The sequence below is a fragment of the Triticum aestivum genome, chromosome 3B (genome assembly GCF_018294505.1).
Source record: "Triticum aestivum cultivar Chinese Spring chromosome 3B, IWGSC CS RefSeq v2.1, whole genome shotgun sequence".
Lineage (NCBI taxonomy): Eukaryota > Viridiplantae > Streptophyta > Magnoliopsida > Poales > Poaceae > Triticum > Triticum aestivum.
In genome coordinates, this window is record NC_057801.1 from 798,898,725 (window position 1) to 798,970,813 (window position 72,089).

Consider the following 72,089-nt stretch of genomic DNA (forward strand, 5'->3'; position numbering starts at 1 on the left):
TGTGTACTGCAACGCTTTCACGCATCATCACCATGAAAGAATGCTCTAGGCATCAGCCCTAACTTCTTCATCGTGAGCCGACAACCTACGCCTGCAGATGGGGCACTTATCGCTCTCCTTGAGCGTCTCCTCAAGGCATGCACCATGGAAGATGTGGGGCAAGGAGCACCCGGGCCATGCGGCGGCGTCGTTCTCCAGCGGCTCGAAGCAGACGGGGCACACCTGCCCGGCGCCCTCCTCCGTGACGATTTTCCTCCGCTTCGCCAGCCGCTCGAAGTCGCCGTCGGCGGCTTCATCTTCGTCCGCGCGCTGCACGTGCACCGGCTCTGGCAGGCGAAGCTCCATGCCGACGTGGTACCCGGGCCATGGCTCCGCCATCATGCCCCGCAACGCGTTCATCACCGCATCCATGCGCCAATACGTGTAGTCCTCGAGCCGGAGGATGCCGACATCGACCATCACCTTGAGACGCGTGGTCCCCGGCAGGATGCCCACGGCCAAGTTCGTGACCAGCTCAGACCAGAGTTTCTGGAGCCCGCACCTATGGCGGGCGGGGTATATCAGCGGCGCCAGCGATGACCCAGCCCACTGGAGCGAGCTCGCCACGTCACCGGATGGCGGGACGGCGAAACGGAGATAATGCAGCATCGGTTTCTTGGACACCTCCACGCCGCCGGGCGCCGCCTCAAACTCGGTGTAGCGGTAGAGCACCAAGATCTCCTTGTCCTTGCCTTGTCCTTGTACTTGGCTGGAGGTCGGGCGATCAGTCGGCGGCGGCACCACGGCGGCGACGTCCAAGAAGCCGGCCGTGTTCACCGAGGAGGCAAAACGCAGTGTCGGCCCAAGTAACCGGCCTTCGGGCACGTACTGCCCTTGCAGTAGCGGCGGCCCGCCTCTGGCGCTGCTCGCCACGGCCGCTACGCGAGAGTCAATCTTGATCGGCACCTCGACCTCGTCGTCACTCTCCTCCTCGTCATAGCTGTCATCGCTGTAGTACGACTCCTCGTCCTCCTCGTCATCGGCGGCCTGATCTCCGCCCCCAACAACCGGCGCCTCTTCTTCCTTGTCCCCCGCCAAAGCCGAGGGCGACGGGAGCGCGAGAACGCAGCCTTGAGGCTGGATAGCCGTGCCGGTGGAGTCGCCGGGCTGCTTCATCGTCAACGAAGCCATCTCGTCCATCGATCGATCAGCGTCGTCGTCGACCATGGCCGGGTTTATCAATCGGCCGATTGACAACGGCGCGATGGAGCTTCTAGGTGGAGGTGGAGGTGGAGTTTGTTCTCGCCGGAGCAAGATGAGAACAGAACGTGTTGGCTTCGAGCCCGGCTATGTTGCCCCGCCTTTTATCGACTCCATCCAATCTGAAACCGGCTCCAAGCAGTAGAATCGAATATTTTTTGCGTTTGTTTCAAAATAGGAAAGAAACGCATTCTCAAGAAAAATGGGAAAGAAACGCTTGTTGGAAAGCAATTGGAAAGAAACGACTATTTTTGCTTTCAAAAAAAGAAAGAAACAATTGGTGGGGAATTAAAACTGCACGAAATTGGAAAGAATAAAAACGCGCCTATTTTGCTTTCAAAAAAAGAAAGAAAGAAAGGGGGAATTCTAAAATTGCACGAAATGGGAAAAAAAAGACGGCGTTGCCGGGGATCGAACCCAGGAATACTTACCACTATACTACAACGACCTTGATGTTCCATTCTTCACCGCAAGCTTATTATTATGACAGAAATCTATTTGCTTCATAAACTAGTCTACAAGAGTACTACGTATGTACGGTAAGTTTCACAATTTATATCGCCATATTCTGCAAACATACACACAATTTCAACCGCTTTTCGTCCATCCCTGACTCGTAGCTGAGCTCACTTCTCCACTTCTCTGTACAACAAAGCATCCGTGTCCTGTGCAGTGCTAGAGTATCCGTGTGGTGTGCTAGAACCAACCTCTGACCCACGACGGCGGGCATGCTAGAGCTAGAAGGAGAAGTCGTCGTCCTGGTTGGGCTTGGGCGAGGCGAGGATGGCGGTGTAGAGCCGGAGCTTCTCCTCGCCGAGCGACGAGCAGCGGGACAGCGGGCGGATGAAGGAGAGCGACTCCAGCGTGGCAGCGTCTTGCGGTGCTTGTAGCGGCGCCACGCCAGCTGCACGGCGACGGCGGTCCAGGTGCGCCACCCGGGCGAGTAGTAGCGCGCGCTCCGCCGCACCCGCTCGTTGGTGAAGGTGTATCGGAAATGCTGCGTCACGTACACCTCCAGCCCGAACACCTCCGTGCTCTCCAGCGTCACCAGCGACGACGAACGGCCGCCGCAGGCACCACGACAGCAGCTCGTCCCGTGAAGTTGCCCGGCCCCAGCATGCAGCAAGTCGTCGCCCCGTTCCGCAGCTCCTGCCTATTGGATGTGAGAATTGCACAATGTATTGATTCGGTGCAATGTGCACGGTATATATGAGTACAATGTCGGGCCTCTACCTCAATCTATACAACAAACTAGAGAGGTGGGCCTAATGTACAAAAGACAATATACATGCATAAATAATATCCTCAACACCCCCCGCAGTCGAAGCGGCAACGCGGCTGACGCAAAGACTGGACCGGAACTCCTCAAATGATGCCGTAGGCAAGCCCTTGGTCATGATATCTGCAAATTGGTGGGAAGTAGGGACGTGTAAAACACGAATATGACCAAGAGCCACCTGTTCCCGAACAAAATGAATATCCAACTCAATATGCTTGGTCCGTCGATGATGCACCGGGTTAGCGGAGAGGTAGACCGCCGAGACGTTATCGCAGTAGACCACCGTCGCGCGGTCAACAGGGCAAGACAGCTCCTGAAGCAGCTGACGAAGCCAGGAAAACTCAGCGACGGCGTTGGCCACCGCACGATACTCAGCCTCAATACTGGAGCGTGAGACCGTAGGCTGCCGCTTGGACGACCACGAGATAAATGAGGGTCCAAGGTAGACACAATAGCCCGAGGTGGAGCGGCATGTGTCAGGGCAGCCCGTCCAGTCTGCATCGGAGTAGGCTGTGAGGGCAATGTCGGCGGAGGCGTGAAGCGTGACCCCAAGATCCATAGTGCCACAAATGTAGCGGAGAATCCGCTTGACAGCGGCCCAATGAACATCCCGAGGAGCATGCATATGAAGACACACCTACTGCACTGCATACTGGATCTCTGGTCGAGTCAAAGTTAGGTATTGGAGAGCACCAACAATAGACCGATAGAAAGCAGCATCCGAAGCAGGGGAACCATCCGTGGCAGAGAGCTTGGCCTTCGTATAAGCAGGCGTGGCGACGGGGAGCTCATGAGCGTACTTCCGCTGATGAAGAAAGAAGCCATCCGGACGGCGCACGACCTCAACACCGAGGAAGTAGTGCAGAGGACCCAAGTCCTTGATGGCGAACTCAGCGCGAAGACGAGCCGTGAGCTGACTGAGAAGGCCAGCCGTGCATGCCGTAAGGATGATGTCGTCGACATATAGTAGCAAGTAGGCCGTGTCGGAGCCCTGGTGATAAACGAAGAGCGATGCGTCTGAGCGAGTGGAGCGGAACCCAAGCTCATGAAGAAACGCCGCGATGCGTCGGTACCAAGCGCGCGGAGCCTGCTTGAGTCCATACAAGGACCGCGAAAGCAGGCATACGTGGTCGGTAAGTGTCGGATCAACGAACCCGGTGGGCTGCTGGCAGAATACCTGCTCCTCGAGGTGGCTGTTAGAATAAATCCGAGGACACTGTCGATCATCCGAGGACCAAGCAATCACAAAAGCACGACACCGAGATTTGTTAACGAGGTTCACCGATATGGCAACATAATAGCGATTTGTTGGAGTTGTGTCGAATATTGTGTACAAGGTAGGTTACAGTTGGACTTATAGTTGTATCGTGTTTACATAGGATGTGGAGTCGTGTCCTAGTAGGACACTTGTATCCTAGGCCTCTGTTATATAGCGGGGGTAGACACACGATGTAACCTAAGCCAACATAACAAGTGGTATCATGAGCTAGGTTGTTCGGAGGCTGCGGGTTGTTGATCTAGAGGAAGTATCGAGTTTGAGATGCAGTCAAGTACGGCGTGGTTCTCGGTGAGATTGAGAAAAGCAAATCGGAGCGAGATGCATGGGCAAGCAGCAGACATGACGGGCGGCGGTTGACCGGTGGATTGATCGGGCGAACGTACATAATTCCCGGCGAGGTCGGATCGAGCAGGCGACGCGTCGAGGTATTCTCGATCGACTCGGTCTCGACGAGATAGTTGTCGTGAAGGAACATGGACAAGTCAGGCCCAGTCCGAGGCGCGTACGGGTGGCAGGCTAGCAGTGATTACGGTCCAGGTGCTCTGAGCGGAGGGTTTGTGCGGGCAGCGGTCCACAGGTGGACGCTTGCCGGCCGATGGCTGGGCACAAGGCCGGCTGATGCGGGAGGCTGCTAGCGCGTGGTGCATGGGCACATGCTGACGAAAACACTTGAGATTTGTTTGAAAACAAAAAAAAGGAAGAACAATCTGCAGTATTTCACGTGGCATGGACAGCAACACAATTAAGAAAAGGGAGCTTTGGAGGTTATGGGGGCAAATGCTTGGTGCACCCATGGAGACTATCAGGAAAGTGAAATTTTCTTTTGGAAGTGTTGCTAATTGCACGTGAGGTTTTACCATGACAATGGCAGATTGGCGATGTGCTTACAAGGCTTACGGAGCCTTGAGCGTGTCATGCAGCCGGACAAGTTCGGCTGGGTCGGACTAGGTAGTCTGACGGATCGACTTGGATGTCGCTTGATACAGAAGACGGTGGTGGAATCGGCGACGACGACGTAGGAGCGTGATGCTGATGGTGACCGACTTCTGGGGCGTGGAAACACACGTGGCGCAGGCCCCGAGGGCTTGTGTGGCTTCGACAAGACTATGGCGCGGGGTTGATTTAAGACGGTGCACATGAGAGCTTGAAGTCGACGGGGCGCGAGGGTGGACTGATCATCTATCATGGAGTCATGTTGAAGGTGGAGCTAGATTGAGGGGCTACGGTGTAAGGATCCAGAGAATCGAAGCCTATTCAGCGGGGAAAAGCGAGTGACACGTAGTTCGGACTGGAGCCCAGTGGTCTGATGGAAGCGTCAAACTCGTCATCGGTCGGTGATGACCGGTGGTACTCTGCAGTGGGGGTTGAGTGGTGTGGTCTCGCGACCCTTGTGACTCGACCGGGACAGCAGAGGCTCGACGCAGTAATAGCGGCGAGGCGTGCGGTGCGCACGGGGCATGGAGACGGGCCAGGGCTCTGGTGGTCATACATGTGGTGAGACAACTGCGAATTTGACTCGGGATGACTACAAACAATGGTGAAATTCCTTCAAGTTTCAGACAGGCGGTCAAGAAAGGAGCGGTGATGTTGAGTTCAGGTAACTCTTATGTGTGACACCCAATATTTGAGTTGTTCATTTTCACGCAGGTCAGTGATCAGTGTGTGATGGCATTGGACGGATACTCTGGAAGTTGGGAGCACAAGCTAGAGTAACAAAGAACTTAATTTTGCTCGAGTGTTGACTATGGTCAAGAAAAGAAGGGACTACAAGTTGCAGGTGGAGTCATATGGAGTCTTTGGAGTAGCAGCGGTACTCATGGGATATACTCAAGTCCAATGTACATGGAAGTTTGATGCATTGACGAATTCAAGGTGGTGGACAATATTCGCCAAGGTGGAGTTTGTTGGAGTTGTGTCGAATATTGTGTACAAGGTAGGTTACAGTTGGACTTGTAGTTGTATCGTGTTTACATAGGATGTGGAGTCGTGTCCTAGTAGGACACTTGTATCCTAGGCCTCTCTTATATAGCGGGGGTAGACACGCGATGTAACCTAAGCCAACATAACAGTGACCATGAAGGAAGGCGTTGGAGACGTCCATCTGGTGCACCGGCCAAGCACGGGAGACCGCAAGGTGGAGAACCGTGCGTATCGTGCCGGGCTTGACGACCGGAGCGAAGGCGTCGGTGAAGTCGATGCCAGCATGCTGTCGGAATCCATGAACGACCCTGCGTGCTTTATAGCGATCAAGGGTACCATCGGGACGGAGCTTGTGTTTGAAGACCCACTTCCCGGTAATCACGTTGGCGTGTCGGGGACGGGGAACAAGCTGCCACGTCTGGTTGTGCAACAGGGCGTCAAACTCCTCTTGCATCGCAGCCATCCAGAGCGGGTCACGAAGAGCGGCTCGCACGGAGGATGGCAATGGCGACGGCTCAGAGGTGGACACCGCATGGACGTAGTCATCCGCGGTGTAGCGCGAGCTCGGGCGAAAAACGCCCGTACGAGCACGGGTGACCGGACTGGCCACAGGTGCCGGGGGCGCTGAGGAGGCCGGGGGCGCCGAGGGGGGTACCGGGGCCGAGGGCGCCGGGAGCGCCGAGGGGGGCGCCGGGGCCGGGGGTGCCAGGGGCGTCAAGAGGGCCGCGAGGGCCGCAGGCGCCAAGGGGGCGCAGAGGCCGCGACTGTAGGAGGCGCCGCATACGGGGGGCGCGCCTCAAAGCCAGGGGCGGGCCAAGAGAGGCGCGCGAGCGCCTTGGGAGCGGCGTCGAGGGGCCCGCGTCACCGGTGACGGGAGGAACAGCCGGAGGTACCTGCTGAAACGGAAACATATGCTCATCAAAGTAAACGTGCCGTGAAGTGAACACACGGTGGGAGACGGGATCGTAGCACCGATATCCCTTGGAGTTGGAAGGGTAGCCGATGAAGATGCAAGCGACAGAACGAGGTGCGAGTTTGTGAGGAGCGGAGTCCGCACTGCTAGGATAGCAAAGGCACCCGAAAATATGCAAGTCATCATAAGATGGGGGCGTACCGAAGAGAAGATGGTGAGGTGCATAGTTCCACCGTGGGCGGCAAGGGCGAAGGTTAAGGAGAAGGGAAGCAGTAGCGAGTGCATCCCGCAAAAACGAGGCGGCACATTAGCGTGGAACAGGAGTGTCCGAATGCAGTCGTTCAGAGTGCGAAGGACGCGTTCGGCTCGACCATTCTGTTGTGAAGTATACGGGCATGTGAGACGAAAAACTGTGCCGTGGTGCGACAGAAAAGTGCGGAAAGCAAGATTGTCGAACTCTTTTCCATTGTCAGTCTGAAGAGCAAGGATGGGACGCCCAAACTGCGTGCTAACATAGGAGTAAAAGGCCGACAAAGTGGAGAGTGCATCCGACTTTCGTCGTAAAGGAAACGTCCACACATAGTGAGAATAATCATCAAGAATATCCAGATAATATAAATAGCCCGAATTACTAGGAACCGGAGAGGTCCACACATCGCTATGAATCAACTGAATAGGAAAGGAAGCTATGATGGTGGAGTTATTAAATGGAAGGCGAACATGTTTGCCGACACGACAGGCATGACATGTGTGATCCTCTATCTTATTACAACTGAAACTGAAACTCCTAAGAATATGACGAAGTGTGACGGGGTTGGGATGACCCAAACGAGCGTGCCAGAGATCGACGCTGGTGGAGAGAGCAACCGGTGCGGTGGTGGAGGTGGACGGCGGATGCACCGGATAGAGCTCGTCGAGGCTGTCACATCGGTGAAGTACCATCCTGGTTCGAGCGTCCTTGACACAAAAACCAAGCTCGTCAAATTCAACAGTAACAGGATTTTCACGAGTTAAACAACGAATGGAAACAAGGTTCTTAATAAGATGAGGTGACACAAGAATGTTAGACAAAGTAATAGGCATAGAAGTAGAAGGAAAAGAAGTGTGCCCGACATGTGTGATAGGTAGTGTGGAACCTCGCCGACAATGATGCGGCGGTCGGTGGTGACTGGAGTGAAGGAGGCAAGATTACCAGGATGAGCAAACATGTGAGCCGTAGCGCCATTGTCCATGTACCAATCACCACCTCCAGTGTAGTTGGTCGGCGTGGGTGCATCATGCAGCGCGGCGAGAAGCGCCGGATCCCAAGGTGCCGGCGGCAGGGCCGGCGAGGGCGGCGGCAGGGCCGCAGGGAGACCGTAGGCGCCGCTCAGCTGCGGCGGTGGGTATCCTCCGTACGGCTGCGGAGCCGCGCAGTACGCCTGGTGCATCGATGGGCGCGGCACGGGAAGCGTCGGTGCAGGAGCCCGTGGAACCGGCATGGTGTATGCATGGACGACACCGGTCCAGGGGTTTTAGTCGGAGGCTGATGGGGGCGGCACCTAGAGCTGCGGCGGCGCCTGAAACTGCTGATGCTACTGCTGACCGCCGCGGCAGCCACCACACCGCCCCCTCCCCCCCCCCCCCGGTGCTTTTCAGCGGGAGGGGCGGGTGGTGCGGGCGGGCCGTACGGCAGGGGCAGTAGCCCCGGCTACCGGGGTGCCAGGTGAAGGAAATATGCCCTAGAGGCAATAATAAAGTTATTATTTATTTCCTCATATCATGATAAATGTTTATTATTCATGCTAGAACTGTATTAACCGGAAACATGATACATGTGTGAATACATAGACAAACTTAATGTCACTAGTATGCCTCTACTTGACTAGCTCATTAATCAAAGATGGTTATGTTTCCTAACCATAGACATGTGTTGTCATTTGATTAACGGGATCACATCATTAGGAGAATGATGTGATTGACTTGACCCATTCCGTTAGCCTAGCACTTGATCATTTAGTATGTTGCTATTGCTTTCTTCATGACTTATACAAAGTTCCTACAACTATGAGATTATGCAACTCCCGTTTACCGGAAGAACACTTTGTGTGCTACCAAACGTCACAACATAACTGGGTGATTATAAAGGAGCTCTACAGGTGTCTCCGAAGGTACATGTTGAGTTGGCGTATTTCGAGATTAGGATTTGTCACTCTGATTGTCGGAGAGGTATCTCTGGGGCCTCTCGGTAATGCACATCACTACAAGCCTTGCATGCAATGTAGCTAATGAGTTAGTTACGGAATGATGCATTACGTAATAAGTAAAGATACTTGCCGGTAACGAGATTGAACTAGGTATTGGATACCGACGATCGAATCTCGGGCAAGTAACATACCAATGACAAAGGGGACAACGTATGTTGTTATGCGGTTTGACCGATAAAGATCTTCATAGAATATGTAGGAGACAATATGAACATCCAGGTTCCACTATTGGTTATTGACCGAAAACAGTTCTAGGTCATGTCTACATAGTTCTCGAACCCGTAGGGTCCGCATGCTTAACGTTACGATGATAGTTTTATTATTTGTTTATAAGTTTTGATGTACCGAGGGTTGTTCGGAGTCCCGGATGTGATCACGGACATCACGCGAAGTCTCTAAATGCTCGAGACATAAAGATTGATATATTGGACGACTATGTTCGGACACCAGAAGTGTTCCGGGTGATTTCGGAGAAAACCGGAGTGCAGGAGGGGTTACCGGAACCCCCCGGGGAAGTATTGGGCCTTAGTGGGCCTGAGGGGAGAGAGAGGGCAGCAGCCGAGGAGGTGGCGCCCCCCTCCCATGAGGGGTCCGAATTGGACTAGGGGAGGGGGGCGCAGCCCCTCTTTCCCTCTCCCTCTCCCTCTCTTTCCTTCCCCCTTCTCTCTTCCTAGTTGGACTAGGAAAGGGGAGTCCTACTCCCACTAGGAAGAGGACTCCCCCCTCCTTGGCGCGCCCCTAGGGCTGGCCAGCCTCCCCCCTTGCTCCTTTATATACGGGGGCAGGGGGGCACCTCTAGACACACAAGTTGATCTTCATGATCGTTCCTTAGCCGTGTGCGGTGCCCCCCTCCACCATATGCCACCTTGGTCATATCGTTGCGGTGCTTAGGCGAAGCCCTGCGTCGGTAGAACATCATCATCGTCACCACGCCGACGTGCTGATGGAACTCATCCCCGACACCCTGCTGGATCGGAGTCCGGGGATCGGTCAGACGTGCCGTACGTTTGGTACTTGGATCGGTCGGATCGTGAAGACGTACGACTACATCAACCGCGTTGTCATAACGCTTCCGCTTTCGGTCTACGAGGGTACGTGGACAATACTCTCCCCTCTTGTTGCTATGCATCACCATGATCTTGCGTGTGCGTAGGAATTTTTTTGAAATTACTACGTTTCCCAACAGTGGCATCCGAGCCAGGTTTTATGCGTAGATGTCATATGCACGAGTAGAACACAAGTGAGTTGTGGGCGATACAAGTCATATTGCTTACCAGCATGTCATACTTTGGTTCAGCGGTATTGTGAGATGAAGCGGCCCGGACCGACATTACGCGTACGCTTAGGCGAGACTGGTTTCACCGTTACGAGCACTCGTGCTTAAAGGTGACTGGCGGGTGTCTGTCTCTCTCACTTTAGTTGAACCGAGTGTGGCTACGCCCGGTCCTTGCGAAGGTTAAAACAACACTAACTTTACGAACTATCGTTGTGGTTTTGATGCGAGGTAAGAACGGTTCTTGCTCAGCCCGTAGCAGCCACGTAAAATTTGCAACAACAAAGTAGAGGACGTCTAACTTGTTTTTGCAGGGCATGTTGTGATGTGATATGGTCAAGACGTGATGCTATATTTTATTGTATGAGATGATCATGTTTTGTAACCGAAGTTATCGGCAACTAGCAGGAGCCATATGGTTGTCGCTTTATTGTATGAAATGCAAACGCCCTGTAATTGCTTTACTTTATCACTAAGCGGTAGTGATAGTCGTAGAAGCAATAGATGGCGTAACGACAACGATGCTACGATGGAGATCAAGGTGTTGCGCGGTGACGATGGTGATCATGACGATGCTTCGGAGATGGAGATCACAAGCACAAGATGATGATGGCCTGATCATATCACTTATATTGATTGCATGTGATGTTTATCCTTTATGCATCTTATCTTGCTTTGATTGACAGTAGCATTTTAAGATGATCTCTCACTAAATTATCAAGAAGTGTTCTCCCTGAGTATGCACCGTTGCGAAAGTTCTTCGTGCTGAGACACCACGTGATGATCAGGTGTGATAGGCTCTATGTTCAAATACAACGGGTGCAAAACAGTTGCACACACGGAATACTCAGGTTAAACTTGAAGAGCCTAGCATATACAGATATGGCCTCGGAACACGGAGACCGAAATGTCGAATGTGAATCATATAGTAGATATGATCAACATAGTGATGTTCACCATTGAAACTACTCCATCTCACGTGATGATCGGACATGGTTTAGTTGATTTGGATCACGTGATCACTTAGATGACTAGAGAGATGTCTGTCTAAGTGGGAGTTCTTAAGTAATATGATTAATTGAACTTAAATTTATCATGAACTTAGTACCTGATACTATTTTGCTTGTCTATGTTTGTTGTAGATAGATGGCTCGTGTTGTTGTTCCGTTGAATTTTAATGTGTTCCTTGATAAAGCTAAGTTGAAAGATGATGGTAGCAATTACATGGACTGGGTCCGTAACCTGAGGTTTATCCTCATTGCTGCACAGAAGAATTACGTCCTGGAAGCACCCCTGGGTGCCAGGCCTGCTGCTGATGCAACTGACGACGTTAAGAACTTCTGGTAGAGCAAAGCTGATGACTACTCGATAGTTCAGTGTGCCATGCTTTACGGCTTGGAACCGGGTCTTCAACGATGTTTTTAACGTCATGGAGCATATGAGATGTTCCAGGAGTTGAAGTTAATATTTCAAGCAAATGCCCAGATTGAGAGATATGAAGTCTCCAATAAGTTCTATAGCTGTAAGATGGAGGAGAATACTTCTGTCAGTGAACACATACTCAAAATGTCTGGGTATAATAATCACTTGATTCAACTGGGAGTTAATCTTCCTGATGATAGTGTCATTGACAGAATTCTTCAATCACTGCCACCAAGCTACAAGAGCTTCGTGATGAACTATAATATGCAAGGGATGGACAAAACTATTCCCGAGCTCTTCGCAATGCTAAAAGCTACGGAGGTAGAAATAAAGAAGGAGCATCAAGTGTTGATGGTTAACAAGACCACCAGTTTCAAGAAAAAGGGCAAAAGAAAGAAGAAGGGGAACTTCAAGAAGAACAGCAAACGAGTTGCTGCTCAAGAGAAGAAACCCAAGTCTGGACCTAAGCCTGAGACTGAGTGCTTCTACTGCAAGCAGACTGGACACTGGAAGCGGAACTGCCCCAAGTATTTGGCGGATAAGAAGGATGGCAAAGTGAACAAATGTATATGTGATATACATGTTATTGATGTGTACCTTACTAATGCTCGTAGTAGTACCTGGGTATTTGATACTGGTTCTGTTGCTAATATTTGCAACTCGAAACAGGGACTACGGATTAAGCGAAGATTGGCTAAGGACGAGGTGACGATGCGCGCGGGAAATGGTTCCAAAGTCGATGTGATCGCGGTCGGCACGCTACCTCTACATCTACCATCGAGATTAGTTTTAGACCTAAATAATTGTTATTTGGTGCCAGCGTTGAGCATGAATATTATATCTGGATCTTGTTTGATGCGAGACGGTTATTCATTTAAATCAGAGAATAATGGTTGTTCTATTTATATGAGTAATATCTTTTATGGTCATGCACCCTTGAAGAGTGGTCTATTTTTATTGAATCTCGATAGTAGTGATACACATATTCATAATGTTGAAACCAAAAGATGCAGAGTTGATAATGATAGTGCAACTTATTTGTGGCACTGCCGTTTAGGTCATATCGGTGTAAAGCGCATGAAGAAACTCTATACTGATGGACTTTTGGAATCACTTGATTATGAATCACTTGGTAGTTGCGAACCGTGCCTCATGGGCAAGATGACTAAAACGCCGTTCTCCGGAACTATGGAGCAAGCAAGTGATTTATTGGAAATAATACATACCGATGTATGCGGTCCGATGAGTGTTGAGGCTCGTGCCGGGTATCGTTATTTTCTGACCTTCATAGAAAATTTGAGCAGATATGGGCATATTTACTTAATGAAACACAAGTCTGAAACATTTGAAAAAGTTCAAAGAATTTCAGAGTGAAGTGGAGAATCATCATAACAAGAAAATAAAAGTTTCTATACTCTGATCACAGAGGTGAATTTTTGAGTTACAAGTTTGGCCTTCATTTAAAACAATGTGGAATAGTTTCACAGCTCATGCCACCAGGAACACCACAGTGTAATGGTGTGTCCGAATGTCGTAACCGCACTTTATTGGATATGGTGCGATCTATGATGTCTATTACCGATTTACCACTATTGTTTTGGGGTAATGCATTAGAGACAACTGCATTCACGTTAAACAAGGCACCATCAAAATCCATTGAGACGACACCTATGAACCGTTGTTTGGCAACAAACCTAAGTTGTTGTTTCTTAAAGTTTGGGGATGCGATGCTTATGTCAAAAGGCTTAAGTCTGATAAGCTAGAACACAAATAGAAGTGTGTCTTCATAGGATACCCTAAGGAAACAATTGGGTGCACCTTCTACCACAAGTCTGAAGACAAGATTTTTGTTGCTAAGAACAAATCCTTTCCAGAGAAGGAGTTTCTCTCGAAAGAAGTGAGTGGGAGGAAAGTAGAACTTGATGAGGTAATTGTACCTTCTCTCAATTTCGAAAGTAGATCATCCGAGAAATCCGTTCCCGTGATGTCTACACCAACTGGAGAGGAAGCTAATGTTAATGATCATGAAACTTCAGATCAAGTTGCTACAAAACCTCGCAGGACAAACAGAGCAAGATTCGCACCAGAGTGGTACCATAATCCTATTCTGGAGGTCATGTTACTTGACCATGACGAACCAACGAACTATGAAGAAGCTATGATGAGCCCAGATTCCGATAAATGGATTGAGGCCATGAAATCTGAGATAGGATCCATGTATGAGAACAAAGTGTGGACTTTGGTTGACTTGCTCGATGATCAGCAAGCCATAGAAAATCAATGGATCTTCAAGAGGAAGATGGATGATGATGGTAGTAGTACTATCTACAAAGCTCGAGTATCAAAAAGGTTTTCGACAAGTTCAAGGAGTTGACTATGTTGAGACTTTCTCACCCGTAGCGATGCTTAAGTCTGTCCGAATCATGTTAGCAATTGCAGCATTTTATGATTATGAAATCTGGCAAATGGATGTGAAAACTGCATTCGTTAATGTATTTCTTAAAGAAGTGTATATGATACAACCAGGAGGTTTTGTCGATCCTAAAGGTGCTAACAAAGTGTGCGAGCTCCAGCGATCCATCTATGGACTGGTGCAAGCATCTCGGAGTTGGAATATACGCTTTGATGAGTTGATCAAAGCATATAGTTTTATACAGAATTGTAGTGAAGCATGTATTTACAAGAAAGTGAGTGGGATCACTACAACCTTTCTGATAAGTACTCCCCCCATTCGGAATTACTCGTCCAAGAAATGAATGTATCTGGATGTATTTTAGTTGCAGATACATCTGTTTTTATCCATTTTAGTGACAAGTAATTCCGAACGGAGGGAGTATATGTGAATGACATATTGTTGATCGGAAATGAGGTAGAATTTTCTGGAAAGCATAAAGAGAAGTTCGAAAGGAGTTTTTCAAAGAAAGACTTTGGTAAAGCTGCTTCCATATTGGGCATCAAGATCTATAGAGATAGATCAAGACGCTTGATAAGATTTTTCAATGAGTACATACCTTGACAAGATTTTGAAATAGTTCAAAATGGATCAGTCAAAGAAGGAGTTCTTGCCTATATTACAAGGTGTAAAATTGAGTAAGACTCAGAAACCGACCACAGCAGAAGATAGATAGAGAATGAAAGTCATTCTCTATGCCTTAGTCATAGGTTCTATAAAGTATGCCATGCTATGTACCAGACCAGTTGTGTGCCTTGCTATGAGTTTAGCAAGGAGGTACGATAGTGATCCAGGAGTGGATCACTGAATAGCGGTCAAAGTTATCCTTAGTTACCTAAGAGGACTAATGAAATATTTCTCGGTTATGGAGGTGATAAAGAGTTCGTCGTAAAGAGTTACGTCGATGCAAGATTTTACACTGATCCAGATGACTCTAAGTCTCAATCTGGATACATATTAAAAGATGGAGCAATTAGCTAGAGTAGCTCCATGCAGTGCATTGTAGACATAGAAAATTTACAGAATGCATATGGCTCTGAATGTATCACACTCATTGACTAAACTTCTCTCATGAGCAAAACATGATCACACCTTAGTACTCTTTGGCTGCTAATCACATAGCGATATGAACTAGATTATTGACTCTAGTAAACCCTTTGGGTGTTGGTCACATGGTGATGTAAACTATGGGTGTTAATCACATACAGATGTGAACTATTGGTGTTAAATCACATGGCAATGTGAAATAGATTATTGACTCTAGCGCAAGTGGGAGAATGAAGGAAATATGCCCTAGAATCAATAATAAAGTTGTTATTTATATTTCCTTATATCATGATAAATGTTTATTATTCATGCTAGAATTGTATTAACTGGAAACTTTGTACATGTGTCAATACATAGACTAAACAAAGTGTCCCTAGTATGCCCTGATGTCTGCTAGAACTACGTCGGTATTTCCCCAAAGAGGAAGGGATGATGCAGTATAGCGACGGTAGGTATTTCCCTCAGCGATGAGACCAAGGTTATCGAACCAGTAGGAGAACCTCCTCACACCACGTAAACACCACCTGCACACATATATAAAATACTCGCAAACTGACGTGTTAAAGGGTTGTCAATCCCTTTCTGGTACGGCGCCTCTAGTGGGCAAATAACGTGAGGTAAAAAATGGTAGATCAGATAAATAGATCGCGGAACAAATAAATTGCAGCAAGATATTTTTTTATTTTTGGTTTAATAGATCTGAAAATAAATGCAAGAGAAAATAGATCGCAAAGGCAAATATGATGAATAGAGAGACCCGGGGGCCGTAGGTTTCACTAGTGGCTTCTCCCGAGAGAAAATAGCAAACGGTGGGAAAAGAATTACTGTTGAGCAATTGATAGAACTTCAAATAATCATGACAATATCCAGGCAATGATCATTATATAGGCATCACGTCCAAGATTAGTAGACCGACTCCTGCCTGCATCTACTACTATTACTTCACACATCGACCGCTATCCAGCATGCATCTAGTGTATTAAGTTCGTGAGCAAACGGAGTAAAGCAATAAGAACAATCACATGATGTAGACGAGATTCGTTTATCTATTGCAACAGATATAGATCTCATCTTGTTATCATTAGTAGCAACGATACATACGTGTCGGTTCCCTTTCTGTCACTGGGATCAAGCATTGTATGATTGAACCCACTACAAAGCACCTCTTCCCATTGCAAGATAAATAGATCAAGTTGGCCAAACAAAACCCAAATATCGGAGAAGAAATACGAGGCTATAAGCAATCATGCATACAAGAGATCCAAGAAAACTCAAATAACTTTCATGGATAAGAACATAGATCTGATCATAAAGTCAAAGTTCACCAGATCCCAACAAACACACCGCCAAAAGACTTACACCATATGGATCTCCAAGAGACCATTATATTAATAAACAAGAGAGGGAGAGAGGAAGCCATCTAGCTACTAACTACGGACCCATAGGTCTACAAAGAACTACTCACGCATCATAGGAGAGGCACCAATGGAAGTGGTGAACCTCTCCATGATGATGTCTAGATTGGATCTTGGTGGTTCTGGACTCTGCGGTGGCTGGATCAATATTTCGTCGAATCCCCTAGGGTTTCTGGAATATTTGGGTATTTATAGAGCAAAGAAGCGGTTCGGGCGGCACCCGAGGTGGGCATCACCCACCTGGGCGCGCCTGGGCCTCCTGGCGTGCCCTGGTGGGTGTTGCTCCCCTCGAGTAGCCCCCAGGTGCTTCCTTGGCCCACTGGCTTTCTTTTGGCCCAAGAAAATCCTCCAGGAGTTGCGTTGTGTTTGCACTCCGTTTGATATTGATTTCCTGTGATGTAAAAAATATGCAGAAAATAGCAACTGGCACTAGGCACTATGTCAAGAGGTTAGTACCAAAAAATGATATAAAATGACTATAAAATAATTGTAAAACATCCAAGAATAATAATAATATAACAGCATGGAACAATCAAAACTTATAGATACGTTGGATACGTATCACCATCCCCAAGCTTAATTCCTGCTCGTCCTCGAGTAGGTAAGTGACAAAAACAGAATTTTTGATGTGGAATGCTGCCTAACATGTTCATCACATTCTTTTCATTATAGCATGGACATATGGACTTTTATATGATCCAAAGCCATAGTCTAGTTTTGACATAAAGACATTAATACTCAAGCATACCAACAAGCAACCATGTCTTTCAAAATATCAACACTAAAGCAAGTTATCCCTAGCCCATCATGCTCAATCATTGATCCATTCATGAAACACACTCTAATATTAGCTACACCCAATGCTCAAATACGATCATAGTGACCCTTAATTTGTGCTTTATAAGAGAAGATGGAGACTCAATTCAAAATAAAAATTGCATAAGTAAAAGAAAGGCCCTTCGCGGAGGGAAGTAGGGATTTGTAGAGGTGCCAGAGCTCAAAGCTTAAATTGAGTTATAAAATTATTTTTGAGAGGCATACTTTTCCTACCAACGAAAATAACTTGGAGCATCCCAACACTTTCCATGCTAGATACATCATAGGCGGTTCCCAAACAGAAAATAAAGTTTATTCCTTTTTCCACCATAACTTTCACTTTCCATGGCTAGCCGTATCCTCTGGTGCCTTCCATACCATCACTTTCTAAGGAATTTATTATTTGACAACATAAAGTAAATTCATTTATTCATTTCGGGACTGGGCATCCCTAGTACGTTTGACGTACTCTCATGCAATGACAAGTGAATAAACACTCATCGTTAGAATAATACATCTAGCATGGAAAATATAGGCTACCCTTTACCGCCTCGCGAGTAGAAGAGCACACAAAAGAGAAATGTATTTTGAACATTAAGATGGCACATGCTAATTTTCTTAGAACGACATGGAAATATCACTTATAGGTAGGTATAGTGGACTCATAAGGCAAAACTGGTTTAAAGTGTTTTGGATGCACAAGTAGTGATCATACTTAGTGCAAAATGAAGGCTAGCAAAAAGATTGAGAAGCGACCTACCAAAAAGCGAAAAATATCGTACCCAAGCATTAAGCATAAGTAACACCGAATAATGCACCATAAGTAGGATATAAATTTCATTGCATAACTATTGACTTTAGTGCTTGCATAGGGAATCACAAACCTTAACATCAATATTCTTACTAAAGAACAATTACTCATCAACGTTACTCGCATATCATATCGTCATATCTCAAAACCATTACTAAGAATCAAGTTTATTTTGTCCGATAATCTTCATGAAAGATTTTATTATATCCCCCTTGGATATCTATCACTTTGGGACTATTTTCGTATGTTGCTTTTGATAGGCTCAAACAAATATAAGTGAAGATCACGAGCATATTTTTTCTTTCTCTCAAAATAATCTAAGTGAAGCAAGAGAGAATTTCTTAAAATTTTACTAACTCCCAAATGAGATAGACTAGGGATAGATGTTTAAGTAGTTTTCGGTGCTTATCTTCATATCCTTTGAACCAAACCTCTCTCTTATCCCTTGTTCTCCAAGCATGTAATCTCAACAACAATTGTATGCGCTGTTATCCAGGGAGGTGCACCCCTGCCATATAAACATGCAACGCGCCCCTCCAACGAGGCAAGACGCTTTCCGCCTATCGCACATGGTAATCAGAGCATCTCTCTTCCAATACATCCAGCTTTCCAATCTCCATTAGTGCCTAGCATGTCTTCCTCCGGCTCCGCCCAGTTCGGCCTCAACAACCAGGTCACGGAGAAGCTCACCCGTACGAACTACGTACTGTGGCGTGCCCAGATCACGCCGCAGCTAAGGGGAGCTGGCGTCTTCGGCTATGCCGACGGCAGCACACCGGAGCCAGCCCGCGTCCTTCCTGGCAAGGACAAGGACGGGAAGGACTCAACCGTGCCCAACCCTCTCCACCCCATCTGGGTCCGGGAGGATCAACAAGTGCTCGGGTACCTGCTCAACAATCTCTCCAAAGAGGTGTTGGTGCAGGTGACCGCGATCACCACGACGCACGCGCTCTGGACAACCTTGGCGGCCATGTTCTCCTTGCAGTCGCTTAGCCGCATCAACAACATCCGCACGGCTTTGCTTCATGCGCAGAAGGGAACCCAGCCGGTCGCCTCCTTCCTCGCCCACATGCGCGGCCTCGCTGATGAACTCGTCGCGGCCGGCAAGCCGCTGCAAAACGACGAGATCGTCTCCTACGTCATCCACGCGCTGGACATGGAGTACCAGCCTCTGGTGTCAGCCCTCGACGCTCGCACCTCCCCTGTCACCCTGGATGAGTTGTTTACCATGCTCAGCAACTTCGACCAATGCATGGCACTCTACCAGGGGGCGGGTGGCTTCAAGCCGTCCGTGAACGCCGCATCACGCGGCCGCGGCAGTCGCCGCGGCGGTCCTCCACGCGGCAAGGCATGCTCTGGTGGTGGCGGTAACAACTCCAACCCTCGCGCCGGACGTTCCCCCTCCACCAACCCCAAGGGACGCGGCGGTGGTGGTGGCCATGGCTCCAACAGAGCACGCCCCGATGCACCGCGCTGCCAGATCTGCGGCAAGCTCGGGCACAGTGCTCGGGACTGCTGGTACCGCTACGACGTGGACGACGACTCCTCCCAGGACGAGGACAAGGTGGCGGCTGCTGCAGACGGCTCCTACGGCGTCGACACAAACTGGTATGTCGACAGCGGGGCCACCGAACACATCACCAGCGAGCTTGAGAAGGTGACCACGTGGGAGAAATACCGCGGCAAGGACCAGATCCACACTGCCAGTGGTGCAGGTATGAGGATTCGTCACGTTGGTCACACAATTATTAAAACTCCCCATCGCAAACTTCATCTTAAGAAAATCTTGCATGTCCCTAGTGCTAGCATGAATCTTCTCTCCGTTCATAGAATTTCCATTGATAATCATGTCTTCTTAGAATTTCGTCCCTTTTTCTTTTTGATCAAGGATTAGGCAACGAAGAAAGTTCTTTATCGAGGTAGATGCATTCGAGGGCTCAACCCGTTGATTTCGGAGCATCGAAGATTCAATAAACGAGTCTATGGTGTTGCCAAACTTTCATCAACCCGATGGCACGATAGATTAGGCCATGCTTCTTTTTCTTTAGTTGAAAGGTTGCTTAGGAAAAATAAGCTCCCGTTTGTTGGTGAGCGCAATATCGAAACAGTTTGTGATTCATGTCAACGTGCTAAAAGTCATCAGTTACCCTATCCTATATCAACTAGTGTGTCTACAAAACCATTGCAATTAATCTTTTCCGATGTTTGGGGTCCTGCCCCTAGCTCCGTTGGTAGACACACTTATTACGTGAGTTTTATCGATGACTATAGCAAATATTCCTGGATCTATCTTCTTAAGAAAAGGTCCGATGTCTTTCAGGTTTTTCAAAACTTTCAAGCTCTTGTTGAGCACAAGTTTGACAGCAAGATTATTGTTGTTCAATCAGACTGGGGGGAGAGTACGGAAAGTTGAACTCTTTCTTCCAAAATCTTGGCATCTCTCACCATGTGCCATGCCCTCACGCTCACCAACAAAACGGCTCTGCAGAACGCAAACACAGACACATTGTCAAAGTAGGACTAGCCCTCTTAGCCGGCGCCTCCATGCCCCTCAAATTTTGGGATGAGGCTTTCCTCACGGCTGTCCACATCATCAACATGCTTCCTAGTCGCGTTATCAATAATGAGACTCCGGTAGAGAGGCTTCTTCACGTCAAACCTGACTACAAGTCACTTCATGTGTTTGGTTGTGCGTGTTAGCCTAATCTCCGTCCTTACAACAAACGCAAGCTCATGTTCCGTTCAAAGCAATGTGCTTTTCTTGGTTAAAGTGCCTTGACATCTCCACTGGCCGTGTTTATATTTCTCGTGATGTAATCTTTGATGAAACCAAGTTTCCTTTTGCTGATCTCCATCCTATTGCCGGCGCTCAGTTACGTCAAGAAATACTCCTTTTGCCACCTCATCTATCCGGCCTTGATCATGGGGGAGAAAATATTTGTGTTGATCCAGTGGTGACTAATCCTCTTAACCTTGCTCATGAGCTTTGTGATGTTGCAGGAGAAAACGGAAGTGAAAACAGAGAAGAAAATGATGCACAAATTCATCCCCAAGTGCCATATTTCATGTGTCACGATGTGGGGAGCAAATCTGCCTCGGAGTGCGCCGGATCCGCCTCGGGATCGCTGCAGGAGCAGCAGCGCAGGCAATCTGCACCGGGATCCGTGCAGGCTGACGCATCAGAGCCGACAGCGGGCCAACTCGTCCGTGCGACCGACAGCGCCTCCGCGCGCGCCACGCGCTCGCCCGCAGCTGGCGCCGACCCCGCATCTGCGCCGCTCCATTCAGCGGCTGACACCTGGCAGCACTCGGGTGGTTGAAGCGGCGTGCGTTTCCCGGATGAATCGCGCTGCTACAAGTGGCGCGTTGAGGCGCAGCTGACGGGCGCTGGATCCGGTGCTGATTCGCATGGGCCCATGCAATCATGCGCCCCTGATGAGCCGGTCGGGAGGCTGGGATCTTCTGTGGCTTCTCCAGCACCTGCGTCAAGGGCCGAAGCCACAGAGGATCCAGGGCGAACACGAGGTGAATCTGCCCGGGAATCCGCAGCGCCCACAACTCCTGTCCTGATGTAGGATCTTCTGTGGCCGCTCATCCTGCTGCACCGTCACAACGACAAACACGGTTGCGACAAGGTGTGATAAAACCCGTTGATTATAAGCATATAACAAAATATGGCCTAGTTTGTTCTACAGGTGAACCCGGTGAGCCAAGTACACTTGAGGAAGCACATGGTGATGAAAAGTGGAAAAGGGCAATGAAGGAAGAATACTTGGCACTTGAGAAAAATAACACATGGCATCTAGTCCCTCCACAACAAGGTAAAAACCTCATTGATTGCAAATGGGTTTTTAGAATAAAAAGGAAATCTGATGGTACTATTGACCCATACAAGGCAAGACTTGTTGCCAAAGGCTTTAAGCAACGATATGGGATTGACTATGAGGACACCTTTAGTCCTGTTGTTAAAGCTGCAACCATACGCCTTGTTTTGTCCATTGCTATTTCTAGGGGCTGGAGTCTCAGGCAACTGGATGTACAGAATGCGTTTTTACATGGCGTTCTGGAAGAGGAGATATACATGAGACAACCTCCTGGGTTTGAGAATAAAAAAAACACCCTCATTTGTATGCAAACTTGACAAAGCACTCTATGGGTTAAAGCAAGCACCAAGGGCATGGTACTCACGCCTTTGTCACAAGATGCAGACACTTGGTTTTGTTCCTTCCAAGTCTGACACTTCCATGTTCATTTACAATAAACTGAACACATCCATATTTGTTCTCATTTATGTTGATGACATTATTGTTACAAGTTCATCTGATGAAGCAATAACTGCATTGTTAAAGGATTTGAGTACATATTTTGCTCTTAAGGATCTTGGAAATCTTCATTATTTCCTAGGGATTGAAGTGAAGAAACATGATGATGGACTTCATCTCTCCCAAGAAAAATATGCCACTGACTTGGTAAAAAAGGCTGGCTTGCAAGGTTGTAAACCCTCACCCACTCCTTTGTCAAGTCCTGAAAAACTGTCTCTTACAGAAGGTACACCTCTAAGCAAAGAGGACAGCACTAAATACAGAAGCCTAGTTGGTGCACTACAGTACTTAACTTTAACAAGGCCTGATATCTCCTTTGCTGTGAACAAAGTATGTCAGTTTCTTCATGCACCCACCACCGTTCATTGGACTGCTGCCAAACGTATAGTTCGATATGTCAAAAATACTTTGAGCATTGGTCTTAATTTCAGCAAGTCACCATCCACCTTGGTCAGTGCCTTCTCTGATTCTGATTGGGCAGGTAGTCTAGATGACAGACGGTCCACTGGTGGGTTTGCAGTATTTTTTGGTCCTAATCTAATATCATGGAGTGCAAGGAAACATGCAACTGTGTCTAGATCCAGTACAGAGGCAGAATACAAAGCCTTGGCAAATGCAACAGCAGAAATCATATGGGTTCAGTCCATTCTTAGGGAACTTGGTGTGAAAAACACTAAAGCTCCATGTTTGTGGTGTGACAACCTTGGTGCTACTTATCTGTCTGCTAATCCTGTGTTTCATGCTAGAACAAAACACATAGAGATAGATTTTCACTTTGTCAGAGAAAGAGTTGCCAACAAGCAACTTGACATTCGATTTGTACACTCCAGAGATCAAGTTGCTGATGGGTTCACCAAGGCTTTGCCCACACGGAGTTTTGAAGACTTCAAGCATAATCTCAACTTGATGAAGTTATGATTAAGGGAGGGTGTTAAACGCAGCCTTGTAGAGATAGACTAGGGATAGATGTTTAAGTAGTTTTCGGTGCTTATCTTCATATCCTTTGAACCGAACCTCTCTCTTATCCCTTGTTCTCCAAGCATGTAATCTCAACAACAATTGTATGCGCTGTTATCCAGGGAGGTACGCCCCTGCCATATAAACATGCAACGCGCCCCTCCAACGAGGCAAGACGCTTTCCGCCTATCGCACAAAGCATTGCAGGTGGAGACTCCAAAACTTTGATAATGTTTCAAATTTGCCCAAACGAGAATGACCCTGGCGAAACTCTCTCGTCTCTGAACTTTGTGAGCAGAATGAGCAGTATAGAGCTTGGACAGGCAAGGAAACAAGTTGATGTTGGAGAACTGTCAAGATATATAAGCGGATGGTACTTGCTCTATTGCCCTCCCTGTTAGTTCATGCTTTAGTATGAGTTTAGCCTCCACCTCTGAAGATTTCATGGTAACTTGCATCAGAGCTTTGCATTCTATGTCTGAATACCTGACTGCAAATATGGTGTTGGAGATAAAGAAAATGCATTGCCGCATCGACATGAAATCAGAATATTCTTGCTCCTTTTTTATGCAGCAAATGCTACTGAACATGTTAAGAAGAGTCATGTACTGATTGAGATTCTTAGGGAAGGACAAGAATATGTTGAGGAGAGTGGAGTTTAAAGATGACTGCAACTAAAGCTGCTGGTTTTGTTTTGTTTTCATCGCCCTTGAACCGAACATTTCCTCCTTTGCACAAAATGTATTTTTAGATGCTACTCACCCAAAGTGTTAGAATATGAACATTTTTATATCAATTTCATTTTTTATATCCCAACTGGACATTTTTTTATCGATTTCTTTTTGTATGAATCATTTATTGTTTGTTACGGTTGGGCCAGTCCATTTTCAGAATTATCGTGCGCATCATGGTTGTCAACTTGTTTCACTGGAAGGATAACATGATATTAAAATATAGTTAACAATAGGTTATCAAGTATGGGAGGATGTATACAGATTTAACATGATTTCTTGTTTAATGAAGTCTTGATTTGTTAGCTTTATTTTGCCACTACAAAACTACTTTCCTTCCTACCAGGTATGCTACAGTGAGAAGGATCAACAAGGCTTCACTAAAATTTTGTGCTTGGGAAATGATTTCAAACTTCCAATTCCACGTAACAGTGAGAGGGGCAACAAGGTTGCACGTTATTCATATGCTGGAAACCAAACATATATAGAGGATGTGTGATATAGATTCAAGAGGCATGTTGGTTCATGAAGATTTGTAATTCCAATTATTTGTATGAGTAATTATTAGATGCTATCCATTTCATGTGGAATTTGAAACTTTAAACAAATTTATCATATATTTGGTTAGGATTTATGATGTTTGACATAATGTGTGTTACTGTAGACGTGCGTTGCACGTGCACACTTACTAGTATAAAAGAAACGAATCAACGCCCGGCAATCCAGTCAACATCCAACGCCCCCACCAAAATCGCTAGACGCACCGGAGTAGCTTATCCCTCCAAATCCCCCAATAATAAACGTGTCATGCCCCAATTGGTCAGTTTTTCACTGATAGGAAAAAATCAAAAAACCAGGTAAAAGAAACCTGGCTAGGTTTAGTATATTAATAATTTTAGGACAGTACAAAATCCACATCCAACTGATAGATATACTGGTGGTTCTTCGTATTGTTGCCTTGCCTTAATTTTTGTGAAGGAAAAGGGGAACTATACAGTTTGATACTGCTATTGCAAAGATCCTTGTACTATAGTAGCTTAAGTATGGCCGCCTCATTTTCTGCTACATATGTAAGTGCAGTTCGAGTTGAGAATACATGAAATGTATTTTGAGAAAGAAGTTCAAAGATCTTTGTTATTTGGGCTTCAAAATATTTGTGAAAAAAAGTACCTTAGTTTGAATATGTATAAACTTATACACGGTACTTACAGTAATCTTCTAATTCAAGGACAATTGCAGAAGTTTACTTGGTGAAGGTCTTGGATCACTCAGCATCACAGACTCAAAGAGCCCGAAGAGCTTTAAAAGCAACCTGATTCATCTGTAAGGGTAATTTCTTAGTTTTCATATGATCGCGATGCAGAGGCTAGGAGCGCTGTCTCTTTCATTATCTAGAAAAAGCTACATATTGTTACATATCCTTTTATGTCGTTGTGTAGCTTTGGGTGCTTCTGGTTGATTTCTACTTTGTTAGATGATCGTGGGTGATATTAAGCTACTAAATGTAGGGTTTGGTAGTGCCTTTTGGTCAGTATTGTAGGTAGATCAAAAGTATCTGTATTATTTCATTTAATTAAAATTAAGCAGGCCTCTGCCTGTTCAGATCAATGAGTTGCTTTGCACAATTTATTTTTTGAACTATATGAAGTTTGCAATTGTGGCTATTTGATTCCACATCATTGTTCTAGGAATTGAAAATGATAGATTAAGGCTTTTAGTTTCATAATGCAATACATCATATGTTGGAACACAAAAAAATGTGAATCAGTTTCGGTCGTGCAGACATAGCATATGCTTGATCAGCTCACTTTTCTCCAGAGATAGGTATGTCTTTAACAAAAATAATTTATTCTTAAATTGTATTAATAAAGTTTCTTACTGTTCTCGACAACACGGTGAATAACTTTGCAGGAAGATATGTTGTGTGAATCAAATAAGTTCCTTAGAAGAAAAGTAATATCTCTTGCAAAATAGTATGGACTGACTTCTTCCAACTCATAATTATGGTTTTGCGTAGTTAACTAACATAGTAATTTTCCTTGCTTTCTGCATATAGTTAACTAACAGCAGGGACACTGCCATCTAGGAATATATGACCAAAACAAATCGGTGGTTTCATCCCTGAGCTTGCTGTACTTCTCCCAGGGAAAGGCTTTCCTGTATGTCGAAGCATGTGTAGCTAGCATGATTGGTGTGATTTGAATCTTGATATCAGACCTGCAAATTGGCCATGTTATATCTTTCCAATTATTTATGTTTCGTTTGCAAGGTCAAACTTATACTATGCAAGTCTTGTTTGAAGAATGGTTCTGACATAGAACATGTAATATGCCTGCTTTTCAGAAACCAAATGTATGCTAACTTGAAGTTTACACTAGAGGGTACATACATAGCAGAGAAGATTCATGATACTAGTTCCAAGTATATTCTTGTTATCTGCGAGCGACTAAAAAATGATGATGTAGTTACACCGGCCAGTAGACGTGTCTCGCTATAATTGGGTATGCTAAGTAGGGAACACTATATAATTCTGTTAAGACATTGTTCTTTGAGTCTTCTATTTGTGTACAAAGTGATGACAAAGCTAAGGGCAAGCCAATGGAAGTAGACAACAATTTGTATTCTTGTGGGGGAGGGGAATGTCGCCATGGACTCGGTCATGCTTCATTAACACCGACGAGCATGACGGTTGTTCGAGAAAGGAAGTAGTTGAAACGGAATGTCGGGAGTGTGAGGTCTATGATTTAATTTAATTTCATTGCAAATATCAGTGAGTGTCATGATGGAACAAAGGGTGTGGCTTGAAGTGCAAAGGTAATTATTCCCCATGTCGAGAAAATCTAAATTATTGATCCATTACAACACATGGATATATATAGCTAGCCCTACATGTATTCTTTATGACCTAATTGATGGGTGTGAGCATCGATGTGACATGCCATCTGGTGTTCATCTCATATAGGTGGAGGCTCCACAACACTAACCTTCTATAAGAGGAGAGATAACGGGTGGATGGTGGTAAGCAATGGTGACAAGAGGAGATGATGTTGAAGGGAGGACGGCATGATGAAACGGGCATTGGCGATAGCATGTAAGGAAGAAGACGGCAAGCGTACATAATATGTAAGAGCACCTACAGCCGGGCACCGCAAACCAGCCTCAAACACATGGTTTTGTATGAATTTGGGGTAGGACATATGAGGGATGCAGCTGTGAAACACGAGAAATGGGGTCCGCGCGGTCACCTTGCGGGCGCGTCTACGGGCGTATATGGGGCATAATTTGGTGACCGCGGCTGTAGATGCTCTAAAGGGGAAGGGCCGGTCCATGACTCGAGGGACATGACGATAGATTCATCACATTTGCAGAAAGGAGAGGAAGTGGTTCGGTGTGCTCACATAGAGAAAAAGGTATATGTTTGTTCCGCGGCAACGCACGAGCACTCGACTAGTTTTTGTAAAAGAAAAAGGAAATTCTTGAGAAGACACTCCATCTGCACTGCACGTGCATCAGTTTCGCGAGCGATTCCTTTTCCGGCGACCCGAGCAGGCGTGGCCTCCGCACCGCTCGACCAGATCGGTGGCATGGCACATTGGTCCTGTCGCGAATGGTCAACCATCGATGACTCGTCAAGCTACTTCACAATTGATGCGCACAGTGATGATGGTAATATCTCCTTAGCGAAGCTATCTCAGCCGCTACCAGCGATCAAACCCAGCTAGGAATCTATGAATCTATAGAGATACTAAGGGCGTGTTTGGTTCAAGTTTTAAACAGTAGTCGCATTGCATACACTTCTCAACCCAGCCTGGTTGAGAAAAAACAGGCCTTAATATGCCATATGCAACTTGTTTGGTCGCCTGCATCTAGTGTCCCTGCATTAGGTAATACGCAAGTGCACTTTATTTGGTTGGCTTCATTGTCCCTAGCGGCACATGAACACGGCGTTTGGTTGCATGCGGCGTACATGTTGTGCTTACCTTGTACCCTAGTTAGTGAGCTTACCCACAATGATCACACCTAGCACACCAACGCCACAACGCAGCAATGGTGACGAACTGGGCGAAGATGATGAAGTTCTCCAGCTTCAGGCCGAACTGACGATCCACCTTTGCAGCTTCCACTTTGACAGCTCCAACCTTGACACTGTCGACACTGCTGCCTACATGCTTTCGCACCCAGGCGGAGTAAGCTTGTTCTGTTGCCTGCCTAACTCTTGAACCCTCTATAGTTGTTGTTGCTATACGATGCCACTTGTGCATTGGCTTCTTCCCATGAACTATAAACCCCTGGAACCTCACCGATGAACACGGCATACCACTTGCCCTAGCAATGCACAAGAGCAAGAGTTGAAGCAACAAATCAATGGAGCACAAGTAGCAAGCAAAGTAGCACACAAACAACAATGGAGCAGAAGAGAAGTAAAGCATGCATGATCATATGGCATGGCAAGTTCAACCTAACACTACCTTGGTGTTAACCTACCGCCACATCCAAAAGAGGGTGTCGTCCTACCACCGCAAGTTCACCATCAGCGTGAGGGGTTAGTATATACCATATCACCAAAATATACGGACCATCAAATAGTTTTTGAGCCCTAGCTACACAAAATGTACGTCATCATCGTCATCGTCGTCGTCGTCGCCACCGCCATCGCCGTCGGGGATCATGCACGCTCACAGGCAGCACTACTCTAGTTGTAGTGCTTGCCCAGCCAGCTCCTGAGCCACATCACCCTGTGAGCATCGGCCATGGCAACGAACCCAACACCCTGGCCTTGTTGTCAAGCAGGTGGCTGAGAGCTGCCATGAGAGCCTCGTCGCTGAATCCACCCTCGGTCATGACAGCACCATACAGGTCAGGGTGGACGTCGAGGGGCTTGCACTCCCCTGATGGCTGTTGCCACCTCCTTCACTGCCCGAGTCATGCTGCAAAAGACATTGATCTCCTCCTCCATCAGTCCTCCTCTCTTCCTCTTCCAATCATGGACGGGGTCAAATGGCTTGTCGAAGGGATTCACAGCTGGCTTGTTAGGGCCATCAAGGACCTCGACGTCCGGGGTCCAGGGAAGTATGGCATGGGAGAACCAAGAGGCTCGCCCGAGCCCATGGCATGCTTCCCAGTTGCCAGCCTGAAGGAGAAGATGTGTTGCATCTGGTTGTAGTTCTGGATGGGTGTGTTGAGGAACTCAGCGTCCCTTGGGTGGTCCTAAGAATGAAACACAAGTGTTGTTAGTTGCGATTAGGAGTAGGCAATGGTGGACAGTATGAAAAGGAAGAGGGCTGTGAGCTAACCGCCACATGGCCGGCGTACTGCTCTGCCTCCAGAACTATGGAGCAAGTGTTCTCATCCCATGATGCGCCGCTAACGTCTCTCAGCTTGCACACTTGGATCCATCGACTTCTCCACTTCCTCAGGTGGTTGTACACCTGGGTGGCAGACACCTCTTGCCCACAGAACTCGAACACCTGCTTCGCAACGGGCCAAATTCTTCCCGCGCGGGCCAGGCTGGGCCTAATGCGGACAACCAAACACTCCCTAAGCTCCCATGATTTGAAGCGTTATGGTGCTTTGGGGGTTGTGGTGTTGCTAAGGGCTCCGCATGTAAGGTTATGTGCTACGTATTTAGTTTTATTTATTAAATTTTTCACATTCTTATTAATGAGAAAATTTGTGAGTATTAAAATCATTTTTTGAAAAATTTAACATTTTGTTCAGATTCATTATGATTTATTAAATTCGTGGATATTTTTAAGTTCACGGTCATTTTTAATGTTTGTGAACATTTAAAATTTGAAAGCTTATTTACTTTTTGAATATTTTTTGAAATTCAAGAAATTTTTCTAAAATCAATGATTTTTAAATTTTCAACAATTTTAAATCCTTGAAAATCTTTTAATTAAACTAACACTTTCAAATAAAAAAGATAACCAATTATTACGGAGCTGGCGGTAGGACGAGCGGAAAAAGAAGCTAACCAACCGAGAGCTTCGTGGGGCGGCCCATATGCAAGTGTTATAGCATCAAACAACTCCACTCTCCTCTCGGAACAAATATTGTCTCCAGAGGCAACCTGACACGAGATATACGAACCAAAAAAAAAACACCACCAAAACATAACTAAAATACAAGCCAACAAGGATAAAATCCAAACAAAACTACCGGTCACAATAATCTACCAGATATAAAAGAGTTAATCATGGGTGTGAAGAATGGCGCGTTAGCCTCTAGTATTTTCATATGGCTGGCTTCAACGGGGTGCTCTCGTTATTCTGTCTGCACACGGAAGCAGAAGGCCTCCGGGTAGAGATCTGGATACGGAGCAAGGGTACAGACTGGTACCTTGCTAGGGTGGTCGAGCTGAGACCACGAATTGAGGGAGTGGTATACTTGTGGCCTGGAGAAAAGAGTGACACGCTGCTCATCAACTCGAACGCAGAGGAGATGTATGTTGCTTATCTCGACACCGGGGCAGTGGAGAAAATAACAAACAAATTTCATGGTTTGACAACGGATGATGCTGTTCCCATAGAAATAGATTGGCCGTCTTTGTTCATGTCTCGGCTTGGTGGACGGTGATAATACTAATAATGGGCAATTGTTCTATTTCGTGATCGAGTAATGCTAGACATATGAAAGGCTGTGTAGACATTTTATGGGGGTGCTGATGTGGATGATTAGGATTGAACTAGTCGTCAACCCGTACATTCGCACGGTCTATATATATTATAATTTTTTTAAATATTGGATGGCTTAGAATCTCGTCAGTATACTATACATGTTGGTAAAAAAACCTATAATATTAGGCTGTAGTCCGAATACGGTCCAATGTTGTCATCCAGATGAAAATCGGCATTTATCACTTTATCAGTCTCATCATTTCCTGATAATATTAGGTTGTAGTTGTAGCACCATCGAACAGCATTGCCGAGCACGACTATATTCCCCAACAGGTCAGAAAGTCAACCAAACAGAGTCTGCTTGCCCATCAAATTAAGAGAGACCATGTCAATTGGAGGCATGAATTTTCTATTCATAGATCATCACACGTACTGTACAAATCTCAAGCTTATGAAAAGGCGCATTCAATGAGTGGCTTCGTATCTAAAGTATAAAATTATTTTCTTAGTTCAACAGACGAACTGCATAATTTTGAAGCTTGGGGAAAAGCGCATTCAGTCTTCAAACACTTAGACTAGCCACAATGGGTAGTAACATAGAGTAGTAACATGGGCATGTTACTACTTTATGTTACTACCTCTACAATGGGGAGTAACATATGTATAGTAACATGCAACACTTTATTTATTAGGCTATAGACTCATCTTGCCTTGATATGTGTGATGTTACTCATACTAGTAGTAACTAGCTATGTTACCACATACCTTTCTTTCTTCATTTATTGCTTGCCACATCATCTATTTTATCTAGATATGTGTGATGTTACTACCTATGTTACTCCCATTGTGGGTAGTCTTATACTTATAAGACTGCTAATCTCACGTGTTATCTCCCCTGGTTGGATGGTATATCAAAGCTTCGAAAGAAGATATCTGATAAACTGCAAAACAACATAATTAATGTTATAGAACCTGAAGTTCTAAAGTATCTGAAGCTAATGTGTGATTACAACAGAGAGGAGTATGAGCATTTAAAAATTAAGAAAACGGCACCCACTAGTGCATCGTTTGTATTAGATGAAGGCATGGTTTATTGTTCTAAAATCAAACCCCTCAAAATCTAAAGTCTCTGCAATGAATCAAACTCTTACGCGTACAATGTTGAGAATTATTAACAATATTGTATTTTTTCTGGGAGATCTAAAAATATTGTCAATCGAAACTGCCTATTAATTCATTAGACAAAGATCAATACACAAAAATCTAAATATAATGGCGATATGCAGCAAAGTCAAATCTTACTAGTGGAGAAAATAACGAACAAATTTCATGGTGTCACTACAGATGAGTCTGTTCCCATGGAAATAGAATGGGCATCTTTGTTCATCTCTCGGCTTGGTGGACGGTGATAATAGTGGGCAATTGTTCTTCTCGATCGAGTAATGCTAGACATATAAAAGGCTGTGTAGACATTTTATGGGGGTGCGTATGTGGATGATTAGGATTGGAAGTGGGGGGGGGGGGGGGGGGGGTCAAGGGGCCCACCCCACTGAAATTCAGGGGGGAGAAGATTTAATTTAGAAGGGTAGGTAAAGCTTCATAAAATGTTTTGTAGGTGTAGTATTCTGTTCCTGATCTTGCCGGCAATTCCCCCTAAACTTCACCCCCCCCCCCCCTGTCACTCTCGTGGGCTGCTCGGGTAGTTGACCTAGCCGCCAACAGCGTGGCTCATCAGTCCTTCTAATCTCCACGTGATGCCGTCGGAGGATGCCGGCGGGCTAAGCCCATGCGGAATACGGAGGCGGTGGGGCCTTCTCTAGTTGGTGCCATTTAACTCTGTGCATTTTGTTTGTATAGTTTGGTTTATATGTTTGTTTGGTTTGTACAGTATTTATATTTCGGAAGATACCATATTATGAAATTAAATACGGTTTGTTTTTTATATATACCTAATTATTTTGGTATTGTTTTGATATATACAATAATAACCAAAGTTGATGTGAATTAAAAAATGACATAATAATATTTAAAAAATGACACACCCACACACATGTGGAGAGCTGGCTTTGGTACCATAATAATCTTTTTTGAAGCATGGTCACCGGGTCGGTCAGTGTATACACTACTGGAAAATTCATGTTTGCCGAGTGCATTTCGTCATGGTACTTGGCAAACATATCTTTGATGAGTGCCATCGAAAAAAAAACTCGGCAAACAAGCGAAACTCGGTAAACATGTGCTTTTCATAGGGTCGTGGACAAAACACTAGTCAAAACAGAGGAACTCAACAAAAAAGTGCTTTCATGTGTCTTTCCCGAGTGTTACACTCGACAAAAGGGGTATTCACTGTGCTGCATTGTTTTCGCTGTCGAGATTGCATACGACCTCAGATGAAGATGATACAAAAATCCAAGTTTTTCATTTTGACGAGACAAATCATTTTCATGTTGAGATTTTTTTTCATTTTAGGCCATATTAATAACATTTCTTGCCATGCCAAAATATGGTCTCAAATGTTTAAGGCAGTGGTCATATTTATTGCATAGTTTATGACAAATATCACTTAGGTGCATCTTGCCGTTACAAACAATGTTTCCAAATAGATTTTCCAACTTTTTTGTAAACAAATATATGTTTCCATTTTCTAAGTGTCAAAATAGATATTTTTGTGAAGCAGGCTGAAAAAAGGTGCAAAATGGCACCAGTCCAATTTTCACAAAATGTACACCATGTTTTTGGAAAATTCCCAACTTTTGTGGATTTCCTAGATTTCTAGCTACTTTCTCACATTTAAATGACTTTATGTCGATTTCCCAAAAGCAATTCAAATTTGAACTGCAAGTATGTGATAACTTTGTCCTAAAAATTAGCAAAAAAAATATTTTTAGTAACACAAGTAGTCATTATACGGAAGAACCACTTAGAGTTTTGGATAGCCATGCCGGCCATTTTGACCCTGTTTTGGGAAAAATGATTGACCCTGTTTTGGGAAAAATGAAAGAAAAAGAATACAAGTTCAAAATATGCAATTGTTTCACGTGGACTCCTCTTATTTGTACTTGTTGCGAAAAAATGACCAAACTTCCAATATGAAAATTCTGAAAAAAAAATCATTCACAAAAACGGGCAATCGTGTATCACCATTCATGGCTTTCAAGTCAAACTACCAAGATGATGGTCATATTCACTATAGTTTATTATAATTTTCTCAAATTAGACGCATATGTGCATCTTGCCATTACAAACAATGTTCTCAAATAGAGTTTCCAACTTCTTCATAAAAAAATCATTTCATAACAAAAGTATGGATGTTAGTTTTCCTTGATCCATCCAAGATTCTGTATATATTAGTGGATAAAGGCTGAAAAGTTTTACTGTACACATATGACTGCCGCTTGAAATGTGAAATAGATGGGTACCGTTTTGACTTGCTCTGTTGTGTCTGCTGGAGGCACTGCCAGGTAGCGAGGAAGGTGATTCTGAAACCATTGGTGGTCTTGAATTTCACGAATTGTGATTCTCTTCATGGGATCGACAAGAAGCATTCTTGGGATCAAATCCTTTGCAAGATCAGATAAATGACTTGGAAGGATATAGTTACCTCCCTGGAATACCAAACAAGGGTAGTCAAATCTCCAGACATAAAATGAATGCTAAAGTCCAACTAATCTACAAAAGGTATACACTTGTCATATCCAACTTAATATACATATGTTCTGCCTCACCTTTATCTTTTTGAACAGGCTGGGAGTATATTCATCATCAAATGGAACAGAGCCACAAAGAAGAGCATAAAGTATCACCCCACAGCTCCAAACATCAACCTCAGGTCCAACATATACTTCACCTGAGATAACCTGCGCAGAAACACTCGCTAAGCTATTAACGCAGATGATGCGTGTGAAGAAGCGTGAGGATAAAGACGCAAGTAATAGAAATAAGTGAATACCTCTGGTGCAGCATAGTTTGTACTCCCGCAGCTTGTATTCAAAAAATGGCCATCATGCATAACATTACTTAACCCAAAGTCAACAAGTTTAACATTATATGTGGAATCAAGTAACATGTTTTCTGGCTTTAGATCACAATGAACAACCATGTTTCTGTGGCAGTATTCAACACCTGATATAATCTGTTCAGGAAAAAGTTAATAAAAAAACTATTGATACAAAACCTCAATATGCATTCAGTGAATCTGAAAGAACCCTTCAAATTACATATGCGCCTTCAGAAGGAAATACCATCTGTGTATGTTTTCAAGCACAGTTTGATTTAAGAACTAAGACTAAGACAATCAAGGCATGAAGAATAGGATGCCATTTAAACAAGAATTGGTTTAATTACTGATACTAAGAAAATCAAGGCATCAATAGATGAAGACACCAGAGTGATATTAAAACTTCGACACATCAAGGAAACGTTAACTGGTTGATCAGTTCAATCCAAAAGACAAAGCAATTACTTTGGAAAGCTTGCAACAATATGTGGTACAAGTCTTGAGCTAAAACCTATAAGGTTTTTCTTTCGGTCAAATTTTCCGGTAATACGACCGGTTACCGGAAATTTCCGTGAGCCCCGAGAAAAGTCGATACCGCTCGAGAAAGAGATCATTTTAATTCAAACGTCAAGATGATGCCAAAAGAGAGTATGTATGGGCTACCATAAAACTGCCTACAGCAAGGTGGTTCAGGAGCCCCACTTCTCTGCTGGAGGTCGCCAAAAGTCAACTCCTCATTTTTTGCAACCTTTATTTTTTTAGTGCATAAAAAATATTAGCGATGGTGCTAATGATGAAGAGTTGAATCTGGGCCAATGGGTATCAGCACCGAAGGAAACTAGCTGACTATTGTACCAGCAACAAATTATCATGCACTATGTGTTAAATATAATATATTTATACGCTAGAATGTTTTGAATTCGGAATTCGTTTGGAACTTTTGGGCAATTCTTTTTGAATATTCCGTGATTTTGCGAATGATGCACAATTACTTCCGCATCAGAGCAGTAGCCTCCGATCAACCTTATGGATGGATCGATAAATGTCTAGATTTCTGCGATTATGTTTTACACGGAAACCGGTGTTTCTGGACACTCCAGGAAAAATGGCATCGAGAAAAAAATCCTTAGCTAAAACTTAGTCAACGAATGCAACCCAAGCAAATTCATCTTGATTTGCACAGTAAGCACGTGAGGGATGTGGACACTGGACAATTGGCCAGCATGTGCATACATTTCACGATCAAAATAAGAAGGTCAGCAAAGTTCATTAATGAACACCTATTGGTATTCCCAAAGAATGTGTTCCGACATGCCAAGAACAGAAAAGGCACCTGCTGAAACATTCGACGAGCCTCATCTTCCTGTAACCGCCCTTTCTCAATTATATAGTCCAATAGCTCACCATTGTTGCAATATTCCATGACAACAAATATATCCTTAGGTGTGTCAATGACCTCATAAACCCGGATGATATGAGGGTGAATGAAGTCACTGAACAACCTCAATATCTTAATTTCTCTATTTGCTGGAAACAAGATATGAGAAAACAATAGACGTAAATCGTTAGACATTCAGCCTATGAAGAAATTCGAGCTGCAAATTTTACTGACAGCAACAACAAGAGGTGAACTTTCTTCTTAACCAAAGCCGAATGTATCCTAGACTGATGTACTTTATCTCGACTAATTGATTAACTGGGAATCAGGAACAAGCCTATAAGTCTGACCAGCACTGAAATTAAGCAGATAACTCGAAATGTTGAGCAAGCAAGCCGAATGTATCCTAGACATGGAGGCATACCTTTCTCTTCCATTTGCATAATTTCCATTTGGCGACGGTTCAGAATTTGTATAGCAACTTTGTGTCCTGTAAGCTTATGCTCTGCAAGCTTCACTTTTCCAAATGAGGCAATACCTAATGTTCTGCCCAGATTGTAGTTCTTTAATGCTTCAGAATGTCCGCCTCCGCTGGTGTTCCCATCCATTGTTACTATGTCAAAACAAGAGAAACGACATATGTGATTCAGCAAACAGTTTTATAGTTTAGTCAGGAATTGAAATCAGTTTCAAGTATATCGATCTCCCTTCTCCACTCTCTCCACTCGGATGATTGCTGCTGACCTAATTAAAGCATGGACACCACAGAAAGATGATTTTCAAACACTTGAATCCATTACCTCTTCTTAGAGACCGGCAGGCCTTGACTGTGAAATGAGTGGGCTGGCCATAGAAGACCACTATGGGACATGAATGGCGAGGGCAAGAGTGGTTCAAAGGTCAACGAATTGGGTGAAGTTCCCTTGTCAAATTTGGGGAAAGTTTTCTAAAAAAGGTTCATAAATTAATACTACCATGACTAGGCATATATGTGTTGTAACTTGTAAACATGGAAGAGATCGACATACAAGAAATGCAGTCATCCAACAACTGAGCTGAAAAAACAACATAGAACAGTAATAAATGAGCTAAAACATGAATCTGGTACTAGTACTACAGGACGGTATCAGCATCAGAATCAGAACCCCCCCCCCCCCACCCCCCCCGCGCGATCGCTATGTACGATCTTTTCGACCAGCATCAGAATCAGTCAGCAATCAAAACTTTCAACTCCGAGCATGATGAGGTGAATGCTTTTTTAGCGTTGATATACGGACGACACCCCGAGACGATTTCAAGACGACACAGCATATCCCACTGTCCATTGAAAGGGCAGAACTGCACAGCGCCGTTGGATAAGCCATCGTCCTAGAATCGTGAGAGTAATTGTCGTATGTGAAGTAATTTTGTTTTTTTAATACGAAGACGCTAGAGGCGCCCGGCTTTAAATTAATAAAGCCCACAACCTTTTCAACTAAAAAGCCCACAACGATGAGGTGAATGTTGGTCTGGGTGGATCTGCGACAACGATCTCCGTTGGAGGGAAGAAACAAACAAGGCACCGAAATCACAAAACCACAAGCAGAGCCGCACACAAAGAAACTAATAAAGTCCCCCACTTGAGCCAACCAAAAGCCGAATGGACAAGCAGCACTGCCGGCCTCGATCAGAACTAATTAAGAGCACGAGCGAATCACTACATTCGGACGAGAATTGCAGCAAACATGAGCAGAGCGATTGCCTTAATTACCTCGCCAAATCCCGTGCACAGAGGGAGGCGACGAGAGCGCCGTCCCAGTGAATCGAGAGAGGTTTTGGGGTCGTTCTTGGTTCGGCGGTGGAGGGAAGGTCGGCTTTATGCTTTAGGCGAGAGAGAGAGAGAGAGAGAGAGAGAGAGAGCTGCTTAGGTGGGGGCGGCGTAACCAGGGAAAGGGAAAGATGAGCGTCAGCATCATCCGCTCGCTGACCTGCTGCTCGATCGCCTCGCGCGTCCCGTACGTTCCTTCTTTCTCCTCTGTCGTTTCCAATGCGTCGCGTGTCGTGTGTCGATCGTTTCCTCCGCCCGTCGTCGGTTAATTTGGACGGTATAGGAATGGGATGGACGGCAGAGACGCTTTTAGGTCGCCGGTGACGCGGCGCTGATGCGAATTATGCATGCCGTGCGGCCGGCGTTGGTGGTGGGTGGGATTAACTTAACTTGGAACGTCGCTGTTACGTGGTCGACGAGGGCGTTGGCTAGATTGGGTGCATGCGCACGCTGCAATGTTTTCTCCGATCGAATTTGTTTTATTTGCTCTTGTTCGTGGTAACACACTGTCTCTGCACCAGTCACAATCCCGATAGCTGCTTATTGACTATACTTTCTGCGTGACACATCTAGAATTGGTGTTTGCTCTGGGTTTCACGTGTGCGATCGACACAGGCTGTGTACATGTGCGCGACAAGGTGTGATGCATGCATGCCCGCGCGAACATGCGCGGCTTCGTGTGAGCGTCTACTCCGCGGCGCCGGCGCGCACGTGAAGGTGCGTTGCGTGAAGATGTACTCCGAGTCGAGGGGCGTGAAGGTGCGTTGCGCTTCGTGAGAAAGTATACTTCCCTCCGCGGTGTCACAAAGTGTAGTGCACGCACTCCGTTGCAAATTCAGTTAGTTTTCTTTTACTTCCTCTGTCTCATAATATAAGATTTTTAATACTATGTTAATATAAAAAAAGTTTTACATTATGGAAAGAAGGGAGTATTACGTACTTAGCAAAACAAACGGCCGTGTGCATTTTTTTTTTCCAGAACAAACGGCCGTGTGCATGTCTACATGACTTGGTCGAGCTAGCTTCTGTTGGTTGGTTAGCTAGTAATAGGCGCGGCCTTAATCCGGTCATGGGATGTCATGGCAAGGTGATCGCGGCACAAGCACGCACCTTGCCCACATCGAGTGTCGTGGGATGGCACGACCGTCGAGCTTGGCATAGGAAGGTTTTACTTTCTGTAAGCACAGGACAAATAAATAGCGAGAAAGAAGAGGAAGCGGCAAGTTGAATGGTGCGCAAACACTTGCCTTCTAGGTCAGTTCTCTTCGTAGTCATCATCTTCCTCTTTCGGTAATGTCAAAGTGACATCAGAGACATGGCTTCCGACGGGCATAACTCTGTCACGGCGGCGCAGTCGCGCACTGCGTCACAGACACGCACGGTGAGCCGGTTGCGGAGCAGGACGAGCGGAGGCAGTGATATGCTTCCAGCACACGGTGAAGGAGCACATAGGGCGTGTTTGGTTGACCGCATTGAGCCACTAGTGCAGAACCGGGCTTTAGTGCCGGTTCGTGACGGCCTTTAGTGCCGGTTGGCGAACCGGCACTAAAGAGTGGGGACTAAAGCCCCCCCCCCCCCCCTCCTTTAGTACCGGTTCGTCACGAACCGGCGCTAAAGTGCAAACACGTGGCACGAACCAGGCCCGTGTGCATGTAGGACATTAGTACCGGTTGGTAACACCAACCGGTATTAAATGTTTGGGTGTATTTTTTTTTGCTTTAATTTTGTGTTTTCAATTTGGCTTTATTCTCTATATAATTCTTTTTTGTTTGCTGGTATTTCACGATACTATAAATTGTACACGTTATGCATATATATTAAATAGATTTTCTCGTACGTAGAACCGCATATATATATATATATATATATATATATATATAAATATAATATCATCGAATGTCTCACAGCCAACACCATTAACTATTCACACATACACATGTATATACATATACAATTTCTCCTACATGTTGCCTTGGTGCCTTCGGAGCACGATGACAAGTGGTTCATGGGGGCGGTAGCGGGTAATAGTATTCTCCTTTCGGATCTATGACCTGGTCGAGCAAAAATCCCACTATTTCCTCTTGAAGTGCTTGTATGCGGTCCGATGGTAGGAGCTTATCCCGCACCAATCTGAACTGTTAAGAAGGAGATCAATATGCATGTGTGTTAGTTGTGTGACTAGATATCGATAATGGTGTGAATAGTGTTCTGACAAATACGTACCCAGTCCTGTCTATCAGATCTGCTCCTTTCGCACGTCATCATGCGAATGTTCTTGCAAACGTAGTATGCACACAGATTATTCCCTGACGCCTGCCTCAGGGGTTTTACAAGAATGGAATTGAATCAGATATTGATTAATCAAGCATGATAATTAATTAATGATATTGAAACAAGAATTAAAAAGATGGTAGCTAGCTAGTACTACTTAATTACTTACCTTGGGTCGATGCCAAAACAACTTTTTTGGCCACGTGCCTGGAGTCACCTTGATGAACTTTGCCCATGCCCTGCCCGCCGGCAAAGAAAATTAATAAAAGGGTTATTAAATAGTTCATATCAGGAACTAATAGTTAATAATGATTGAAATTACCTGTTGACTATCCCCTTTACGATGGTGTAGTCTTTATCTTCTTTAGTTAGTGAGTCCAGTAATTCAACTTTTCCTTCCTCAACTTTAATGTCTAACAAGACCCAGTGCCAACTGCATACGCACACGTTTGCATGTCTTAATTAAGCGGGCATGTGCATAAAATTAATCAACTACCATAAACCGTATACACTTAATTATTAACATCTAGCTAGTTAGTAAGCAAAAACAGAATGTGTAGTACAAGACAATGTGACTCACAGGAAGTTGTAAGGAAGTAGTATATCTTCATTGGTATTGAGGCGCTTCAAGAACTCTAGCATGCTTTCCTCTACTTCAGCTTGACAATGTTCAATCTGCCATATGTCCTCATTAATGGTATTTGGGTCAATGAACCCAACATCATAGCGTCCAGATTTTTTTATTTGATACATCTTCATCCTGCATATAATACCAGAGAAAAAGAATATAGTTAGGATAATTACATGTAATGATTGATTAAAATTATCACTACATAACTAGCTTGAGACTTAAATTACAGAAAGAAATCACTTACAGACAATAGCAACTGATGATAGACTTGTCGAGTGCGTCTTGATTAAATAACTGAAATAGTTCTCGATACTCAATGGCAAGAGTTTTCTCATGGTAATAATGCTCATGCTTGACACTCACCATGAGGGACTCTCAATTGGAAATCTTGGTAATGTTCATGTACCATTGATGCAATTGATACATTCTCGTTGGGAGGTCCTTGACCTTGTCTGGATGGACCAAAGGTTTGCCCCGGACATATTGCCATGCTATTTCCGATTCTTTAAGCGCAGGCATGGGCTCGATTTCGAGGAGTTGTCCAACAGAGATATTGAGCATTTGAGCTTGCATTATATGGTCCTCTGTTATTACCACATCGCCATGCTGGGGAACGCTAGCGGTTTGCCCATAATAATATTTGGCGCGCGTACTACTCCTCTCATGTGTTGTTGGCACAACAAGCGGGGGGGTCGCTTGCGCCGCCTGTTCTCCCAACTGGGGAACGGTTTTTCCCGCATTTTTTGCCAGCTGCTTGTTGGCTCGAGCTTGAGCTCGCTTCCTTGTGTAGTCGTGCTCAATGTGCCTTCCTGATTTGGCGCTCATAGTCCGAGTCAATAGGCTTGGGAGCTGGTTCTCTAGCCATACGAATGAAGTGGTCAATTACTTTCTCAGGCACTTTCTCCTTTGGCGGCGGTGCCGGTTTCGGTCCAAAATGGGCGTCCACTTGGGCTTGCACTATGGCTGTGTTTTGCTCCTTAGTCATGTCGTAAGGCCTCTGAGGAAGAGGAGCGAGGCTTGGACCATATTTATATCGCTTGCCTTCGCCTGTACTTCCTGAACTACCTCGACTCGTACCGCTACGCACCAAAGCTGCGGGATGTCTCTTCTGCGATTGCTGAGACGGCGGAGACGGCTGACGTGGAGTTGGACCAGGAGAAGTGGCCTGACGATGTGCCGGACTTGAAGCAGGAGGTGTGGCCTGACACGGTGCCGGACTTGCAACCGGAGAAGTGGCATGACGCTGTGCCGGGCTTGAAACCGGAGGAGTCAGCTCACGCGTTCGGGGACTTGGAGGAGGTGGCGGACTTCGAGGAGGAGTCGTCTCACGCGTTCGTGGACTTGGAGGAGCGGGAGTCTGCTGACTCGGTGGCGGACTTCGAGGAGTCGGCAGACGACGCGGTGTCGGTGGACTTCGAAAGATGATGCAATCCTTTCTCCATAGGATGATACGATGTATGGCCTCTCCCAGTGTGCGCTCGTCTTCACCTCCAGGAATGTCAAGCGTTAGCCCCGAATATGGGTCCACCACTTCATCAACCATGACACGAGCATAGCCCTCTGGAATCGGGATGCAATGGTAGGTTGCTTCGGGGGTAACTGGAAAAGCAACGCCGTCCGCCACCTTCATGGATATGTTCTTCATTTTGGAGTGTAGCTCGCAGTTAGTGTTCTCTATGATGTCATCCACAGGGTATTTATCCAGCAGTGTGTCGCCCGGGGCAGAACCAACGCTGCTTCTCGGCATGGATGGGACGGTGCTATCCAATGCTGGACGATCATCCGCTTGCTGCTGCCGCTGCTGAGACCCCCTTTCCTGGCTAAGTGAGTCGATCTGCTGTTGCTGCTGCTGGAATTTGAGTGCCAGGTCCGCGTGCCTTGCTTCTAGGCCTTGAAGGCGTTCTGCGTCCTGCTTCCTCTGCTCCTCCTCCAGCTTCCTTTTCTTCTCCTCCTCCATCTTCCTTCTTGCACGGCTCCTGTAGTCCTCGTTCCATTCTGAAAAGCCCTCATACCAGGGAATAACGCCCATGCCTCGTGTTCTTCCCGGGTGTTCAGGATTTCCCAGGGCGCGCGTAAGCTCGTCGTTCTCTCTGTTGGGCGTGAACACCCCCCTTCGAGCTTCATCTATTGCATCAATTATCTTTTGTTCGGCTCCTTTTAGACTTGCCTTCCGCGAAACTCCGCCTGTCTTCGGGTCCAACGCTCCCCCATGCGCATAGAACCAAGTTCTGCACCTGGGGGGGCCAGTGCCGGGTAACCGGAGTGACCCCTGCATCCTCCATCTCTTGCTCAGACTTATCCCACTTAGGCAATCCCATCGCGTAGCCACCTGGACCCAGCCTATGGAACTGCGTCTTTCTTGCGGCATTTGCCTTGTTTTTCATCGACCATTCCTTAGATATTTCTGAATCCTTGAAGGTCACGAAATCGTCCCAGTGCTCTCTTTGCTTCTCTAGTGTTCCCGTGAATTCTGGAGTCTTCCTTTCATTAGCGAGGTAGTTGGCCCATACAATTTTCTTGTGGGTGTTGAATGAAATTGCCATCTTCTTAAGAGCAGCGGCCTTGACTTTCTCCACATCTGCTTCAGTGAAATGATCTGGTAGGGTAAAATGTTCCATCAGAGATTTCACAAGGTCTTTTTTGGCTCTTTTGTCGACCCAAGTAACACCTGGACGTTTAGTCTTTGGCTCTTTCCATTCTTGAATGGAGATCGGGAGTTTGTCCTTCACAAGAACTCCGCACTGACGAGTCCACTTGTTCGCAATGTTCTTAGGCGTGAGGGGTTCACCACTAGGTTTGATGGATTCAATGTGGTACTTTACACCATCCTTCAACAATCTGCCCGGGCCTCGCTTTGTCTTGATGTCTGTAGAAGCAGATTTGCTCGATCCGGAGGCTGAAAGAAGAAAGATCGATTCGTTAATATATCTTCAATAAAAAAACATGTGATGATCACCATGATGCATGCTTATATAAATATACCTCGCCGGTAGTGTTTGTTATTTGAAGATCAGCATTGTCTGTGTCATCACAAACATTGTCTGTGTCCTAATCATAATCATATAGTTCATGACTTCATCACCCCGGTCGTCGAGATCGAATATCTTTTCATCACCCCGGTATTGTTAAGATATTGGGAGCCGTCATCTGCTTCATTCAGATCATCTAGCCTGTGAGGGCTGCGTATGATGTCGAACAATTCCTCTTCTCTCTCTCTGCCAGTATTGTCCGCCATAGCTTTTACTTTACTAATAATACAGAAGAAATATAAAACAATTTAGTATTCAAATTACAATGCATGGATGCAATTAATCAATAAGGAAAATCTGAATCTCAAATATATAATCTCGAATACATCATCGTCTTAATATATATAATCTCGAATACATCGTCTCAAATATTATATATCGAATACATCACTGGCTAGGTACCTAATAAAGATCGAGTACTACAGAAGAATCTAGGGCGCTACTCGCGGTTCCTGGGGCGCGGGCGGTGCACACCCAAAGAGAAGGAACCATCACAGGATCATATCTCCGGTCATCTGCCCAAAGAACCCGCCAAGTAGTGGAGAACCTGACGTCGTCCATAGCAGCCATGTAGGGATGGACGTGCTCATCTTCCTCCCTAACACGGTGACGCACCACCTCCGGCGGGGCCGGCTGCCTCTGCACCGAATGTGGCCCACGCGAACGCCACCAAAGAAGATCAGGGTCGACGACGGGACCCGAGGTCGGGTTCCTCACCAAGCGGCACGCCCCTCCAGGTAGCACCTCCCAGTGCCAGCCCGGCGGAGCCCAGTCCCGGACATGGGTCCCCTGAAGCAGGACGTCGTCGCGAACGGGTCGACGGCGAGGATGCGGGCCGGGCATATCGTCGAGAACAAATACTATATGCCCGAAAAAAGTAACATTTTTTAAATGATTGGATTGTGATAACTAAAATTCTATATATATGGAAATTCTAACAATTTGACATTAATCTAATTCATCTAACTAAAACTAATTCTAAAATTTCCTGATTATATAACTAACATTTCCATAACAATTCTAATATTTATATAACTAAAAAATAGAAAAATTGCTAACATTTCTATAAATATTTCTATAACTAAAAAACAGAAAACATTTATAACATTTCTATAAAACTAACATTTCTAATATTTATATAACTAAAAAACAGAATAATTTCTAACATTTCTATAACTGAAAAACAGAAAAATTTATAACAAACAAACTAATGTGTGTAGTGTGTGTGTGTGTAGTGTGTGTGTGTGTGTAGTACTGTGTGTGTGTGGACATGGCGGCCGGGGCGAGCTCACCGGTGAGGCGACGACGGGGCGGCGACGAAGGGGCGATGGGACGGGGCGGCGACGACGGGGCGACGGGACGGCGCGGCGATGACGGGGCGACGGGACGGGGCGGCGACGACGGGGCGGGGCGGCCGGGGCGACGGGACGAGGTGGCGATGACGGGGCGGGGCGGGGAGCGGCGACGGGGACGACGGGGACGACGGGGACGGGGACGGCCGGGGCGGCGACGTCGACGGGGGCGGCGACGAGGGGCGGGGACGGCCGGGGTCGGCGACGAGGGGTGTGGGCGACGACGATCGGGGCAGGGCGGCGCGACGGAGGGAGGAAACAGAGGGAAGAACAGAGGGAAACTGAATTTTTTTCAAGTGTTGTATATATAGGATGGACCTTTAGTACCGGTTGGAGCCACCAACCGGTACTAAAGGTCTGTTTTGGCCAGGCCAAGCGGCGGGAAGCGCACCCTCTTTAGTACCGGGTGGTGGCTCCAACCGGTACTAAAGGCCCCCCCTTTAGTACCGGTTGGAGCCACCACCCGGTACTAAAGGGGGTGCGCTGGCTCCAGACGGTGCGCAAGTTTAGTCCCACCTCGCTAGCCGAGAGGCTACCGCACTGGTTTATAAGCTCCAGTGCGGTAGCTCTCTCGATCTCCTCTCCTAGTCAGGCCTACTGGGCTTACCTGTCCTCTTCGCCCAGTGGGCCTACTGGGCCTTTGCGGGCCTGCATCCTGGCCTAACAAAAGATTGTGTTCCTAGTCGTATGCAGGCCGCTTTGGCCCAGTAGGTGGGCTTTTTTATTTTCTAAATTTTTTTCGCTTTATTTATTTTTGTTTTATTTATTTTTGAGTTGTTTTTTGCTGTATTTAGAGTTTCTTTGTGAATATTTTTGCTTTAGGTACAAAAAAATACAAACTTTCTGTTAGTGCCGGTAGTTTTCAAATTTGAATAGTTTAAATTTTGAATTATTTGAAATTTGTGTGAATCACTAGTTTGTGAATAACTTAACTTTAAAAAAAGTTTTTCAGTGATTCTTTTTTCTTATGTTTAATATTAGTGTGTTTTATCATTATATTCAATTTGGTAATGCTTAGGTTATTTAAAAAATGAAATGCCTTTGTAACAATTCAGTTTTCGTTGGAAACCCTGATACTTCGAAAGAGATTGTACATTTTGTACACGAAGTGCATCCAGTTTTTGCCGTAACCCTCTCTACTTTCTTGCACATGCTATTTGTATGAAATTATGATACCATGCCAATTGTCAACCTTTTCTGAGTTCATTTGAAATGGTTTTCAATTTCAGGGTCATTTAGGTGGAAAAAAATCAGTAAATGCATGAAAAGAATTTGTTTGCACATAAAATTTCTTCGCGTTTCAAATGCCAAAACACATAACTACCCTAACTATTACAGACATTCCCTCCTGGGTGTGAAACACAGAAGAAAGTGATGATAGTGAAGCCGATCACATCCCAGATCTTTGGGTGTGAAACTTTTTCTTCGCGTCTGTCCCTTTGCGCCGTAGCCATGGAAAATCTTCATCATTTAACTGGATGCTCGGGTCAATATTCACTGTGAATGGAGCAATTTCATCAAACTTTTCATAATCTTCTGACATGTCTGTCTTTCATCCACTCCCATGATGTTTCTTTTTCCTGAAAGAACTATGTGGCACTTTGGCTTGTCGTATGATCCATTCGCTTCCTTATCTTTTCTTTTTCTCGGCCTGGTAGACATGTCTTTCACATGAAAAACCTGTGCCACATCATTGGCTAGGATGAATGGTTCGTTTGCATACGCAAGATTATTGAGATCCACTGTTGTCATTCCGTACTACGGGTCTTCCGTTACCCCGCCTCGTGTCATATTGACCCATTTGCACCGATACAAAGGGACCTTCAAATCACCTGATCCATAATTAAGTTTCCATACACTACAACAAGAACCCCCTTTAGCAACGCATCGATGCGTTGTAGAATGTTCATATAAGCGTTGTTGAGGTCTATACCAACGGATGTATATGCGTTGCCGTTGGTGGCGTTGCAAAGGCCTACAACAACACATATAATTGTGTTGGTAACCGGCGTGAAAAATTGTTGCAAGGCAGCAACGCATATAGTTAGAACATAACAACACCTCATATGCGTTGGTGGCTACCCAGAACTATTTGGAATGGCCATAAACATATTAGTGCAAGCGTTGATGCATAGCATGGACAATTGCCAATATTTCATATATATTGACAACCACAATTATTGGGTTAATACTGATGGTGCACAAGAGTAAAAATCAGTAAATAGGGAGAGCTCATATATTGAATCTGATTGGTTGCATTACATGGAACAAAATTGAAAGAGTAAACACATGATTTTCTTTACATTGACCCTAAAAATGACGTCACATCATTTTCTATACACTGACCATGAAAACGGCTTTCTAAAAACTTAACGTAAAACTATCTTGGTAGTAGTCCCATTCTCCGCCTTGCCAAAAACAACTTATCCATGCATCCTCTATTTATCTTGGCAATCTACATCAAAAATAAAAACTGACATGAGTAACGTACCATTAGAGAATGAAAAAACCCTGGCCAAACGAGCAATACAATTAAGAAGAGGGGGAAACATATAAAGGCTGAAGGCCTTGCGATAACTAATCTAGCTGCATGACAATTACTTTTGACATTTTTGAGTGGTCGTATCAACTGATCATATTTTTCTAATGTAGCATTAGAAAGGTTACTGAGCTAGGTTGGTTGCATTACATAGCCGTAGAAGAGCATGTTGTTGGCTTGATATCTAATCTTGCAAATTGCTTATTCAGGTAAGTTTTATTTGCTAAATCAGAATAACTTCACCAATAATTAGTACTATCATTTTGGCTATTCATGGCACGCTAAATACTTTACACACTCACTGCTATTCAGAGATTTAGATCATTTCTATCATAGTAAGTGCAGAACAGTATAAACTTTGTCTTTGTGGAACCACGTACAGGACACTGATTTCTATCATAGTTATTTGAATTTTTTTGTATGTATTATTGAAAACAAAAACATGTGTATAGTCTCTCTTATATACTGAAATCTTAGTGAACTGCGGAATAATCTTATTACAACATTGATCATTGGTATAGGATGGGAAAAAATAACATATAAGTTTTTTTCTTGAACAATTGATGTGCATGGTTATGCTAGAGGGATATACTTAATTTAACTTCAGCGGTGTCAAGTTCAATTCTTTTTTCACATTCACAAAACAAGGGGAAAACATGTCAATGCAGGGTGAGAGAAGCTTATCTATATGGTGGCGCATCTTTTGTGCTGCTTCAGATGGGGTGACGATTGGTAGACAGCTTGTCAAAAAATTTAAATAAGTACAGAGAATTCAGGAAATCAGATGTTCTCGAAGTTAAAATCAAGAGAATTACATGAAGCAAGTTCAGAGTTGTTCAATTAGCTGCCATCATTTAAACTAAAAAAAGAAGTAAAGCATCCACACTTAAGAAAACAGAATGCCCATCTTAGTTAATGGCCCACCTGTCCTCAAATGTAGAAAATGACCACCGTAACATCATCTGCAATACCTAGTTCCTTTCTCATCTGTTATATGAAAATAACTTCCGTTAGAAACCAAAAATATGGGTTAGGTAGGATAACACCCTCGAGCAGAATTCAATAGACCTCAGATCCAGATTTGTGTAATCTTGTCACCACAAAAGGCACATCAATGACATCGGTACATCATGGAAAGCAGGCACTGTAGAAGATAAAATCAGTCACATTTCATTCACGAGAAGTGCAAGTCAATATTAGATGTCTGGATATATCATCACTCGGATGCAAGGACATACTAGGGTAGTATCCAGGGAGTCGTATCAACATGTCACAATTTCCCCTCTACTATTGAACAGATAATAAAACCCAGCTTGCATATGTAACTGTGAATGACACAATATAAAGGTAACATATAGATGTCGAGATCAAGATTTACATGCATATTGACTAAATATTTACTTTCTCTAAGATTGAAGAAATTTAGCTCTGGAAGGAGGATGCCTTTTAGAACTTAGTACCAGCCAGCTAAATAACAATGCAGCCAATAGCAAACTACACATAGGGAACGTTAAACTTGAATTTATCCTAAAGGTTGAAAACTTTCAACTTAAATTAAGCATGCCCAGTTGGTGTAAGAAAGTGCTACTATAGAAGGAACTAAAGTCTGTAAAGAAAGGCACCTCCTACACATTTGAGCGATGACGATGTTCAGCTGCTACAGCATACTCGGCATAAATGAAGTCTCAACTACAACCTGAAGATAATAGATCGGGGCTTTTTTGTATGTTCGGAAACTGAAATAATATAACAGTGCAAAGAAGCAAAAAAAAGTGTATACTGTCAGCCAGTCCCAAATAAAAGCTATCAAAATTGTTAGGCATTGTTAGCATTACTTACAGATCCAAAGTTTTGTGGCGTAAACACAGAAGATATTTTTTTTACTAAGCACAATGAAGAAGTTATAGAATACAATCTCGAAAAAAACTTAAGTTACAGAATATATCAGACTATCTGTGCCATGTCATCAAGCTGTTATTAGCAAAAACAAACAGCCGTAAATTAGTTAAGTACACACTGATTCCCTGGTACTTACAACCTGGTATTTCAGTGCGCGCACAACTACAGTGGAGAACTCAGATCGGGGAGTGGCATGGATGCATAGATCAGGCGAGTGATCAAGGTAGCATAGATAATCGTCAAAATTGCTGAAAAAGAAACAGCCTTGGCATGATGGCCAAGCCACACCGACTACCAGCAAGGGTAAGATCAGAGGGGATCAGTGCCTTACTGAACCGTCGGTGTCGGAGTCGAGGTAGCTGACGGAGCGCAGCACCGTCGAGCCCGAACCGATAGCCGCTCGTGCAGAGAGGCGGGGTGGTGGGCCGACAAACCGGAGGTGCGAAAGCTGCGCCGGCGACCGGTGGGGGTCTAGGGTTTCTGCGGGGGCGTGGGCAGGGTCGCATAGGACATTGGGGAGGCGGCGGGCCGCATGTTAGAGGAGAATAGTAAGAGGGATCCGAACCAGGGATCAGGAGTGCAGGGGAGCGCCGGAGTTCCCTGGAATCGGTGGTGGTGGAGAGAGAGGAATCGGGGGAGAGAGCTGGTGGAGAGGATTTTATTTTTCTTTCATCCTTAGACGCATGATATTAGCGCATGAGGTGGTGGTGGTGGATGAGGTTAGAGGCCTTCGTGGCTCGTGGGGAGGTGGCCAGGTGGGAGGGTTAACCCAACGACAACACATGCTACAGTTGCTATATGGGGGTGTTTGTTGTAGTGATATGTCCTCTATGTAACCATAATATGTTTCCTTTCCCGTGTTGGTTGTTGCATCAAAGCGGACACCACTGTTTTGGTTGGTGCTCTTCTTATCTTGGGCGATCGTGTAAAATGTATTCCCATTTATCTGGTACCCTTTGAAAGTCATTATATTCGAAGATGGTAACTGGGACAGCGCGTACAGGTCATTTTGAATATCGCCATCATTCAGGGCACGTTTCTGCAACCAACCGGCGAAAGTCCTTGTTTGTTCACGTGTAATCCAGTCGTCAGACTTCTCCGGTGTTTGGACTGTAGAAAATTCTTGTGTTCCTCCATATACGGAGCCACCAAGGGGGAATTCTGTAGAACTGTGTAGTGTGCTTAAGTAAGAGAATGCCCGTCCATACATATTATTTGATGCCCTCCTAGCGTGCCTTTTCCTTCCAGTCTGTCCTTATGCCGCGATTCAGGAACACCAATCGGCTTAAGGTCAGGAATGAAGGCAATACAAAACTCAATGACCTCCTCATTTTCATGGCCCTTCGAGATGCTTCCTTCTGGCCTAGCACGGTTATGAACATATTTCTTCAAGACTCCCATGAACCTTTCAAAGGGGAACATATTGTGTAGAAATACAGGACCCAAAACGTTAATCTCTTCGCAAAGGTGAACTAGGACGTGTGTCATGATGTTGAAGAAGGATGGTGGGAACACCAACTCAAAACTGACAAGACATTGCACCAAATCATTCTGTAACCTTGGTATGATTTCTGGATCGATTACCTTCTGAGAGATTGCATTGAGGAATGCACATAGCTTCACAATGGCTAATCGAACGTTTTTCGGTAGAAGCCCCCTCAATGCAACCGGAAGGAGTCGCGTCATAATCACGTGGCAGTCATGAGACTTTAGGTTCTGGAACTTTTTCTCTGCCATATTTATTATTCCCTTTATATTCAACGAGAAGCCAGACGGTACCTTCATGCTGAGAAGGCATTCGAAGAAGATTTCCTTCTCTTCTTTGGTAAGAGCGTAGCTGGCCTGACCCTGATGTATTTCGTCTTTTCCGTGCATACGTTGCTGGTCCTCCCGTTCCTCTGGTGTATCTTTTGTCTTCCCATACACGCCCAAAAAGCCAAGCAGGGTCACGCAAAGATTCTTCGTCACGTGCATCACGTCGATTGTGGAGTGGACCTCTAGGTCTTTCCAATATGGCGGTCCCAAAATATAGATTTCTTCTTCCACATGGGTGCGCGTCCGTCAGCGTCCTTCGGAACAGGTTTTCCGCCAGGACCCTTTCCAAAGATTACCTCCAAATCCTTGACCATATCATGTACATCAGCACCAGTACGGTGGCGAGGCTTCGTCCGGTGATCCGCCTCACCTTTGAAATGCTTGCCTTTCTTTCTTACAGGATGCCTTGTCGGAAGAAATCGACGATGTCCCACGTACACATTCTTCCTACAACTATCCAAATATATACTGTCGGTATCATCCAAACAGTGCGTGCATCCGCGGTATCCCTTGTTTGTATGTCCTGAAAGGTTACTGAGAGCAGGCCAATCATTGATGGTCACGAACAGCAACGCCTTTAGGTCAAATTCTTCCTGTCCGTGCTCATCCCACGCATGTACACCTGTTCCATTCCATAGCCGTAATAGTTCTTCAACCAATGGCCTTAGGTACACATCAATGTCGTTGCCGGGTTGCTTAGGGCCTTGGATGAGCACTGACATCATAATGAACTTCCGCTTCATGCACAACCAAGGAGGAAGGTTATACAAACATAGAGTCACAGGCCACGTGCTATGGTTGCTGCTCTGCTCCCCAAAAGGATTAATGCCATCTGCGCTTAGACCAAACCATACGTTCCTTGGGTCACCTGCAAACTCCTCCCAGTACTTTCTCTCGATTTTTCTCCACTGCGAACCGTCAGCGGGTACTCTCAACTTTCCATCTTTCTTACGGTCTTCTGCGGGCCACCGCATCGCCTTCGCATGCTCTTTGTTTTGGAACAAACGTTTCAACCGTGGTATTATAGGAGCATACCACATCACCTTGGCAGGAATCTTCTTCCTGGGGTGCTGGCCCTCGACATCACCAGGGTCATCGCGACTGATCTTATAACGCAATGCACCACATACCGGGCAAGCGTTCAAATCCTCGTACTCACCGCGGTAGAGGATGCAGTCATAGGGCATGCATGTATCTTTTGCACCTCTAACCCTAGAGGGCAGACAACCTTCTTTGCTTCATACGTACTCTTGGGCAATTCGTTGTCCTTTGGAAGCATATTCTTTATCATTACCAGCAACTTTCCAAATCCCTTGTCAGATACACCATTCTCTGCCTTTCATTGCAGCAATTCAAGTGTGGTGCCTAACTTTTTTTTGTCAGCTTCGCAATTCGGGTACAACAATTTCTTGTGATCCTCTAACATGCGCTGCAACTTCGTCCTCTCCAGATCACTTGCGCAGTATCTCTTTGCATCGGCAATGGCCCGACCTAGATCATCAGCGGGCTCATCTTATGCCTCTTCTTCAGCTTCTTCCCGCATTGCCGGCTCAGCTTCTTCCCCCATTGTTGTATCATTGTATTCAGGGAACCCATGGCCAGGATAGCCGTCGTCGTCCTCTTCTTCTTCATTGTCTTCCATCATAACCCCTATTTCTCTGTGCTTGGTCCAAACATTATAGTGGGGCATGAAACCGGACTTAAATAGGTGGACGTGAATGGTTTTTTCTGTAGAGTAACTGTGACCATTCTTACAGCCAGCACATGGACAAGGCATAAAACCATCCGCCCGCTTGTTTGCCTCAGCGGCCTGCAGAAAAGTATGCACGCCATTAACGAACTCGGGAGAGCATCGGTCATCATACATCCATTGTCGGCTCATCTTCATTACACACCACCAAATAGACCAAATTAATACAAGTTCATACATAAAGTTCATACATAAAGTTCATATACAACACTTAATTAAATGCAACATACAAATAACTCTCTAGCTAAAGAATTTAAATGCAACAACAAATGCGATGAAGATCGCAACTAAGGTAACAATTGATCCAACAGCATAATGATACCAAGCCACACTATCAATGGCATATTTTCTAATCTTTCTAATCTTCAACCTCATTTTCTCCATCTTGATCTTGTGATCATCGACGACATCGGCAACATGCAACTCCAATTCCATCTTCTCCCCCTCAATTATTTTCAATTTTTCTTTCAAATACTCGTTTTCTCTTTCAACTAAATTTAACCTCTCGACAATAGGGTCGGTTGGAATTTCCGGTTCACATACCTCCTAGATAAAAATATCTATGTCAACTTGATGGGCATAATTTGTCATAAACACGAAATGCAACAACTAGTTTTAAAAGAGAATATACCACATCCGAATCATAACAAGGACGAGGGCCGACGGGGACGGATATCAAAACCATGGCACTATGTATAACAAACAACGTACGGGTAAGATAATTATACGAGTAACTATATATCCAAATCACATAAACATCAATTTGGTAATGTAAAACATTCATGAACAAGAGCCTCACCAGAAGGCGGTGCCGGCGACGGGACGGTGCGGGCGATCGACGGTGGTTACGACGGAGATTTAGAAGGCACTAAGTAAACCACACCTACATATGCAAACTAAGTGTTATTTTTGACCTCAAATTGCATATAAATCAAATACTAGCAAATATAATTATTCCTCCCAAATTAATCACTATACAAAGCATTGCAAGAGCTAATCTAGCAATGAGAGTTGAAAGGACAAAGTTGCTAACCTTTGTGATCATTTGAATGGATGGGGGCCTTCAAATCTTGACAAATTTTGGGCAAAATTTGTGAGGAGGTCGAGGAGAGAGGGGGAAGAACAGAGGAAGTGAGGGGAAAGGGGAAGAACAGAGTGGCTCGGGGGGACGAAGGGTTTATGTACGTCGACCTATAGTACCGGTTCGTGCCACGAACCGGTACTAAAGGTGCTGGACGGGCCCCAGACTGACAACACCCTGCCACCACCCTCTTTAGTACCGGTTTGTGGCACGAACCGATACTATAGGTTTGCCACAACCGGTACTAATGAGAACGGCCGGCTAGCCGTTGGAACCGGCACTAATGGACACATTAGTGCCGGCTCAAAACCAAACCGGCACTAATGTGTCTCATATTTGGTCCTTTTTCTACTAGTGAGCCCAACCAGGCCCGCGCGGGAAGGAAGACGCACTAGTAGAAAAACACCAATTAGTCCCGGTTCGTAAGGGCCTTTAGTCCCGGTTCATGAACCGGGACTAATGGGTCGTTACAAATACCTCCACCCATTAGTCCCGGTTCAAACACGAACCGGGACAGATGTGCCTCCACGTGGCCGGGCCGCCGAGCCCAGTCAGGGGGGCCTTTGGTCCCGGTTGGTGGCACCATCCGGGACCAAAAGTCCATGTTTTTTTTACAAAAGTGGCTGCTTTAGGGGTTTTGGGGGTTATTTTTAGTTTGTTATTAGCCAGCTAATAGAGAGAAGTGTCCTCTCTTATATCTTCGTCCTTGGTTTATCAACGTTGCTGCTATGTTCATTTCACCCGCTGATATAACATGCTCATGCATGCTCGCATCATACATCATCATATATAATAACAACTCGTACTAATCATGCATCATTATACAACTTCTACTCGTTATCAATAATAATTCATACGATCATCATCCTCATAGTCATCGAACCCAACCCTACGTAATTGTTCTTAGCACATGATCATCAGTATCAGGTAGGACCTAAACACCCTTAAGGTAAAATAGCATAAAACAATATAGACCCTGACTCTCCATTATGAAGAATGGCGATCATCCTGTCTCCAATTCTTGCCCTTCGCTGCTTTTTGCTTCCAAGAAGCTCCTTACGACTGTCCATACATTTTTTCCATTCTTTGATTGTTATGTCTCCACTTCTTTTAGAAACCCGGTATGGACAGTTGAGATTCGTAGGACGGCCTGGTTGTATATTCAAAACATGAAGGCTACCATGCGTATACATCAGATGAGGCACACAATCATTCAGGATTATCTGTTGAAAAACATAGTAATAACTTCGTAGTTAGCAATGATGTACTAGTTTTAGAAGTGTGCAAAAAGATGCACGGATGTTGTAATAGTAAAAAATAATCTTACCAGGGTATCTCCATGGTAGTTACCGTAGTTCAACACGTGCACTAGTGGCACGGATTGACCATAATGTTGAGGAGTTTGATCAGTACAAAATGCGCCCAGATGATTTTTCTCCTGATAAGTTAATTCGGAGCCTTCGGTGTAGTAGGTTCTGTCTACCATCTTCCGCACATTCTTTGAAGAATGAAAATAAGCTGTCAATAGAGATAAGTTGTCAACTATTTTAAAATAAACAATATAAATTTCTTAATAACTATGTTAAGCTCACATGGGGGAAGAATTGGAGGTGTATCCACAAGGACCCTAATCGAAGGTCTCTCTTGCTCGATTGTAGGATCACCAAGATCCATGGTGACAAGCATACTCTCATCAAGATCATACATCTTGCAAAGTGCTTCCCAATTTTTACAACCAAAATGGGTTACACTCTGAGCATTGTACAGCTTTACTTGAAAATCCACACCATGATGGGTACTTAGGATAATTTTTTTGGTTTCAAAACTTTCATGGTCTTCAAAACCCATCCTCTCCAAGACATAGTGTCTTGCAAAGCATGGGATAAGCTAGTCGAATTGGAAAAGATGACAAATATTGTCATGATTAAAATAGTTGAAGTCATGATTAATTACGAAAAAAACTATTGTCGTCGGTTGCGTACCGTATGAACATCGAAGGTCTCCTCGAGCTTAATGCTGAAGCGACAATCTTCGTCCAGCTCAATGAACCTGTCGCAAATACCTCGGTCGTCGTGGCACCAGTCGCACTCCCCCGGGCGGTTTTTGTCGTCCGAGTACGACATTTCCGGCCTATGTTCATAATTCAAATATTAAACTAGATTATTAATCACGGATTGACTCTCGGTGATGTACGTAGCTCCTCCTTTCATTCCCGAGTGCATTATTACACCAAATTGTCTAGCACACGGGAATGAAGGAGAACTTATCCAATATGAGCATTCAATAAGCAAAACCAAATCATAAAATAAGCAAAACCAAATCATAAAATAAAGTAGTATTCAAATTAGCATGCATTCAATAATTATAAGCAAAAGTACATCATCTCTTGGTGTCCGTACATCGTCGAATATTATCACTAATATAGCATCACTAATACAACTAGAACTGTAGCGCCCGACGGGTATCGACGCGGGCGGTGGACACCCAAAGATAAGGAACCATCACAGGATCATAGTTGCAGTGAGATCCCTGAATAACCTGCCAGGTATTGTCGAACCTGCCCTCCAATGCAACCATGTAGCGACGGACGTGCTCGTCCTCCTCGCTGACACGGTGACGTACCATCTCCGCGGTGTCCGGAAGCCTTGGCACCATCACTGGCCCACGCGACCGCCACCAAACAAGGATCGGGTCAATAACGGGCTGCCTCCTCATCAACCTACGTCCCCCGGAAGGTAGCACCTCCCAATCCCAGTCCGGCGGAGCCCAGTCCCGAACATGGCCCTGATCAAGCAAGCCTCCACCGCCGAGTCGACGACGACGAGGATGCGGGATAGGCATCGCCGACGTTGATGCGGGAGCTACTTCTATATATAGTTAAATAAAGTAGTTTTATTAATTAAATCAACTATCTAGTTCAACTACTAATTAAGCACTTACTATAAATAAATAAAGTACTACTTACTAAAAACAAACTACTTCTATATATAGTAAAATAAACTTAGTTTATTAAATCAACTAGCTACTTACTAAAAATATGAACTACATATTAATTACACAATCTAAATTACACAATATGAACTACATATCTAAATTAAACCACATCTAATCTAACAAAAAGATCTACACATCTAATCTAACAAAAAAATCTACTAACAGAAAAAAAAATCTAACATAATATGAACAAATCAATTACACAATCTAAATTACACAATATGAACTACATATCTAAATTACTACAAATCTAATCTAACAAAAAAAATCTATGAACTATACAAAAAAATCTAAAAATAATCTAACAAAAATAAAAGAAAGTTGCTCACGGCCGGCGACGGCGACGGCGACGGCAAGGTGCAGCAGGGCGGGCGGCGACGGCGAGGTGCAGCAGGGTGGGCGGCGACGTCGGGGTGGGGCGGCGACGGCGTCGGGGCGGCAGGGCGGGCGGCGACGGCAGCGGGGCGGGGCAGCAACGTACGGAGTCGGGGCGGCAGGACGGGCGGCGACGGCGTCGGGGCGGGGCGACGACGGCGTCGGGGCGGGGCGGCGACGGCGAGGTGGCGGCAGGGGTGGGGCGGCGACGGCGTTGGGAGAGATCGAAGTCGGGGAGGGGCGGCAGTGCTACTTATATAGCAAAGGCTTCGGTCCCGGTTGGTGCCACAAGCCTGTTTGGTTGCCTGGTTTCACTGTTGGTCCTGCACCGCACGCTTCTCAAAGCAGCCCACAGCCTGACTCGCTGGAAATGCTCGGATCGACAGTTTCTCTCAAGCCAGGCTGACTGTGGCGCGTGCGAGGCGAGGGCGAGGGGGGATGGCGGAAGATAGAAATATGGTGCGCCGTCCCGACGCCAAATCTAGCCTCACCCCCCCTTTCACTCGCTCACCCACCATAGCCACTATCCCCCTTTCTTTCCTACTGCCTCACCACCGGCGGCGGCGGTGATTTCAGATCTGGGCTAGAGGGGGCGGCGGCGGAAGAGGCAGCGGCGTTTGCGGCGGATCTGGTACTTCCCTTGCTGTTGGCCACCGTCTGGTCGACCTTGTCTATGCCATCACTAGTAAAAAAAGGGTCTAATGTGAAACTCATTAGTCTCGGTTTGCAATTGAACCGGCACTAATGTGACCATTAGTGTCGGTTCCAACGGCCAGGCGGGCGGCACTCATTAGTACCGGTTCATGACGAACCTTTAGTACCGGTTCGTGCCACGAACCGGTACTAAATAGGTGGTGGCCTTTAGTACGGGTTGGTGCTCTAACCGGTACTAAAGGGGGGGGGGTCTTTAGTACCGGTTGGAGCCACCAACCGGTACTAAAGGTGGTGGCCTTTAGTACGGGTTGGTGGCTCCAACCAGTATTAAAGACCCCCCCCTTTAGTACAGGTTGGAGCCACCAACCGGTACTAAAGGTGGTGCGCTGCCACCCGCAGTGCACAATGTTTAGTCCCACCTTGCTAGTTGAGAGGAGCTCGCACCGGTTTATAAGCCACGCGGCGGCTACCGTGTCGAGCTCCTCTCTAAGCAGGCCTTTGTGGGCCTATTGCAAGTCTTCTGCCCTGTGGTGCCTACTGGGCCGTACGGGCCTACATCCTGGCCCAACTAGAGATTGGGTTAGTCGTATGCAGGCCGTGCCGGCCCAATAGGCGGGCTGTTTTTGCTTTATTTCAAAAAAAATCCTTACCAACCGGGACTAAAGGTCCCCCAGACCACGGCGCGTCTCGTGCCACGTGGTGGGCCTTTGGTCCCGGTTTGTGTTGAACCGGGACTAAAGGGGGGGGGACCTTTAGTCCCCACTCTTTAGTGCCGGTTCCAGAACCGGTATTAAAGGTCCTTACGAACCAGTACTAAAAGTCATGTTTCTACTAGTGCATGGCTCCCCCTAAGACGTTCTCATCTCCGATGCCGGTAAGCAGCACCCCCTCCCCCTTTGTTAGGTCGGTGGTTAGGCTGTTAGGCTAGGTGTAGGATCGATTAACCACTGAACGAACTATCGATGTCTACTAGGTTATGGACGCTTGGATGAGGCTGATAATTCAGGCGGCGGCACTGATTAGTGTGATTCAGACATGGGTCATGTTCATGCACCAGAGAGTTGTTCGTCCTGTTGGGAGACCTTTGATCTGCTATGGTCCATTGTTTATCCGGGAACATGAGAGGATCCAAAATCTGAACTACATCTACAACTGCAATGACGTCGAGGCTTTGTGGATGCTTCGAATGAAAAGAGCACCATTTTCCAGGCTTGTCGAGACCTTCAGGAGCAAGGGGCTGCTACAAGATAACACCAACACCGGTGTGGAAGAGCAAGTGGCCATTTTTCTCCATGTTGTCGGCCATAACCAGAGGTTCAGGGTCATTCACAACACGTTTAGGAGATCAATGGAGACCATCTCTAGGTACTTCAAGCAGGTGCTTTTTGCTATTGGGGAGCTTAGAGGAGAGATGATCAAGAGACCATCTGGCCAGACTCCACCCAAGATTCGCGGAAGCCCAAGATGGTATCCATACTTCAAGGTGAGCATTGACAATATACACTTTTCATGGCTTGATATGCTTGTATTGTTTAAGTTGAGCACACATACAGGCTTGTGATGCCATTTTCAGGATTGCATTGGGGCAATAGATGGTACTCATGTCACTTCCAGAGTTCCTAGGTTACAGTCTGCAGCATACATGGGGAGGAAGCACTACACAAGCCAGAAATGTGCTTGCTGCTGTTGTCTTTGATCTGAAGTTCACGTATGTGCTAGATGGCTAGGAGGGGTCAGCGCATGATGCTAGCATTCTCAGTGACAACATGAGTCGACCTAATGGGATCAACATCCCTGACGGCAAGTCTACCTTGGAGATGCTGGCTATGCATGTCGGCCGGGTATTCTTCCACCCTTTAGGAAAACCAGGTACCATCTCAACGAGTTCTCTGGTAGGAACTATCCTAGGACTGCACAGGAGCTATATACTCTCAGACACTCCAACCTTAGAGTAATTGTTGAGAGGGCATTTGGAGCTCTGAAGAATAGGTTTAAAATCCTGGATCAGAAGCCATTCCACCCATACCCCACTCAGGTTAAGCTTGTTCTTGCTTGTTGCATTCTGCATAACTGGATCCTCCAGTGAGGCTTTGATGAACACGTGCCTGAGGAGGAAGGGTCGAGCCTGACGATATTGTTAGCTCTGGCCATGGTGTGGAGGCATTTGACAATGACGCTTGGACGAACAAAAAGGTTGGAGTGGGCAGAGGCTATGTGGCTTAACAGAGGTCAGTGCGGGATTTGAAGAAGAGGAGGAGAAGAAGAAGCAGCAACAGAAGTAGAAGCAGAAGTAGAAGAGTAAGAGGAAGAGGAAGATCTGGTAGCAGCAACACCGATGAACTATCCCCTATTTAGCTAATGGCTCTTAATAATTTGAACTGTCATTTGATAGTAGTTAGGATGAACTGTCATTTGTTTAACTAGCTGGCACTATGTTCAGATTATGTGTGGTAAGGTCACCACTAGTTAGATGCGGTGACAACACCTTATGCAGGTTGCAACCAAACACCATGTCATATGTGCGCCTAATGCAATGCGGACAATCAAATGCCGGGTCAAAAATGATTGTCTCATACAACTAGATACATGCAGGCAACCAAACTATGTGCATTTGCGGGCTTTTTGCCTGCATCCCCTCAAACCGGCTCACTAGAGCTAGGCTCGCCGGGCCAGGCTCGATTGACAATGTAACCAAACACGCCCATAGGCTCCACCTCACAGTCCATGCTAACACGGACCAACTACACCGAGTGGGCGCCCCTGATGCGCGTCAAGATGCGGCCTCAAGGTATCTGGGATGTTGAACACCGCATCGGATCCCAGCATGCAGAGAGGAATGCACTGCCGGCGACGCGCGCGTCATCCCCACAAAGGATAAGGCCAAGGATGCCTGGAATGCCATGCGCATGATGTGCGTCGGCGTCGAGCGTGTCTGCCAGGCCAAGGCATAGAAACTGCACCGGGACTACGAGAATCTGGTGTTCAAGAATCTGGTGTTCAACGAGAGAGTGGAGAACTAAGCGTAGCTCAGCTGGCAAGGCGCGAGAGTTCGCAGCCAGCCCATCAAGATTCAAGTCTCGGCTTGAGCGTTTGGTGCTTACGGATTTTTCCTCTATAAAAATATGCCAACATGCTAGTCTAGCCCGAGTTGGTGAGTGTGTGCCGAGGATTTTGCTCTGCGGCTTTCCGGGATCGTCATTGATCTGCAGGTGTTCGGATATGAGATCCATGACCAGGGGCGGAGGTATTAAATGATTTATCAATTTTCATTAAATCTTATAGAAAGAGGTAGAATTTCTTCTTTTGCAGATTTCAGGGAAAAAGTCGCTTGTCATTTTTTATTCTATCAATGGACAGATCCGAAGACAAGATTAGTTATTCTTCGTCTATGAATATCCAAATTTTTAGCTTAATGCCAAATATATTTTGCAAATTATATCTAATAGCATAGAATATAAACTCTAAATTATAAACACATAAATATAATAATACAATATTATTATCTTTAGGGCATACTTCCAATATGAGTTGGATCTTAATGATGAAATTGATCGGGCCGTGCGGCAGGACCGCTTGGGATCAATCAACCTAGAAATTTTGGTCCGCATTTGCACTATGATGCATGAAATTGAAATCACTAATTGAGGAGTACTCATTCCAAAGATCACTCCCACCCTCCCAGGTTGCGACAAGTGGCGCACTGGAATGTGCCACTTGTCACAATCTGAGAGTTTTCTCTTTTTTGTAGATCCGTTTATTCAAAACGTTTTTAGCTCTTAAATTGTGCGTCCAAATCTCGAGCTATTTTCATCATTAGATTCCTCGCGTCGAGATTTTCAAAACTAGATCCCATGATGATAGGTTTTAACGAACTTTTTTCAGAAAAAACTAAAATAAAAAACCGAACAGGGAGCCCATTTTTTTCTCTTGCCGAAAGAGGCACGACCATGCCTCTTACGAAAGCAAAACCATGCCTCTTGCGAAAGGAAAAAAAAAAGAAACGCATTTTTTTCCGTTTTCAAGAGGCACTGCAGCAAAACTGTGCCTCTCGTGGAAGGGGAAAACGCATTTTTTTTCGAGAGGCACGGCCGTGTCTCTCACGGAAGGAAAAAGAAAATAGAAAACACATTTTTCCCTTTCCGAGAGGCACGACCGTGCCTCTCGCAAAAACAAAATTGTGCCTCTCGCGGAAGCAAAATCGTGCCTCTCGTGGAAGCAAAAAGGATAGGTTTTTCTTTTTCTTTTTCTAGAGGTACATCCATGCCTCTCGCTGAAGCAAAAAAAGGCATTTTTTTCATCCAAAAGCTAAGGAAGACCGGCCAAAAACCAAGAGGCCAAAAAAACAAAAAAAACCCCAACTAAAAAGCCGAAGACCCGCACGGAAAAATAAAAATAAAAAAATTTGAAAGAAACGTCCAGAGTGCTACATGTGGCGGCGGCTGAGAGCGCGCCAAGTGGCGCACTCTCAGGCCACCCCAAGTGATCTTTGGGAGGCTCCCGAAGGAGCGATCGTCAACTAGTTGCTCTCGCATGAAATACTAATAGATGAATTGATTATGGTCGCTATGTGGTTCATTTGGTGGCAGAGACGCCAATCTGGAGAGTCAATCCTGTCAGCAGAACAATCAGCCTGATCAATATATTTTGCAATTTTTTTCTAATATATATGCTCATATATCCATGTACATCAACTATGGTGGTCGTTTTACACGTACAGGGCAGAAAAAATCAAACCTTGAAGCATTTCAGCGTTGGGCTTCTTCTCCTGGGCCAGTATGTCGCTTCTTCAACTGGGCCAATATGTTACTTTGGGCCTGTCAGCTGCTACTATACCCTACCTTGAGATTTGTCAGTTTCTCAAAAAGAAAACTTGAGATTTGCCATAACAGCTTTTTTTAGGGGTGAGGCTAAACTTTATTAATCAAAAACCACAGATAGTGGGAGACAATTTGGGTCATGTGGTTGGTCAAACCAAACATGACGACCCGGGGCCAATGAAAGAGAAAAACTGGTTAAATTATGTGCGTCGACATTGACCGCACGATCTTTAAAAATAAAAATAAAGTTAAAGTAGATGTTCTAGTTTTTAATCTCGGTGATGACTACTCCAATTCTTTCATGATTGCCAAGCTTTATGACTACTCCAACTCTTCCATGATTGCCAAGCTTTATATCTTCCACCACTTTCCTCGAATCAGAGGCTATAGCAATGTTCTGTAGGTCTTGTGCTAATGATAGAGCTTCTCGACAAGCTATTGCTTCCAACGCGAAAGGGTCACAGACCCCTTCGATGACAAGGGAGGAACTGCCAATTTAATTTCGGTGATGACTACTCCAATTCTTTCATGATTGCCAAGCTTTATGACTACTCCAACTCTTCCATGATTGCCAAGCTTTATATCTTCCACCACTTTCCTCGAATCAGAGGCTATAGCAATGTTCTGTAGGTCTTGTGCTAATGATAGAGCTTCTCGACAAGCTATTGCTTCCAACGCGAAAGGGTCACAGACCCCTTCGATGACAAGGGAGGAACTGCCAATTTAATTTCCGCAGTTGTCTCTGCAAATAGCCGAGGCCGAGCTCCCCCTTCCAGGTCGTACAACCCCATCAACATAAATTTTTGCATGTCCATGGGGGGCGCCTTGGGTCGTTGGACTCCAGAACTCGCAGGTGCAGCAACTGGCACACACACATTTATTCATTTTCCTGCACAATCTCGAGCTCCGAAATGAACCTGCATACAAACGTATGCAATGTCGCCGGTGTTTGGAAGATCCCTTCATGTATGGCCTTACGTTGAGATGACCATATGGCCCATAGAGTGACCACCATCTTCACAATTTACTAATGTGATAATGCCTCAATAAGAGAGAAGAGCCACTGTCGTGCCCATGAACACCGCACGAACTCGTTGATGACATGTGTTTGTGAGCTCTCACGCCTTCTGTTGGAAGTGACAGCTATTCCTCGCTTTAAGACAGACGATAGCTTGCTCTCACGTCGGAGTCTACAGTGACGGGCCGGCCCATTGCGGCAAACATAAAACAAGAAAAGTTACAGACTTACAGTGGGCGGGTGAGGGGATTCGATCCCAGGTCTCCAAGGTAATAACCAGAGCGGCTAACCACTGTGCTACTGTAGGTTTATTGATGAAGTATATGGCGCACCTTACTTTGGCGAAATGGCCCGGTTTTCTCCACTATTCTTTTCCTTTTGTTAATCATTTTTCTCTGTTTTCAAAGACAAGGGGTGGGGAGTCTGGCGACATTAGATGGGCTGGCTCAACTCCCCTGGTTCTTTGTTTTTCTAGGCTGTCCGCTCCTTTTTTTTCCCTCTCCTTTGTAAGTTTCCATGTTGCTGAATAAAAAGAAAAATTTAAAAAAAAATGAGAGAACTTGACTTTTTTTCAAGAAATCAAAAAATGTGCATGGACTTAAAAAATATTCATGTTTTCGAAGAGAAAATGAGGATTCAAAAAAATGTTAATCATTTTGAATAAAAATAATTTTCATGAATTTTTAGAAAATGTTCAGAAAACCAAAAAAGGTGTGAAGTTGAAAAATTGTTCCCAATTTTCAAAAAAACACTTCATAGGTTCAAAAAATGTTCGCTGATTCAAAACAATTCATGAATTCAAATATGTTCATGCATTTGAAAAAATGTTCACCAATAAATAAATGTTCGTGATTTTCAAACAAATGTTCCCAAATTTTCAAAAAAATGTTGGCCGATTCAAGAAATGCTGACGAGTTTAAAACAATGTTCACAAGTTCAAAAAACGTTCGCAAATTTTTAAAAAAGTTCATGAATTAGAAAAAATGTTCATGAATTTGGAAAAAATGTTCATGGTTTAAAAACACGCAAATTTGAAAATAAAATGTTCAGAAGGTGCGAGCACATTTGAACACGAAAAATTCAGCAATGAAACTAATTGACTCAAAGAAGATGATCGCCCCCGGGATCATCTCGGTGTCAGAAGTCGATGAAGAAGGAAAGGCCATCTGCGCCATTGATCGATAGACGCGCAACCCCATAGTTGGCGCCAACAGTCGTGTTGCCAAATCCCACAGCAAGGGGGGGGGGTTATAAAGGGAGCTTGATCTACCGAGGTGCCAATGGGTGACACAGGATCGTATACAGGTTCAGGTCCCTCCTTGGTGGAGGTAAAAGCCCTAGTCCTGTCTCTCTAGGAGTTGTTCTTGCATATGAGTTTGATATTTCAGATTTTCCGAACACTCACCTTGGAGTCCCTGACAAGCTTGTATAGAGTCCACCATGCAGCAGGGTCCATTGGCTGGTCATAAGTGCTACTAAATGGCATATTGAATACCGACCGTTTCATGTCCATTATGAGTGAAACGGACGCCTTAAAAAGTTTTAAGGAAGCGGCCGGTAAAGATTGGCATTTATTGTATAGTGAAGCCCCATGCATAACTCCTCTCCGAATGCTCTTGAGTGTTGGACTGCTATGAAATACGACTGGTTACATCCTGAATGATAAAGCCACCGACTGATGGGCAAACCGACCGATGGGCAAACCAAGCGATGAAGATCCCCCGACTGGTGTCCACTCTAACTGGGCCGCCCCCACCTTCTGCTGGTGTTTATTTGGTGCTTTCCATTCATGGTCCTAGGCCTACATGGACCTCTTAGTTGGGCCTCATGTCATTGTGGTTCTACCTGGTAAGGGAATTCCCTCGACAATGATCATGAGGACTATGATGGCAAGGATAACCCCGAGTCGATTGTTCTGGATGGTTTGTCTGTGTGGGCTCAGATCTATAGTGTTGGACGTCTATCGCCATGAGTCAGGGTTGACCAGCTAACACACACGATTGAGAAGGTGCACGAGGTGTAGCTCTGGCCGAATCTCTATTATGAGGGAGACAATGCGAGGGCGTGTGCTCATGTTCTTATGACAAAACCCTTGACATGATTCGCGCCTCTGGTAATTGAAGGAGAAGGAAGACAAATGCTATTGTGAAATATGAGAAGGTTCCTTTTCTATTGTCATCATGTGCACTAATGGGGCATGTCCATGAGGAGTGCGGTGATGGGGTGTGTTGGGGATATAACTATTAGGTATGACCCGCCCAGGAGGGACCGGGTTATGCCTATGGCGATTCAAGATATGAAGCCCAAGATGACACTTGAAGATGGCGGTTCAGCTAAGGGCCGGAAGCCCAAAGGCGACTCAAGGCCCGTAGAGATAAACCGCCATATGTATGTAACTTGTATTGTAAGGCAGGAATATGTTGGGGAACGTAGTAATTTCAAAAAAAAATCCTACGCACACGCAAGATCATGGTGATGCATAGCAATGAGAGGGGAGAGTGTTGTCCACGTACCCTCGTAAATCGAAAGCGGAAGCGTTAGCACAACGCGGTTGATGTAGTCGTACGTCTTCATGATCCGACCGATCAAGTACCGAACGCACGGCACCTCCGAGTTCAGCACACGTTCAGCTCGATGACGTCCGTCGAACTCCGATCCAGCCGAGCTTTGAGGGAGAGTTCCGTCAGCATGACGGCATGGTGACGATGATGATGTTCTACCGGCGCAGGGCTTCGCCTAAGCACTGCTACGATATTATCGAGGTGGATTATGGTGGAGGGGGCACCGCACACGGCAAAGAGATCCAAGGGATCAATTGTTGTGTCTAGATGTGCCCCCTGCCCCCGTATATAAAGTACCAACGGGGAGGGGGCGGCCGGCCAGGGGAGGGCGCGCCAGGGAGGAGTCCTACTCCCACCAGGAGTAGGACTCCCTCCTTTCCTTGTCCAAGTAGGAGAGGGGAAGCACTACTAGGAAAGGGGCTATAGATAATATGGACACTAATGGCGCACCAGACAAGTGGTGCGCCACTACTATATAGCAGTGGCGCACCATGTGCGGGTGCGCCATTAGTGTGATGGACACTAATGACGCACCACACACATGGTGTGCCACTACTAACAAACTTTTTTTTTCAAAAGTACTAATGGCGCACCAGGGCACAGTGCTCTATTACTAGTTTTAACTAGTAATGGCGCACCACTCACCCCGTGCGCCACTACTATCTTTTTTTTTGCAAAACTACTAACAGCGCATCACCAGCTGGTGCGTCATTAGTAATCAGGGTTACTAATGGCGCATTTGTAGGTGGTGCGCCATTAGTAACCTGGGACCAGCTAGATATTTTGGACAACGATCTACCACACTCACTTTCCCCACTTTCATTCTCTCCACCTCCTCCTCCAAGCTTGTCTCTGGTGCCTCCTCCTCCTCACCTCATTTGCATCATAGATTCACCCAAATTAAGTGGTTAAATTACCTTTTTCTAACAGGTAAGTAAGGGGAAAGCTTTTATGTTGTAGATCTTCTTTTTTCTCCCTCCAACAACATGCACATGCACTTTTTATGGCCTAGCTAGATCTACGTATGTTTGTGGTGTTGCATATGTTTGTGTTTGCAGGTACCGGTATTTGAAATGCGATAGTTGCCAATATTTTGCCGGAATGTTGATTCATTTCTGTTTCGGCGAGAATTTGGCACTATGCATTCTTTTTGGTCCTATTTTTAGGCAAAGTCATAACAAAAAATTTTTGGTTCTAAAATATCATTTTTCTCTATCCCGCAGGCGACCATGGTCCGCACGATGACCGAAGGCATCGTGAATAGGTTTTTGAGCTCCGCGAAGGCCGAGATGCTTCAAAAGAACGAGACGGAGATAAGATGTCCGTGTCGAAGATGCAAGCTGAAGAGCCTTATGGACCCGGATTCCGTAAAGGTGCGGGACCACCTGCTCTTGCGTGGTTTCATGCATGGCTATCGATGGCAAGGTGATGAGGATGATTATGAAGTCCTCCATGGGGGCTGGGCAAGAAATGAGGAAGGGCATGAGCAAGACAACCGCGGCGAGGGCGGGCGAGAAGACGAAGAATCTCCAGGACACAGTCATCATGTAGAAGATGCCGGACATGATGATGAGGAAGATGCCGGAGCAGACGAAGGGCATGATCATGAAGATGAAGATGCCGGAGCAGATGACGATGGACCATCGATGGCCTGGGTGCAGGACCCTCATATTCAAGAGCTGCTTCTCAAGCAGACGGATAACGCAAGAGTTTCCACCTGAGAGAAAGCCAAGCTGGATCAACTGGAGATAGACACGGTTATTCCATTGTATGAAGGATGCGGGCCCGAGGATACCCGCTTGAAAGTAACGCTCATGGCTCTGGAGATGAAGGTAAAACACAAAATGACCGACGCATGCTTCGATGATAACATGTCATTCTGGCACGAACGTCTTCCCAAGGGGAACAAGTGCCCGACCAGTTTCGAGGAGGCGAAGAAAATCGTGTGTCCTCTGGATTTACCGCACGTGAAATACCATGTGTGCATGAACATTGCATCATTTATCGGGACGAGCACGCGGAGTCTACCATATGTCTGGTGTGCGGCGTCACTCGATACAAGAAGAGGAAGAAAGCTCCTCGAAAAGTGGTGTGGTACTTTCCGATCACTCCTCGTCTGCAGCAGTATTTTGTGGACCCTAAGGTAGCAAAGCTCTTGTGTTGGCATGCGGATAGGGAGGATAAAAACGAGAAGATGACGGAAATGATCCAGAGATAAATAAAAAAGACAAGATGTTGAGTCACCGTAAGGATGCGAGCCAGTGGCAAGCGTTGAACTTCGAATACCCAGAATTTGGGGACGATCCAAGGAACATCATGCTGGGCGCAAGCACCAATGGAGTCAATCCATTTGGCAGCCAGAGAAGCACACATAGCACCTGGCATGTGTTTGTGTGGATGTACAACCTTCCCCCTTGGTTGTGCATGAAGAGGAAGTACATTCACATGAGTATGCTAATTGAAGGGCCGAAACAACCAGGGAACGACATCAATCTGTATTTGGGGCTGCTGAAAGAGGAGCTAGACACGCTGTGGAAAACGCCAGCCAATACGTGGGAAGCCGCAGAGAAAGAATATTCCTTATGAGAGCCGCACTGCTCACGACGGTGCAGGACTATCTCGATTACGGATATGTCGCGGGGCAGGTGGTCAACGGATTTTCTGGATGCGTCAGGTGCATGGATGACACAACGTATCGCGAGCTAGATAGAGATCTCGGGTCTTCGAAAACCGTGTTCATGGGACATCGAAGGTGGCTTCGCGATGATGACTCATGGAGGAAACGCAAGGATCTGTTTGACGGTGAAACCGAACCCCGAAGACGCCCACATATGAGGAGCAGCGAGGAAATAGATGAGCTGTTGAAAAATTGGAAAGATTGCCCACTGTCAGGAAAGAAGCAAAAGGCACCAGAGCCGAGAAAGAAGAAAAAGGCGCCAGAGCTGCTACTGAAGGTATGGAAAACGAGGTCTGTTTTCTGGGACTTGCCGTACTGGAAGATCCACCGTGTGCCTCACAGCCTTGATGTCATGCATATCACGAAGAACGTGTGCGAGAGTCTGCTTGGTACCCTGCTCAACATGCCAGAGAGGACCAAAGAGGGGCCGAAAGCAAGGGCAGACTTGAAATCAATGGGCATCAGGGAGGAGCTTCACGCTAATGATGATGAGGCGAAGCAGGACACGGAAAGTCGTCACAAAGGCAAAAAGGCCAAGAAGACCGAAAATGACTTCCCTCCCGCGTGCTTCACTCTAAGTCAGGAGGAGATCGATTAGTTTTTCACCTACCTCATAGGAGTAAAACTTCCTTACGGTTACGTGGGGAAGATAAGTAGATACCTAGACTCAGCGAAGCAGATGTTCACCGCGATGAAGTCTCATGACTGTCATGTGCTGATGACGCAGATACTTCCAGTTGCAATCCATGGGATCATGGACACGCACGTCCGTGAAACGATATTTGGCCTATGCAACTTTTCCGACGTCATCTCTCGGAAGTTGGTTGGCGTGAGGCAACTCAAAAGGCTACAGGAAGAGATCATGGTGATACTATGCGCGCTTGAGATGTACTTCCCTCCCGCATTCTTTGATGTTATGGTGCATCTGCTGGTCCATATCGTGGAGGATATCATCCAACTCGGGCCGACATTTCTGCACAGCATGATGCCGTTCGAAAGGATGCATGGTGTCATTAAAGGATACGTTCGCAACATGTCACGTCCAGAGGGAAGCATAGCCAGGGGCTTTCTGACCGAAGAGTGCATCTCCTACTGCACGAATTATCTAGGCATCGAGAACCCCGTTGGTCTGCCCGTCAATAGGCACCTCGGCAGGCTCGCTGGATGGGGTCACCGTGAGGGTCGCCGTGAAATGCATGTCGACTTCGAGGGTCGACTCGCCGACTTTGAAAGAGCAAACCTAGTCGCGCTACAACACATAGACATGGTCGATCCTTGGGTGCTAGAGCACAAAAGCTTTATTGAGAAGACGTACAATGACCGAGGCCAACAGAGGACGGACGAAGATATAATCAAAGAGCACAACTCATGTTTCCACTACTAGGGAAAAGGCTAGTAGCAGCGCGGGTTTTAGATGTATTAGTAGCGCGGGGATAGGTGCCACTAATAAGGCGCTACAGCTAACAGATAGCAGTAGCGCGTGCTCACCGGCGCTACTACTACACAAGTGTAGCAGCAGCGCTGTTAGCGGAAGCTCGCTACTGCTAGTAGCTCTAGCGCGCTTTGCCTGGACGCGCTACTGCTATCGCGGCGCTGCTGCTAACTTTTATACACTCGCTACTGCTAATTTAAGTAGGTTTTTTTGTTTTTTTGGCATATTTGTTTTGTATTTGAACATGCTTTATAGAAGAATCTTTAGCACATAGAAATGTCATCATGATACACATACAAATGCCTGCGAGACCACAAATGTAATCATAGCATGTACATACAAATAGTCTCATCATAATCATCATCCAACACAAAGTGATATCTTGTCATCATCTAGAAAATAGCGATACATGCAAGTCTCGAATACTTGCAACTACAACAACGTCATCCATCTAAACAAAGGTATACGCAAGAAGTGCTATCACTATGAGTGAGAGCGGAACTATGCAGTACATGAGGTGGCGGTTACGAGTCCTCTCTCGCGCTAGCGTGAACCTCAAGTAACTAGCTTCTCCTTCTTGTCTGCTTTTGAAGCCTTTATGGCTGGCGCCCGTGAACCCATTCACTTGCGCCTGACACTCATGCCACTCGTTGTACACCCCCGGAACCTTCCCTTTGTACACGACATAGCAATTCCATCTCCCCATCAAGAAACTAGGTACCTGTTAGAGATGCATGTTCATGAAGAGGATGTACATTCATATATATGCAACAAAATATACTAGAGCAACACCGAAAAAGAAAGGGTTAGCAACTAGATGCAACATACAGTACGCAAATTAATTAACTAGAGGTACGCAGGTCATCGTACGCAAACTAACAAAGTAGCGTTACGCAAGTTCGGCAGGGACCGTGGACATCACAAAGTTTCATCGCTACAAAAAGTATATACAAGTTCAACCGACACATATCATCATCATCGGCATCATAAATCACTAGAAGTTCCATCCTTCCATATCATCGAGGACGAACCCTAGCATCTTGAACGGCGTGAGGTCTAGACGTTGCATGCCTATGCGGGTTCGGACGTCAGCTCGCGATATAGGGCCGTGGTGGAACATCCCCTTCTCATCGACGACTTCTTTCATGATGATCGTCACAATGTCGCTTTGGATGCGAAAGAAGTCATCTCTAAGTTTATAATCCGCTTCTCCATGAGATTCTAGCCACTTGTGGATATGATCATCATTTCTGCTGTTAATGCGAAGCTT

The 72,089-nt window shown here is 45.6% G+C and overlaps 1 protein-coding gene and 1 long non-coding RNA gene across 3 annotated transcripts; both read right to left on the reverse strand.

Annotated features, from left to right (window-relative positions):
- Nucleotides 1-27,912: 27,912 nt before the first annotated feature.
- Nucleotides 27,913-38,008, reverse strand: LOC123066666 (serine/threonine protein kinase OSK3). 2 transcript variants are annotated; one of them, XM_044489705.1, is made up of 7 exons: nt 37,868-38,008; nt 36,542-36,730; nt 36,073-36,266; nt 34,692-34,874; nt 34,468-34,599; nt 34,162-34,347; nt 27,913-28,448 (listed from the first exon to the last, which is right to left on the reverse strand). In XM_044489705.1, exons 2-7 carry the CDS (start codon nt 36,723-36,725, stop codon nt 28,332-28,334), a joined length of 996 nt encoding a protein of 331 aa, XP_044345640.1. In that variant the 5' UTR covers nt 36,726-36,730; nt 37,868-38,008; the 3' UTR covers nt 27,913-28,331. The 2 variants fall into 2 exon arrangements, with proteins under 2 accessions (XP_044345640.1, XP_044345641.1); XM_044489706.1 differs by lacking the exon at nt 27,913-28,448 and adding an exon at nt 31,494-31,683.
- A 9,596-nt stretch (nt 38,009-47,604) lies between these two features.
- On the reverse strand, nt 47,605-49,448 carry LOC123066667 (uncharacterized). The gene is made up of 4 exons (XR_006431398.1): nt 49,369-49,448; nt 48,845-48,890; nt 48,671-48,733; nt 47,605-47,662 (listed from the first exon to the last, which is right to left on the reverse strand). It is a non-coding gene; the product is annotated as an uncharacterized lncRNA (long non-coding RNA).
- Between the last annotated feature and the right edge of the window lie 22,641 nt (nt 49,449-72,089).

Excerpts from the sequence above, each read along its gene's own strand:
- LOC123066666 (XM_044489705.1), bottom strand. The coding sequence starts at position 36,725 with ATGGATGGGAACACCAGCGGAGGCGGACATTCTGAAGCATTAAAGAAC. Across the intron at positions 34,875-36,072 it reads CTCGTCGAATGTTTCAGCAG|ATTATATCAGGTGTTGAATA; the intron begins GTGCCTTTTCTG and ends TTTCCTGAACAG. Across the intron at positions 34,348-34,467 it reads GCCTGTTCAAAAAGATAAAG|GGAGGTAACTATATCCTTCC; the intron begins GTGAGGCAGAAC and ends TTGGTATTCCAG.